Raw genomic sequence first — 61697 nt, 5'->3', positions numbered from 1 at the left:
GATTCTCAGAATAAGCTGTCACGCTTGGCAGAACCGCTTGAAATAAGCGCTAAAACAGTGTTCCCATGCGTGAAAGGTAACACAGAGAAATTTTGAATGGAATGGCAGAATTAATATTTCACCACTGAAAATTTCAAAGCATTTGGTCCAGTATTCGAAGAGAAATGTGATTTTATAATGATGATGAACAAGAACAACAACATAATATTGAAACGATCGTTATTTCCATTGTCGTGTCCAAAAAATACATTGATAGTATTCTATCATTTGTGATGCAATAGTCTTGTGCTATAACTCTCTAATACAGAAGTTACTATGTTAGGCCGTCAATATGGTTGCTTCGGCCTCGATAGTCTTATTACCTCGATAGAGCTATGTTGGCATCGCTTCACATAAAATGCCCACTTATTGTAACTTATAAAATGTGATACATATTTGACTGAACATTTACACTGGTATATAAGCCACGCCGTGAAATTTCAAATAAAATTTTATTCGAGTAAGGAATTAAGGTGTGGTGTCACATTTCAAAATTAAAGGACGAGGATGTTTGAAATTTGAGTGATTCAAATTTTGATCTCCTGGAGGGGGTGTAGGGAAATCACTGCCCGTATATATTGGCCAGTACCAAACCGGAAAGATTCTTCATGTCTTTCTGAAAAAAGTATCTTTCATATCGATAAATACAAGGCCCCGTTCGACGTGGAACAGTTTTGTATAAAATATATAAATGACCTGAATATAATATTCAATTTGAAGTACAATCTTACAAATAGTATGAGAGTCGTTACCAGACTCTGAAATTAGTGCGCATGAGACTTTCATGACGGAATGTAGGAATAAAATTAAAAGTTGCAATATACCAAAATTGACTATTGCAGAAAATTATTGAAGTGAAGTACTCTAGCGGTAATCCTGTACGTATTTCTACAAGGTGACCAAAAACAGAACATAACTGTTATGTAAATTCCCTTCGATTACTGAATTATTTAACTCCAACCATAGAAAAATAGAAGCGTAAGTGTTAAATAAATTGTCTTCATTTTCGTAGACTTAATTATGAAATTTGTGGGTTTTGTTTTTTATTCGAGGAGGGATCGCCCTGTTTTTGCTATGTGCCATTTTGTAATCAGCAACACATGGAAAACAAAAATAATTCAGAAAAAGAGGAGAGCTGCATTGCCGAACCTCTCATGCAAAAGTGTAATAAATGCGTGATGTTGCATAGGAACTTTCAATCTGACTGAGATTCATGATAAAACGTACAGAAATTTAAAGTTGACAGTGACGAAAAATTTTTTTATGATGTTAATCTGAAAAAGGCAACAACGCTTCAAGTAAAAGTCCAAAATCCTTAAACATAGTAAAACAAGCACATATAGTAGTAAAAAGCGATACGTTTTATTCGCATAACCTTTGAGCAAGTAGAACTATTCCTTGACTTCACAATCACAGAAATACCGGTGTAAAAGAAATTGTCTTCGTATTCCTCGAATTAATTATGACATTTGTGGGTTTGGTTGTCATGTGTCAATTTGTAATTAGCAAACACTGAAATTAATTTGGAAAGTGGGGAGGGGTGGTGCATGAACTTTTCGTTCGACTGAAATTCATGGTAAAACAGAATTTTAAAGTTGACAGTGGCGAAAAAATTTTCTATGCTATTATTCTGAAAGAAACAACGATTTACAGTAAAATCTATCAAACCAAAATCTTGAAACATATTAATAAAAGCACGATTTGTGAAAAACAAACAATAAAACTTTATTAGCATAGCCTTTGGATGGGAACAAACATTCCCTGACTTCACAATTCTGGTTATCACAGAAGCCGTAGTGCAATGAATGTAATGAACTGGAAGTCTTTTTTTTAGCATGTATGATCAAGCACCTTCTAGTTCGATAGCTTGTTGGGGTCAATCACAAAATACCTGCATTTTGTATTAAGGATACTTCTTGGTGAAAATTCTGAAATGTTAAAAACGTTTCACGAAAAGTATGCCGTAGACCAATTTCCAAGCGCGAAGATCGTTTTTTTTTATAGAAGTTAATGGTGATAAGAAAAAGGCGCTTCCACAGCGAGAGGTTCACCGCTGTATTTTCTATCACTGATGAATACAACTCATTATTTCTATACGTTTCAAATTTATCGATAAACACTTAATTCGTGCATATCCTACGAATGATATTTATGTATATTATTAAACATTTTGCTACACCTAGGCGACATATGGTGGTAGACCCTCACCCTATTGTAGCACAAAATAATTTACAAACATTATACGATGTATCCTAGAAACCAAACGAATCCTTTTTTTTTTCATTGGAAGAATAGCTATTTTAAAACAATATTGGAACCATATTGAGTTAAATTTTTGCATTTCTAAAAGCTATTCAGGCATTCTGACGGTTGATGAAATGTGGCCCGCGGTTCAATTTTTTGCAGCAATGATGTGTCGTTAAATTCAAGCGGTTAGCGGTTAAAAATTCTTTGCTATCGATAGTACGATTACCGATAACGGTAGTCCAGGGTGTTCACCCCCCTTTGCTGGGGGAGAGTCGCTGTGCGAGGATCATTTCCGTTATGTGGACTATTAGGGTAACCAGGATACCCTCTGTTCTGGTCCATGGGTTCTGGGCGTCGAGACGATGGAGGTGGCGGCGGAGGCGCCACGTCACGCATTGGTGGCACCGCGACTCGGTGACTTGGTGGTAATGGCGGCGAACTAAAGCCTCGAGGAGATGGAGGCGGTGGTGGGTTGGTTCCATGTGAAGATGGTAGTGGCGGCGGATTGATACCACGGGGTGGTGGTAGGTTTTGCTGCTGATACCTTTGTGGAATAGGCGAAGGTGGCGGCTGCATACGTGAATTTGACGGCTCGTAGTTTGATTTCCGAGGCCTGGAAAATAATTTTTATATAGGTTAGTCACAAAACAACGTTAGTTGTGCATCGTATCGTTTGTAGCCTTCTGCTTCGACTCTCGCGTGGTATTTTTGGTGCGTAATCCGTCACCATATTTTCAGTAGCTCTTGGCATATCAGTGGCCGTTCATTACTTAGAGTTGGAGAATATTTTTCGTTACTTCAGAATGAGTGCGGGGACCTCGCTTTGAGCAAAGTCTTTAAAAAAAAATCATTTATAGTTGATATACATGAGCCAGATTGAAGCTTTTTTAATCATCATGTCTTTCATTTGGTTTTGACTAATAGTATAATCCAGGTTTGAATCTAGGAGTTTCCTTTGTCTAGTCTCATTCTGATGCGCAAAGTCACATCAAATCGAACAAGGTATAACAGGTTGAAAAGTCTTGGGAGTGCGGGCTTTGATGTTTTGGGTGTTGGTACGATGTTGTGACACTGGGGAACTAACCAAGTGATGGGCCAGATTTGAGTCTTTTCAAAACTAGCAAGTTTTTACTGAGTTCTTACGGGGAATTCAAAATTCTGGGCTTCATCTAGTATCCAATTTAACACTATGTGGTATTATTAATTCGATTTGATGAACACAAAATTTAAAATCTTTGTACTTATAAACAACTTCTTATTTGGCTTAGTTCAGGAGAGAGATAATGTGTCAAGATCTAACAAAAGAATATGAATACAATTTTTGTCAAAGTGATTTAGAATGTGGGGGTTTGTTCAGAGTGCGTGTTTCTTGAAAAACTATTTGAAAATTGTCAATCTACGAAAAATCATAAACCTTAGCACTGCGTTTCTCAATCATAAATATTTATCGTACTTGTGGATAACATTTTACTTTGCATTTGTTGATACTTATGACGTATTTAGTGTTGTTTTGAAACATATTTAATATATATTCAAACTGTAAAAAACTTAGTGATTCATCACCAAACAAAACGGAAATAAAGTTAATGTGCAAATGAGTAAGGAATGAATGTCTTTAAAATAGGAAATGGGGGGGAGGGGGGATAACCAAAAATATTTGGCTGTTCCGTGAATTATCAACTTACGGTGGAGGCACAGGCATTGGAGGTCTGTCGTCTACGTCACGTGACGCTGCGTCGTCATCCGTGTCGAATTCATCGTCAGTATCGTGCTGGTACTGTTGATTATGATGGGATCGACTTGGGTTGGTATGTCCTGAAAATCAAAAAATTTTGTTTTTAAATAATATTAGTAGTATGGATAAAAAAATAGGCAAATCAATGTAAAACTTTTTCTCGTCTTTCAAACGGGTTTATTTGGTAAGAGAATGGGTTATTGCTAATAATTTCAGATTGGTTTAATGTCGTCTTATGATTTGAAGACGAATAGTAATTAGCTGCAAGACGATGTATAGAAGAATATTGGATAGTAAAAAGAATTGGATACTACATATTAGAAACAATATGAATATGTGGAATAAAAGCGTTGGTTGTTCGGCGAATAAGTGTGGCGCCAGAGAATAATAATTGTTCAGAACACAAGGACCCAAAACACCTGAGTCTTTAGTCATCAATCTTCCCTTGTTTAATTTCTCTTTACTTTGGACAAAACCGTGTTTCCCCAAAAATATTTCAATTCTCCATCGAAAAATAACACTAGGGCTTATATTCGGAAGGATGCCTTCTTTTTCCATTTATCAGAAACATAATTACAAAGTAGATAATTACAAGGTTTTTAAATATACAAAATATGAAAACCGATATCCAATTACCCTTGAAATAACACTTTTTTATTTAAAGTAACTGTTAAACATAAATTATTATTTCCTCAATACGAGTGGGAAATATTTCTTGCTTAAATTTTGTGCTATCGACTAGATCTTATTTTAAGGGGAGGGCTTAAATTAAAATTATTTTTATAAAAAATACAGACAAAAATAAAAATGGAATTAAACTCCGTGTGCCTATCGTAATTTAATAATAAACCAATTTGATTTAAATTATTGTAATCATACGAATGATACTTAGTGAAAGCCTTTGCTCTTGACCTTAGAGCAGGGCTACTCAACTATTTTCATCGAAGGTCCGCACACAAAATTTGAAAAATACCGCGGTCCGATCATTCCAAAATATATATTATAACTATTCAAACAGCATTTCGTATGCATCGACAAAACAAAAATATAATGTTCAATATCACCTTTCGGTGCCGGTAGGACAGGGCTTCAGTTGTGTAGTCGAGCGGCGACTTTGTTACAAATATTTGATATATTCGCCCCCATATTACTCGTAAATATTTACATTTTTGAAAGTCTTCCAGCGCCTTGAATTATCTTAATGACGGTCCATATTTAATACTCAATAGGTCCAAATTTGGTTGAGTAGCCCTGTCCTGGAGGACCGCTCCGTGGTAAACTACGGGGGCGCGAGGGCCCGGTTAAAGTACCCGGTATAAAAGTCTCACCTGCTACTGGCGCGCTAACTTTCGCAGCTGGGGCCATCTGAATGCTGTTTGAAATTTGACCGGCTTTTTTCCCATGACGATACTTTTGGAACAATAAACCAATAACTATTATGGCCAGCAGTAGGCAGCAGCCAAGCGTTATGCTTACTATATAGCCTGGGTGCAAGGCTAAAGGTGATTTATTTAAAACAGCAGTGAATGTGACATTCTCCGGTCTGCAGTATTGATTCTGTCCGATTACCGTTATGTTGTATTGTCCATAGTCTGATGACTTCACCTTTGAAAGACAGATATGTTTTAGAAAAGATTAAATATTGCATTTCTGTAACGTTTCGTTTGACCAAAATCAGACTTCCTTTGACAAGTACTTTACAACAATAAATTGGTCATTGTTGTAAACTGCTTGTCTGAAAACATCTAACTTTGATCAACGATACGTTACAAAAAGACAAATGTTAGTAGTGTTAAATTGCCCTGTGCTTATTTTGAAGCTAACTCATACACGAGCACGGTGGCGAATTTTAGCTTTAGCAACGCAGGCGTACAGCGTACACAACCTGGGGTCGCCAGGTTGTGTACGCCTGCGTTGAGCCGTGCTCTATCTCAGTGGTTCCCAATCTTTTTTTAACAATTCTATTTTTTTTTAATTGAGGGCCAAACAGCAACACTAATAAAACAAATATAAATTAAACAAACCATACTAAAAAAAAACAATAACTTTTATTAGGCTTTTGTTGAAAAAAGGGGCGACCTAAGAAGATTTTAAGGCCATAGGTTGGGAAACACTTCTCTATTCCATCTGTTTCATAAGACTCACCTTGGGAAAATAGAGCAGAACTCCTTGATTGATTCCGTTTGATTTGAAATAGAAATTCCAAAATAAATCGCCATTTTCTGTGAAAATGTAAATACATGAAATTTACACACATTGCTCCAAAATAGCTGTAGGCAAAGTCGGCGATATATTATTCTTTGGTAGGCACAAGAGAACAGTTTAATTTGAAGTAAATAAGCAGTTGGTTGCTTAATTCTTTGACTGAACGGCAATCATTCTTTTATTTTTGTTTGCAGGCTTTCCTATCATTGAAAGAGTTGATAGGGGCGCGGTGAAAGCAAAATTGGGTATTTTTAAAGATTAGGAGAGACGATACTCCCGAAGTAAACCAAGATGGCGGACACTGGAACGTAGTACAGTATGTGTATCAGGTTAAGTTTATGCCATAATTTTATTCCAATTTTCCTTATTTTAGTTCTATTACGAGTTTGGGGACTATCCAAGTGACTCCCTTAGTATTTGCACCTAAAATTATGACCTAACTCTAACCGGGTACACATACTACGTTCCGATGCCTCCATCTTGGTTCGAATACTTCGGGAGTACCGGAGAGACCGCAAATGTTGAGAGTCATTGGAAGCGTCAATGATCATGCAAACTTGAGAATCATTGATATAAGCCTTCATAAGGTATAATTTATTTTTTTCAAAGGTTTTAATTACTTTTTAATTGAATTCATGCCCCTTTTTTTAAACCAAATCTCCTTATTTTTCAATAAAGTACAACTATAGTAACAAAACGTTAGTTAAATTTTGTATTCGTTTTTATGACAGCAATACTTCCCATGGCATTCATAGTATAAGTATAATCTTTGAGCGATTTCCTGTTTTCTGACACGTCCAAATCTACCATTGTATAGGCCCATTGTTCTTGTTATAGTAACATGAGAACTTCCCTAAACCTAGAATGAATGTTTTGATTCAGTTTTGATATTCTTTCATTGCAGCGGTTCCCAAACGGGACCGTGAGAAACAGTTAGTTGAATGCACAAGGCTAGTCGCAAAACTGATTTTACTTCTCCCTTTACTATAAAAATCCCCGGTCTTAATTGATTGATTAGATTATTTCACAAGGTTTTTCACTTTGCTGAGCATGACCTGTTAAAACCTAATGAGATTCGGAATCTACCAATCAAAATACCATTCTAAATACCGCTAGAATGATCAACCGGGACCACGAGGGCTAAAAACTCCCGCGCACGAGCCATGAAAAGCTGGGATCCACATGAACGTAATTTCGGCCATAATTCCAGGTATAAATACTACGGGAGTCACTTGGCTAGTCCCCAAACTCGTAATAGAAGTTGAACTGAGGAAAATTGGAATAAAATCATGGTCCAACCTGGTACACATACTATGTTCCGGTGTCTGCCATCTTGCTCGGCACGGGAGGCGTATAAATACGCCATATTGGAAGAAAAGGGAATGGAAAGAAAGTTGTGGAAAGCATTGATGAATCTCGCTAAACGTAAAAGAAAAAGAGCTAGAATGTTTTCTTACTTTTTGAAACCAACACATTTTTCATTGGTACCGGTGGATTGGACCGAAATCTAACATCGAGTTCTGCTGATTCTCCTGGTATTGGAGTTGCTTCGATCTTCATCCGTTCAGCAGTAGGAATTGCTGAAAAACAAGATAAACTTTGAGAAAGAAAAAAGCGAGCATGACGGCCCAACCGTCAATACCGTGTCTGCCACGTTTTAAAGATGAGTTTGATGATTTAAATATTAATAATATAAACGTTTCACTCTTACTTCGCCTTCATTATACTCATTCTCGTGTATGACGGCATCTATAATTTGATTTGTTTATCCCCCGAATTAGTTTAGGTATATGGTTGCGTGGGTATGGTTTTAGATATAAGGGGCGTCATCAGAAACTCGCCCCGGGCAGCAGAAAAGTTTGACACTCCGCTGCTAATCATGGTAACTAGCGTCTCAGGTAAAGATATCGGATTTACTTAGTGGAAAGAATAAATACTGATAAGCGAGTTGCAAATATGCCCCAGGTGAGGTTCCGACCCATGAAAAAGGAGGGAAAAAGTACTGATAGAAAAGTTGCAAGTTTGCTCAAAGCGAGAACAAGCACCGATAGAAGACTTAACCATTTCAGTGTATATATGATCATGTTTGCGACAAGGATGTCATTGGGTAGAGGTTGACACGCGACTGGAATAACTCCAAGACGACACTGCCTGGGAAATAGCTATGCAGGATATTCTCTATACCACCGACCACCTTAAGCTAGCATAAGTTAGGTTATTTCCTTTCCCTACTCGGATTCTCTTTATTGTTCAATACTAAATCAGAGTAATAACGGAATATCACCATTTAATATCTAATATAATATATATATTATAAGCCTCCGTGATTCAACTTTTCCAGATAAAACTTTTCAAAATGTCGAATTAAATTTATATTATTGTTCCTAAGAAAGCTATATATATTTATTTACTATAGTTTAGCCTAGGAGAAAACTTTCGAAACACCGACACTGGTTCTCGACCCAGACGAAGTTTTGACTACTACTACTCCTTTGTCCGATTCAAGTAAACATTTATGTTTATAACACTATCTCGTTCAAGCATTTTGTGGCAACTGACAGATACGGATCCAAAGTAGGGAGTAAACAGGTAGAAAGGACTTGCAGTTCAGTACACAATACCCTGTATTGCCATCTTTATTTTTCAATTTTCACTCCAGGAAAATTTAAAAATACGGCGGCTCCAACACTAGCTAAATTCGGCAAACTTTGATTTTAGGTTTGGGCTAGGATTGCACAATATTATGATATGAAAGGTATTTCTATAGTTAAAAATATTCGATTTGATTTGAATTTAGAAGATAAATATATTTTAATTCAGCCATTTAATGATCGAGATACAACACAGTGGTGTACAGAAATTCCACCATGAAATTTACACAGAAAATTGAGAGAGTGTCCCAAAAATATAGCATTATACACAGAATCAATTTCAAGCCAATTTTCTATTAAATACTTTTGATAAGAACATGCCATGAATCTCACTTTATATTTGCGGGTCAAGATTAGTCAGAGGCGTATTCAGGAATTTTCAAAGGGGTTCTGAAATTTCTAATTGCCAAGTTAGACCGCAACAGCTAGGCGGGAATCTTGAGGTACTAAAAAGCGTTTCAAGCTACGAAAAATTGCTATGTATGATACAGAAAAATTGCTATGTATGATACAGAAAAATGATTTTTTTTACATTTTAAACGAAAGGGGCGACTTGCAAAACCGACATCCTTCTTCCTCCCCTTGGGAACGCCCCCGGGGTTAGGATTGAATTTTGGGTGCTCCCGAAGTATGCGAACCAAGATGGCGGACATCGGAACGTAACATGGGTAACATGTTAGGGTTAGGCGATAATTTTTTTTCAATTTTCCTTATTTTAGTCCTATTATCAGTTCGAAGACTAGCCAGGAGCTTCCCGTAGTATTTATACCTAAAATTATAGCCTAACCCTAACCTAGTACACATATTACATTCCGATGTCCGCCATCTTGGTTCGCATACTTCGGGAGCCCCGAATTTTGTATGGGGAAAATATTCCAATCGAGGAGTTTCCATGGGTAGAACTTTCCGTATAATAATTTTCAAAGTGTAAAATATTGTTTTCGTATCGCAAAACTCTATTAGGACACAGTAGCCTACTCACAATGTTTCGAAAGTTTCGCCGAATTAATTCTGAGAAAAGTCTACAAAAATGAGAACACCTCTTATTGGAAATGGATTTTTCCACCAGTTTTGTTCACTATGTAATTTTAGAGTAAGCAAAAATACAATATATTTTGAAACAGATGAGCATAGAATTTGCATATTTACTCCCGGAAGGGAGGTCGATAAGACGGCTTATCCATATGGCTAACCAAGACCCTTTGTCTGGTTACCAGCCCATGTCGAGTATGGGATTAGTTAGTCAGGTATTACTTTCAGATGCATGGACTTGGTGGTGGAGGAAGACGTAACCGACCAACAGTTACGTGAACCACTCTACGGCGGCAAGGAGTCTAGCAATCCTCCCGCACATAATTTGCCCCGCATGGGATTGGAACCTGCGAACCCACGCGGGGGTAATCAGAGGTGCGGGGACGAGCGTATCGCTAGCGCTTAGCTTACTTGAGACTTACTTGTAACGTTTATAGTCACATTTCCCGTTAGAGTGACGTTGGGATTGTCCACAAGAGTCCAGCGACACATTATCGTTTTGCCGTGGTGTTTATCGATATTGATGCTCTTTATTTCGAAGGTCTGTGAAACATGATTATTAAAATTAACTGGGCTGTGTTCCTTTGAACTTGTAAAATTCGTTAGATATCGGTGGCCGATTGTACAATGCCTTGTTACGTGCGATAGACTAAAAGTTGAGTTGTATGAAAAAGATTAGTATTATTGGCTGCTCACACCGAGCCGAGCCAACAATACGGGAACCCTGTTCTTCCAACTATAGTTGCTTTCTGCATATTAGTGACCGATTGTTTGACTTTATAAAATATATCAGCAATTTTCAAAAAATATTACAAAAATGACATAGTCATTTATATCTTACTATCTGTTACCATTATTATTTGGAGGATCGGAATCGATCGGGCTCGCTCTTGCTGATTTTCAATCCCTGAATGACATTAGGGCAGGGGGGCTGGGGGTGGGGGTGGGGTGTTGTGGCAGGGAGCAACAGATCCAAGCTGTAGAATTCGCGTTATTACACATGTTCATCTCGTTATGATGTATTTTTATTTTAAGTGAAGGATGACATTACGCGTATAGTATTGTTTGGCTGATTGTAGTGACGTTAAGTCAACTATGGCTGACTGCCCTTTCCCGCCAATGTGATCGTCTGTCAGATTTCAAAGGCATTATTGTCAGAAACTCGTCCTGGGCAGTAGAAAAGTTGGGCGAACCCAAGATTTTGAACTGTAATACCGATACAGTTAGATTTAAAGTTTTAATCTCTAGGCCAGGTGAATTAATTATTTTTTTTCGGTGGGCCATCTTACCAAGTTCAGACTAGATGGGTAACACAATAATGCGGCTATCGCTTAGCATTACAGTAAGATAGGCGCCGGACAAAGCGGCAAAAGAATTAACTCATCGAAAAGAGAGAAAAAAACATTATGTATTTTCTACCCATGTGAGCGCTTTTTTAAACATAAACTGTCGGATTAGGATTTTATGCATGATGGGGAAGATATGAGTGCTGATAACTGCTACACTAAAGGGCTCGGTGGGCAGGGTTTGCGGTCAGCGGGCTGCCTGTTGCACACCCCTGCTTTATGCCATTGCGCTGCCCAAAATGGAACTTACCTCGTTTGAGGACGATTGATCGTATCCAACGACAACGGAAGAGTATTTTGACCTATCATTACATTGAAATATTGCACTAGAATCTTTAGCAAGATCGGATGTATCCGAACTTCCAGGCGAGATCCCCACGAGCTTTGCTGTAAAAAGAAAAGTGAAATTTAAAAGCTTGAAATCGATTCAAATGATTGATGGACTCGCCGTCTTAACTTATTTGAACAAATTACTGGTCAACAACTCACACATCTAGCCTAGATTGGTAACTTGACTAGAATAAGTAGATTCTATATGATTTAGACGTGTTTTCGGCTTTTCCCCTCCGTCGATATTAACTTCTTGACGCTGTGAGATGTCCACTCTCCTATGTTATGTAGCATATAAAATGACCTTCAAAATAAGACCTTATCATACTAGCTTTTGTTATTGGTTAGCGCGCAACGCCAAGTTTATTGAATTATTTTCTTGTTCTGCGACGTTTTTCTATCGCAGCGGGAAGTACACTCGTGAAATGTAAGCGATATTTTATTACCTCCAAATGTCATATAACGTTCATTCTTATATTGCTGGGTAGGAAATGAGCTATTCTTCCACACAAGACCATAACAAACATTTCAGACCTCATTGTTTACACACAGCGTCTGAAATTGCGCTAATGCACCGATTCGCTAGGAACAGGTAATAAAAAATAATTAAAATCCTGCCTGAACAGGTCCTTGCATGAGTATCCAGTGATATTTAACGATAACAGCTGCTATGCGGGGAAGCCAGGAATTGTTAAAGGAGGTCTGGAATTTTGTAATAGTTAATTTAGAGTATAAAAGCTAGTGGATCCATGGGTTTTCAATATCTTGAATAGTAGCATTGTACGCTACCAAAATTGCGATGTATGAAACAGAAAGAGGCGCTCCAGAAGTATGTGAACCAAGATGGCGGACACCTGAAGTAGTATGTGTACCAGGTTAGGGTTAAGCCACAATTTTATTCCAATTTTCCTTATTTTAGTCCTGTTACGAGTTCGGGACTAGTCAAGTGACTCCCGTAGTATTTGTACCTGAAATTATGGCTTAACCCTAACCTGGTACACATACTACGTTCCGGTGTCTGCCATCTTAGTTCACATACTTCGGGAGTACCGGTAGGAATACGATGTGAATGTAAGGTGGTGTGTAAGCACGCACAACTATATTGCTATTGCAGACTTTATTCACATTCGAAACAGAACACATTCCAGATTGATAAACTTAAACAGTTGATGCACACAGTTACAACTCATGTAATGAATAATGTATTAATGTACCACAGTCCACGTAATAAGTACACGAACCTAGTGTCACCCTCAGACATGAACGGACACAGGTCAAAGGTCACTATATTACAGTGAACTCGAGACGTGTAATGTGCAGTCTCTACACAGGTATAAATCTAACATTTTCTATCAGTGGTCAGGAAAATTTTACGAGCTAGCTGGTCAAATACAAATTTGCGGTAGCATGCGGGCCGCATTAATTTCCGCATACGAAAAATCGTCACATTAACTTCAAATTATGGCGCACTCACGACTCCTGATACTACGTTAAAAGTCTGTCACAACTAGAAGTGTATGTAGCTATTTTTTCATCAAACAGTTCAACACAATACATTGTTTTTATTTACTTATCATCGATGTGAAGGATGATGTTATTTATGTGTGCCGATCAAAGCGGTAAAATCAGCTGATGGCGTCGCTGTCCTGCAATACGTTTTTCAAAGGGCGATCTGGCAAGCGAGTAAGAAGATATTCTTGGTACCGCGTTTCGCCGAAAATAAGACCTACCTTGAAAATGAAACCTAGCCTGAATTTAAAAATGATTTTAACATAAGCCCTCCCCTTAATAAGACCTAGTCAATAACGCGATTTTTTTTTATCTAGTCGATAGCAAGAAATCTCTCCTACACGTTTTAAATGAATAACAATCTATGTTATGCAGTTATTTTGAATAAAAACGTGGTATTTATATGTAAATGGATATCGGTTTTCCTAATTTGTATATTCAAAAAACTCGTTATTCTCTACTTTGTAATTTTGTTTTGGATAAATGAAAATGTAAGACATCCCCCGAAAATAAGCCCTAGTATTATTTTTCGGGAGGAAATTGAAATAAGACCCTGTTTTATTTTCGGGGTAACACGGTATAATTTATTTTGGATTGGCTGTTGACAGCGAGATGTACCTCCTAACGTACTTATTACACGCCGCACATTTTTGCACTTTCACACAGATGATCAGTGGCACATTCTCGGTATCGGTAGAACATTAAAATAATTCGAAATACTGGTTATTACTTATCGATCTTAAGATCGGTAAGTATATTGATAGGTATTTGTCTGTCTGTCTGTGTGTCTGTGTGTCTGTTAGATGCACGTGATATCTCACGAAAGCGAGATTGAATCTGCTCCAGATTTTGAATGTGCATTCATCTTATCTCGGACCAGAATCCTATTGATTTTGGGCGAATTATGTCGTATATTTAGCGAGTTATCAATCAATTATTGATAAAGTGATCTAGATTTTTGTAAAGCGAGAGAATTTTGAAACCCGCCGAGTGTGTGTGTGTGATGCGCAGTGCGCAAGTTACAAGAGCGGATGAATCGAAACTGCAGTTTCTGTTTTGGGGGATCCCCTAACTATCGATCGATAAGTCTTCGGTTTCCAACCGATATTCTCGTTTTGAACGTTTATAACTTTTTAACAATCATGACCGACATCTCAAACGAAAGCAAATTTCATCTTGCAGTGAGATAAATGTTACATTTTGAAATAAAGTTTGTCTAAAAGTGAGAAATTAATTTCAGCCTGAAAATAATTTTTCTGCTTGTAAGTGAGTTATGATCCCTAATCTAGTATATTGATGAGAAATATATTACCAATCACATATAGCTCCTTGTATGCTTTTAGCTGATACTTGAATTGCTCCGTGGCTATTGTATAACCGAAATTATAGCGAAATATTATATAGCAATTCTGATGCATTCTTGTGTCGGATGATCAATAAGTTCAATAAGCGGCTATGACGTACTGATTACGTAGCTACGCAATAGCGATCATGTGACGTCCCGAAGATGTTACTACGTACAGTCAAGACGTGTAGCGTCGCAAATTGCGTAAGATAACAATTACGGAAAAGCTCCTGATCACGTTCTCATCAGTCGACGAGTTACGATAAAACTTAAACATTAAATCTCCTAATAATTGCGATGCTGGCAGCAAACAGGTTTTGAAATGCTCGAGACCGAAATATTTTTTCAATCCAGGCACTTTGGAAAGTTCGAATCTCGTCGCGAACTTTCCTGTGTTTTTCAGACATTTTATTGCCAAATTTTGAAAATCGAAATAAACCAAACTGATAATTACAACTAACGATAGTTCAACAAGAAAACAACATACAACTGACGCTACTTGTTACAAAACAAGCGCGGTACAGCAGCACATGTTCAAGGGCTGCCAAAAAGTAGTTCACGGGCCGCATTTGCCCCGCCGGCGCAGTTTGCCGATTACTGCATTAAACCCATACTCCATCGCGCTTACTTGAATAGTAGAGTAAATCGACTAAAGATTTTCCTCACCTCCGACCACACAAAATTGCTTTTGTATCCAATTTCCGTCCACGCCACATTGCATCAGCATTTTGCCTTCATCATAGCTTTTCCCTGAACAATTTGTAAGTATTCGGCAATCAATTGTGGAATTTTCTTTGTACGAATGTTGCGTTTTCTTGATATCCCATATGTGTGTTGGGCTTCTATTTCCGGACGTGCAATCTATAAATAGATAGTGTAGATGAATTCGTTATGTTGAGCGCCGGAATCACCAATAGGCATGGCAGGCTGAAAGCCTATATGGGAAGTGGTTTTCAATCTTTTTTGGTGTAGAGGAACTCCGACGCAATATTTTAGAGAAGAGGTGAGCAAAGTTTTTGAACCAAGGGACCAACAAGGTCGAGCCATGTAAGTGTGACGTAATAAATTACATTTTATGAACAACATTCACAGTGTTCCAAAAGCAAAATTGTAATCAATAATCCTCATGCCAAATTAAACGCAATCTCAACAAATTCAGTGAGCAATTTTTATAGTTGAAACATCAAAATTTGGTTTGAGTTTAGTTGTGGCAGCATCAAGCGGGTGAGATTGAATTACGGGCTGGATTTGGCGTGCGAGGCTTAGTTGATATATCTGAAATTAATCAAACCTAGTACTGGCAAAACAGAAGTATTTAAAAAGTTTAATGATAGTGGCAAATCTATTACACTTTCTTTTTAAACATGATCTATTTATATAATAATCTTGACTCTCAAATTTAAATGCAAACTTGTGCAACACTGAACTGTCCTAGCAGAACCCTGGTTGAAAATCATTGAACTGAGGAATCAATCCTGAACATGGATCAGACGATAGACCGCCGTGCACCATATTATTATGCCGTCTTATCAGCTCTCCAGAATAAAAAGGATATCTTTTCTTTGATTTTTTCAATTTTTGGAGCCAAAATCGGAATCAAATTTTTCTTTAACTCTCAGTCGAAAATGTAAATATTTTTTCAAGCCGGACTCCACAGAGTAATAAAATAACAATTATTTCTCCACCCTAGATGGCGCTACTCACTTCCTACAATTCTGAATTGTTTTTACCCCAGGGTGGGGGCCAGAGTCGTATATAATCAAACTCCAAGAAATTATGATTAGAATTACAAACTCTCAATAATGATTAAAGTCCAAAAAAATTTAAATTTTATCCAAAATCAACTTTGAAAAGTTTTCTTGACTCTGCAGTATTTTACACTCTAGATGGCGCTACTCACTTCTCGCTATTTGAACATCTTTTCTAACTATGTCCGTAACAGCAGTCGCGTTCATTTCCACAGTTAGCGTGCTGGATTCAATCTTAGACGCTGTAAGTTCGAGACGAAAGTCTACAATTCCTTTCCAACCTAAATCGATTGTGTCATATCCCGGGATGACGTCACTAATGTTATACGTCATCGATTGATTCGTGTTCACTGTAACACTCATTTTTCCATTTGGAAAAGGACTATTGCTCGAGTTACGCCAAGTTAAAATGGCATTTGTAGTCGACTCGCATGGGAATTCGATATGATATTCGACTGATCTCAGAACGTTAGGAGGGTCGAGACTTGATTGTCCGTTTATTTTGGTCAGTTCGATGCTCATATCTCCAAAGTCGCAATCTGAATGAAACAAAGTGTGGATTAATAGTAAGTTAAATATTATTCACTGTCAAATTATATTAATCCTTAAAATAAAGCTCTCCCAACCAGCGAGGAATTTAAATACGTCAATAGAGGAAATTTGATTGTAATATTACTATGATTTTTCACATATTAGTATATAGGGTGTCCATAAAGTCTTGAAAAAAATTAAATTGCAAAGAAAATTTGTCGATATCATATATTGTTTTGCTCTAACGGATGTATTGAATGAAGCGAAAATACTTTATTAAAAAAACTGGATAAGATATATTGAGAACTGACATCATATTGAAATTTTGAAGGAACTTTATGGACACCCTGTATTTATTTATAAAATTATGAACTAATCACAATTTACTAAAATCAGAGTACTGGTTGCGGGATATCATTAGGTAATGGTCCACTAAATATTGAAAAACAAACGAAAACAGACTTTATATTCATACCAAAGGGGAATGACGAATTTTACAATAAGTAGAGGAAGGAATGTGGCAAAAATGGTTGCAAATTACACTCTATGCTGTTTGCAAACACTGTGGCCTAATGGTTAAAGCATTAGACCTAACTATAATATCCCAGGTCAAATTATCCTGTTCAAATCCCATGCAATGCAAAATGGAAAAGATGGTGGTCCTGTTTCACCTTCTCGTTGCGCGCTGACACAATTGTATATCTGTAACGCTTCGTCTGACCGAGTTCAAGAGCGTTTTAGCCAGCTTAAAATTTTGGGGGAGCCATTTTTTCGTATAATGACGTAATACGGCACACACTCGTGCGATTTGCTCCGAAAAATGCCAGATTGAACAATCGCTCGACAGACGTATTTTGCTGTCGAAGTTATCCAAGATATATAATCGCGCATTTTCATCTATAACATTAGGTTTATTTGGTGAAAGGATTATTAATAGTAAGCCTAAAAACGCTCGATTTTTAGTAAATCGTTCAAGAATAGAGTAAAATGGCGTTGGAAAGGGCGTATGAATTTATGCCTCGCGGTAAATGCCGCCAAATTGCTTAACCCCTTTGCCACCACTATATCCATTATGACCTTTTCGCATTAATTCAAATTAAACAGTTCTTATAGTTCTTGCGCCCACCGGGATTGCTCATGAGTGCATCTTTCGAATTCGTAACAGCTCATGCAATTTAGTACACTGATTGGCGATAAACAAATACCCCTATCGCTTTGGTTTCATCATAGTTTGGTCGATGCACACATATTATGATAAAACTCTATATGAATGCTTTTAGACGGCGATAACTTTTTTATTGGTATTAATATATAACGATCGCACCCAATTCCTTTTTAGGCGCAAATGTGTTTCTCCTCTTTTTCCAGTAGTTTATCAAAATCCACTTAATATATACCGTAACCCCATTAATTGGTTGACCGAATGTCACCGTCAGATGTAGGACGGAAATTGGTTGAGGAGCTCAGCGAACATCATCTTTACCTTTATATATGGTAGTTTAATGGTTGACCGAGCATCTCGCTGTTCGAAGAACAAATAGTGGCTAATCAATTAGCCTAATATCACCTCCAAATGTAGGGCCGATAGTGGTTAATTGGTTAACCGAATATCACCGCCATTCGTAAGACAGATAGTGGTTAATTGGTTAACAGAATATTGCTGCCATTTGTAAGGCAGAATGTGGTTAATCGGTTCACCGAATATCACCGCCATTTGTAAGGCAGATAGTGATTAACTGGTTAACCGAATATCATCGTCATTTGTAGGGCAGATAGTGGTTCATCGGTAAACCAAATATCACTGCCAATGATAGGACATACATGGGTTAATTGGTTAACCGACCATACATAATATAATAATATAAACAATATACATAAAATAAACTTTAAATATTCAAAGACTACGTTTACTTACTTTGCCCCAATACCACTGCAGTATATCCCGAAATTAAGACAATAAATCCATAAAGTATTTTATAATCCATGACTGAGGTTTAACTAACTACATGTTTCAAAAATATATCAAACATAAAATAAAAATAGAAAGATTGAAATAATTACGAATATATGTAATGCAAGTTAAAATCCAAAGATGACTTTGTCCATAGATCAGCCGGACCCGTGGCCCCCGAAGTGACCACAGAGCAGTTGGAGTGTGGCTACAAGGCCAGGCGCGAAACTGATTTTATTTTCACTTCACAAGAATCCCCCATTCTTCATAGTTTTATTGCTTGATGGGGGTATTTCACAAGGTGTTTTCATTTTTTTTCTACATGAAATGTTTAAACATATTAAGATTTAGAATCTACCGATCAAAAGACCGCTAGAAATGTAACTGAAATGAAAATCAGGGGTTCACGAGTGCTAGAAGTCTTCTGAAGCGGACCATGGTCAATAAAAGATTGGTAACCACTGCCTCAGATTGTGCGATTCCAAGGTGCTGCATTCTTTAGAAAATAGGAGGACCTCCTGAAGTATGCGCACCAAGATTGCGAAGGTTTAGGGTTCAGGTTATGCGACATCTTGGTGCGCATACTTCAGGAGTACCAAATAGGGTATAAATAAACAAATAGAATACTGCTGGTAGTGCTGTATTTCCCAAAATCTGCAAGACTGCGCACAATAACTACCCTTCAAATAACACATTGAAATAGGAGCGTACCGAAGGTCTATTTTGAAATATTCATTCGTCCTGTCCTATGAATAAAAAATGTTTGGTGGATCATGAGCTAGAGTAGCACGCAACTCACACTTTGGCTTTTGTACAGTTTGAAATGTTTTGCATAAATATGTATTATCAGATTACAATAACACCAACTAGCTAAACAATATTCGTAAAACTGATTCCTCCCCGACTGTGAAACCCTCCTATACTCAAATAAATTGAAATAAGAAAATTGTAACACAATCACATCAACTAATGGCACCCAATTCCCCTGTTAACTATATGCTGTATATATACAAAGGTCTTCTAGGCTCAACGAAGTCACTCCGATAGACGTTAATTTGAAACGGAAGTTCCCTTCCCTGTTTATAAGTTGACTATTGTAACTATTGTGTTCTTGTACGGCTGTTCTTCACGCATTTCAATCATAATAAGGTACTCCACAAGCAACTACTAGCTACTATTATTTGGAATGATCAGAATCTCAGTTCCAGATAATCGTATTTTAAGGACCATAAGGCGCACTCGGTTAAAGGGGCTCATCATCAATAAATTTGTACACGCATCGGGCTATAAGACACAATCGGCCCAGTTTTTGAGTGCAGGCAACTAAGCATAAAGAACTACCAACACAGTTAATTCTAAACGTTCAGTCGCTGAGCTCGCCGCATCGCTCTGAATTTCCTTTGTATGACATGTTATGAGTCTGCAACAATTTGAATGAGTATTTGCATGATTTTTGACAGAGCAGAATGGATGAACACACTTCCTCGTGCGTCAAAAATACTGTCAACCACAATTCTGCGTGCAAAATTCTACTTTTACGCAAGAAGCTCTAGATTTCAAAATGACGGGATATTTTCACTAGGCTGCCACTCCAATAATCCCCGTAATCAAGCGGTTCCCAAATTGTTTGTTCGCGCGGCGCCAAATTATCAGGGGAAAACTCGTGTCGAACTTACACAAAAAATGTTGACTTAAAAATTAAAATTTCCAATTTTGTGATCATAAATATGTACTTTACTTTTGCCTTTTAAAGAATAAACTCAAAAGGTTAATTATTAACACAGTTCTGGTAATTTTCGGGGCGCACTTAGCAAATCGCCGCTCGGCGCCTTTTTTGGGAACCGATGTCCTAATCTTTGCAATGATGTGAGTTCATTTTTATAAAACTATTGAATCCTGAACACAGCTCTATAATATCCTCTCCGAACTATTCACTGACAGACGGCGTCTAAATTAAAAGCGTATTGTGCCGGCGGAATTTCAAAATCACAGCCAGTCTAAAGAAACGCTTGGTAAACACCAACATATTAAACAATTATGAGGTAGGTTGCGCTATACTAACTTCCTATGCTTCGTCGATGCCTTTATGCTTGTGCATACGTATGCGTATAATGCAAGGATGCTGTAACACAGGGGTGGGCAACCTACGGCCTGCGGGCCGGATCCGGCCCGCGGAGTAATATAATCCGGCCGACGACGCTTCACTGAATTATAGTAACAAAACAGCCGTTTTGACGATTATACTCCTTAGACTAAATTGTATTATGACCTAACAAGTATATATTTCACAATTACTCGTTTATTGAGCACAAAATTAGATTATAATTAGACAAATGGCGGAATTTTATGAGATGCAATTAGGAAATAAATTTATATTCTATTCGAGGGATATATCAATGCTCGATCTTTGATATAAAAAGTATCATCCGTTCGGTTTTCAACTTTCTAAAAATATGTGCGGCCCGTCAATGACTTGCAACCTTTAATTTTGGCCCGCGAGCGACAAAAGGTTGCCGACCCCTGCTGTAACAGGAATAAATGAGACTATACTATGTAATTCAAGAGTCTTTTTACACACTAACACAAATGCATTTCTGTAACGTTTCGTATCAAACAATTGCACGATTATTTGACTTTTTTGAGTCGGCTGTTAAAATTCCGCAATAAACTATCTCTGGACCAATGAACTACTGTTCTAGAATAGACTGGAATCTTTCTTAATTGGCGTCGCCTGCTGAATTTTAAAAAAAAAATGGGAAAAAAAATTGAATTAAGTTTAATTTCTACGAATCTGGTTGGGAAGTTTGTATAATCTTAAAATCCTACCTTTTTTGTGTTGTTTTGATTTAAACCGAAGAAAACCGAAATAAAATGATAGATTGATTAAGATCTCTAGTTTCTAGTGTTTAGGGATATGAAGCGGGAACACCATTAATTTTCAGTTTCAACTTTAGAACTCGTCAATTATTGCGTGTGACTTTATTATCGATCAGTCGATCGCATGATATAACCAAAATATAGTCGAAACCAGCCGAATGCATGTTGCACACATCTGCTGTATCTTACTATGCGACGTTTTAACGACTTTTGTTTGAACAATCATTCGTACAAGTGTACACTTACAGCAATGAGTTGCTATTTTTGAAAACTACAAAAACATCGCCGGCTCGTTATTGCCAGTTCATATAATTCTCATTATAACCTCAGCAAGAATCCCCCATATGCCCAAATTCATTACAAGAAGATTAAATTTATGTTACTCTAAACGTGTTTTTATCTCGCTAATTCACTGCTAACACCGACCCCAACGCGCTACAATAAAGCTAATATACAGTGCTTAACTACAATAGCAAAACATTTTTATACACAACCCAGTACGAAGTATAGACGGAGCCAGTTTTTAAGACACTAATCTTCTATGGAACAAGTTTTATTTCTATTAATCTGAAATGTGGCATTAAAATGAAACATCTAAAAAAGCAAATTATTAATATTTTTGCACCGATAGCAAAGCATTTATACACAACCAAGTACAAAGTATAGATGGAGCCAGTTTCTAAGACACCAATCTTCTATGGAACAAGTTTTATTTCTATTAATCTGGTTAAGGACAGCTAGCGGGTCCGGAGTTCATGAGTTTGTCAGTAGTCTGGAGGGTACGAAAAATTGATATATGATATATAAAAAAGCTTTTTTTAACATTTAAAAAATAGGGGGTCCTGCCCCTCACCCTTACTCTCACTGTCTACGTCTCTGGAACTGTACAGTGAGCCTTGATACGTAACGAGTTATTTTTCTAGAAAAAATCGAAATCTTTTATATTTTGTGTTGCCCATCGAATTTTCTGTTAACACCAGCGTTGTTACGCTACAGTAAAGGTATTACATAGATATTGACGCCAATAGCAAAGCATTTATATAAAAGTAAGTGCAAGGTTTACATTATGATCTTCTATAATCTATGGAATAAGTTTAGTTTCTACAAATCTGGTTGGAATTAGAAAAGAAAAATTCTAAAAATCAAATTATTCACCTCTAACACGCTACAATAAAGGTAATACATAAATCTCAACACCAATAGCAAAGCAATTGTTATATACAATCAAGTACAAGGTATAGGTATATAGAAGGTATCTAAAATCCTATCTTCTATGGAATAAGTTTAATTTCTATGAATCTGGTAAGAAGGTTGGCATGAAAAGTAAATTCTAAAAAACAAATTATTAATTCCTAACAACACACTACAGTAAAGGTATTACATAAATCTTAACGCCAATAGCAAACCATTTATATACAACCAAGTACAAGGTATTGATGGAGCCAGTTTCTCAAACACCGATTTACTGTGGAACAAGTTTAATTTCTATAAATCTAGTAAGGAAATTGGCATCAAAAAAATTCTAAAAGGCGAATTATTCACTGCTAACATCAGCGCTAACAGGCTTCAGTAATGCCATTACACAAATCTCAACACCAATAGCAAAGCATTAATGTACGATCAAATACAAAGTGTAGCTATAGAAGGTATCTACAATCCTATCTTCTATGGAATAAGTTTAATTTCTATAAATCTGGTTAGGAAGATGGCTCTAAAAAAGTAAATTCTGAAAAACAAATTATCAATTCCTAACAACACACTACAGTAAAGGTATTACATAAATCTTAACGCCAATAGCAAACCATTTTTATATACAACCAAGTACAAGGTATGGATGGTTGGCATCAGAAAAGAAAATTCTAAAAGGCAAATTATTCACGGCTGATACGAACGCTAAAACGCCACAATAATAGTATTACACATTTCTTGATACCAATAGAAAAGCATTTATATACATCCAAGTACAAGGTATACATGAGGCTAGTTTCTACAATTCGATCTTCTATGAAACAAGTTTAATTCCTATATTCTGGTGAAGACGTTGGCATTAAATTTTAAAGCACAAATTAATACAGTGTCTCTCATATAATGAAATTTACAGTCCTGAGTCAGCTTCCGGGATCATATAACGATTGAAGTATTAATAGTTATAGGTAAATTGCCTCCTTTAAACGCTCAATACTTTGATATTTTTGAATGCATAATAGTTCTAATAACACTAAAATTTGGGTTGATTTTACTGTTTTTATAACAATAATATTCCAATGTATATTACTCGACGAAACTGAACTGCTAGCAATTGATGTGTCAGTTCATGTAAAGCAGGAAAATTTCAAAAAGCGTATGAGCGCTTCCACTTCCCGGCTGGCTTAGTATTCAATGTCAAAACAATATTTGGCGCTCCAGACGTGTATGTACCAATACGGAAGTAACTCATTTTCTTCACCTACTTTACATCAGGTTGTGTAAAGAGACTGAAACCTATGGGCAGGGGGTATAATTGCTTGGCGTACACAGACAGTCCCCGAACTCTTAATATATTGAAAATAGGGAAAATCGAAATAAAATTATGGCCTAACTCTAACCTGGCACACGCACTACGCGAGTACCCAATATTTTACAAAATTCGCTCACTGTAATAACTTGGGAATTTAATCAATGTTTAAACTATTTGTTTACACAGATGCAGTCCAGCGATGATTGTTGTAATGCGTTTGAAAACAGTCGGCAATTGCTGCTGTGCTGTAGTGGTTGTTACCTTATCCAATTTTACCCATTTTACTATCCACCCGCTTACTGTTAGGGCAGGGGAGTAGCCAGGGGGTGATTTGGGGGGTTTGACTCGCTCAGGGGTTAAGGGAGACTCGTTTTGGAGTAATATACGGGTAACCGTGTCTTTCAATGCCTAGAGACATACGTACGTTACGGGCACTCACTCAGAAGTAAAGAAGACTTTTCTCTGAGCAAAATTACGGGCACTCACGCAAAAGTAAAGAAGACTCATCTCTAAGTTAAGTTATGTGCTCACATTAATGAGTAAAAGAGATTCATCTCAAAGTTAAGTTAAGGCAACCACCAAAATTCCATGAGCTACGGGCACTTAAACAGAAGGGAAGAAGACTCGCCTCTGAGCAAGAAAGAATAGGGCAACCACTGGAATACCAAAATCCATTAAAACTTTTGTACAATGCGCATTGTACAACTATTAAATATTACGGTGGTGCAGTACATGACAGCAAATGCCGATTCACACGAGACTTGAAATAGTTAAAGTGAGCACGATGAGAAAAACACCCGCAAGATTAGGCTTGATTGTATTTTCCAATTCCAAAAATGTGTACAATCCTCCCGCCAAAAAAAAAAACCAAGTAAATTAGTAATTATCCAGTTGGGAATAGGGTGAGGGGTAAAAATGTGAATTGCGCTGGAAGTTCAAATTTCCAAATCAAACAATCAAGAGTGTGCAGCCTTTAATTAATACAGGAGAGCTATATACAAATAACTGGTTGAAACAGCGGCCGTACTTTTATTTGCCATAGGTGAACGCAAATATTTTTGGTCAATCATCGCGTATCATTTACTGTGGCCCGCGTCACATTTGATGATATAGGTGACAACTGGTGATGAATAAAAAAAATAGTATTTTGGTATTGTTTCGTCATAAAAATAACCGGAAAAATTTTAGGATGTATTATCGCATACAAGCGTCGTTAAACTTACTAGTGACGTGAATAGCTGAGACAGTCAGTGGACAAAAGTGACTTTGATAAGGTAATTGAATAATTAATTACCTTGGCCAGCCTAAACTGGCCTATAAGTAGGTTATTCGATTTTGACACCCTTGAATGACTTAAAACTTTCACAAATTGAATTCATCCCTTTCTTCGGGTATATTCATTAATAATATCTCAATAAGCTTATATAAATAGACAACAAAATATTAGTCTAGCATTATATTCCCTTCCGCATTGTCTTTTTGTGATCATTGTAAACAGTAACACCGAAATTGGTGCCCAGTATCAGAAAATTTGGTAATGGATCAATCTGCGATGATTTGGAAGTCGCTTTGTAGACATGAGTTGGAAAAGTAAGCTGACCAATTAAACAAAATTTTACTCGATATGGGAGAAAAAGTACTTGCTTGTGGAAAACAAAGCCTCAATGCTTAGTATGTCTGCAAGTTGTGTCGGTGCCCAAAAAAAAAATATATATATATATATATAAAACGGCATGGTATCGATGTTTGGGAGCGCTTCATTTCTTTGTTATGTAGAGTCTGAAATCTAATACAAGGAACAGGTTGGGATACGAAACATTGGATGCCAGTCAGTAGACTTTCAACGACCACCATAATTGATATAAAAACATTGAATAATGATAAATATTAATCAAATGTCTTGGGACTAATGCGGCCCACGAACAACATAAAATTAATATTGTGGTCCCCAACTGCAACAACAGTAACAACTTTGGACCACCTTGGCATAGATAATAATTCGGACTCGAATAATCGGTACATAGTATTTTTGCAACGCAAAGGTATTGGAATTACTCGCACTACCAGATTTAATAGAATTAAAAATTCGTTTGATTTTTTCTTGTGAACCGCATTTAACCCGCGTGCCGTTCGCAGGTTTATCCTATGTACTTATAAACCGATCAACAATTTTCCCCGTTGCGAGCTTACTTTCAATATGAAACTGATCGCCTGGTATCTATCGTGATCTAAAGCTTTGGTGACTAATTTCCTGTCTGTTACTACTTGCCCCGAACAAAAACGGTTTGACGCACAGATTTGGGGAATTAAAAGTGTGTATTTAACGTTGTGATGGTTTACGTATACGTACTAGATCAGCGTTTCCCAAACGGGGAGAATTATTCGACAAGAGTTCGTTTTTTATTTCAAATTACTTCGAGTCAAGTATCGAATTTGAGTTTTTCATGAGAGTTGTAATTTACAACGAAAACATTACAAACAAACATTACAAATTTCAGTTATTTCAATAATAGGACTTCTTTACATATAGTTATATTTATAATCATATACTTCACGAGTTCTCAAACTTTTGATTTGGATGTTATGGTGCCCGTGAAGAGGTTGACTCTTGTTAACGGAGCCCCGTAATGAATTTATAAAAAAAAAAAAAAAACATTGTTATTCGTCGATTAATGTTTCTGTGAATTAGAACTACATGCAACTCCTAGATCATGGCCCTGTTGTGGCATTTCGACGCTACCGTTGTCAAAAATTTTTTATTGCCTTTTTTGACAGTTAGAAAATTAGCCAAGTCATTATTTCAATAAGCAAACAAATGGCTCGCGTATTCCCTAGGTATGTCTCATGGAGACCTGAAGCTTTGTATGGAGCAGTTTGAGATCCTATAATATGCTTTAGGCTGCTAATATCGGCGCAGTGCTGTTGGGCTAGAGCAGGGGTCGGCAACCTTTTGTCGCTCGCAGGCCAAACTTAAAGGTTGCAAGTCATTGGTGGGCCGCACATAATTTTAAAAAGTTAAAAACCGAACGGATGGCCGATGAATCACATTTTTTCACACAGGTCAGAAGTTAAATTTTAAGCAGAGCGCGAAGACTGACCATTTGAATATTTTCTGCTCCATTAAACCATTTTCACTTAGCATCAACTTTTCTGCGTTTTGTTGCCATTTGTCTAATTATAATTGAATTAAAGGCTCATTAAACGAGTAATTGTGAATTATATATTTGTTAGGTTATAATATAATTTAGTCTACACGTGTCTCACAATAAATTTTGTGACGTAAAGATTATAATTCGTAAAACAGCTGTTTTCTCACTATAATTCAGCGAAGCGTCGCGGGCCGGATAATATTGCTCCGCAGGCCGTAGGTTGCCGACCCCTGGGCCAGAGCAACGGTGGAAAAGGTTTTTGGTTCAGGGGAAAGGATTTTTGCCCACCCGGATTTTCGAGCCAAGTAAGTATGACATAAAAAGTTACAGTTTATGAACAATATTCACAGTGTTACAAAAGCAAAATTGGAAACAATAAGCTTCCTGCCAAAACCAAATTTAACCGCAATCTCAACAAATTTATTGAGCTCCTTTAGCTAAAACATCAAAATTTGCCCATGTCAGGGTAGACAAAGGGATTCGCGGAAGGCCCCGCACTTTCAAATTACGCTGGATAGGGAGTCGGAGATGAATTTTTGAATTCTATGTTAAGTCAGAGTTACGTATTTCACAGGCAATCTATCGTCTCGTCGAGTCACAGGTTATATTAAGTCTATTAATGCTTAATTGTTGATGGCAAATCCGAATGATTTCATGTTGATAACTAGAGTCACTTCGGGTCTTTGATAAACGATTACTCGAACCTCTCCATATCCAGTGATTTTCCTAGACCGCCTATAAAAAAAATTCAAACACACACCTAATTTTCAGGTGTGACATCATACTTTAATTCTTAACGTAAATAAAAATGTATTTAGATATTCGGAAAGTGGCTTGTATGTGGCAAATATTTCTACATATTCAAATTCTTGAACGATAATTGAGAGGACATTATCTTCTAAATGGGATGGTCATTGCTGACCAGCCGTGGCACTCATCACAAATCAACACCGGTCCAGGTTCTGTGACAACAACTGAGTTATGCAGAGGTCTGATTTGTCCCCAATGTTTCCATTTTGCGTACCGTATAGTTAGTTCTTCCCACAAACCTATCAAGTGACAAAGATATATAGTAGCACAAATATTTGGGTTTGAAAAACCTGTATCTCCCATCATAGCATACCCTGTTTAATATAAGAACTTAAATGCGCGTTCCTACATATTTTTATATATAAGTACGACAATTGATAGGACATCGTGCCCTCTACAAGTATCCACATCTTTCGGTCGCGTGTGTTTAGCACTTCCCAAAATTTTATCACATACACTTACACAATTTATAGATTTAAAAAAAAATTCAGCACACCACTATGTTTTCAATTCCTTAATATAGTAAGCAATTTGGGATTCAAACCAGATTTTCTTCAAATATAAACTGATAGCGCAGTGGTTCACAACCGGTCCACCGAAGGGGCCACAGAGCAGCTGGAGGGTTGAAAAACCACTGTGATACCGCATTGTTAGTAATCAAAATTTTCAACTTGCGCACTCATAGCCAGTGTTCCCTCTAAGGTGTGCGCGTGTGCGCGCGCACACAGTTTTCGGAGGCTGCGCACACGCATAGATTTACTGCGCACAGACGTATTTCGATGGAATGTAACAATGTGCTCGGTTGGCAGGTTGAGAAAGTTTGTTGTTGGCCCACTTATTACCCGGTTAGAACACCAAAATTTCTTCATTGGTTTTTGCACAAATATTAGTCATTTCCAAAAAAGTGCGCACACACCAAAATTTCTGCGCACACATACTACAAAAAATTAGAGGGAACATTGCTCATAGCCCACCTTAATCTCAAAAGTTAATAAATCTGTCAAACATCACAAATATAAGTCTTGGAAACAGGCTGGCATGTAACATCTCCTACTCTGAATCTTGTATTCTTGATTCAGAACCGCATTTCCCTATTTGTCTATTAAAATTTTAATTGATAGTAAATCACACCCACTACAAGTACTTCGAACTTTAATTTCCAAATTTTAGAAATATTAGTTTGCCAAGTATTAGATTTTCTCTGTTCTGTTACTTAAATAAAAATACACTGTAAAAATCCGGATTCAAACACACTCCGGTATATTTATACCTAATAACAATAATATTGGTAGTATATCTACTAATATACTACTGCAAGACTCCGGGATATTCAAACTGGTGCTCCCGAAGTATGCGAACCAAGATGGCGGACATCGGAACGTAACATGGGTAACAGGTTAGGGTTAGGCGATAATTTTTTTCCAATTTTCCTTATTTTAGTCCTATTATCAGTTCGAAGACTAGCCAAGAGCCTCCCGTAGTATTTATACCTAAAATTATGGCCTAACCCTAACCTAGTACACATGTTACATTCCGATGTCCGCCATCTTGGTTCGCATACTTCGGGAGCCCCTTCAAACTTTATCAAATTTTAAATTTGATAAGCCATACAAGTATTAGATTTTCTCTGCTTTGTTACTTGACTCTAAATAAACTGGAAAAAGTCGGGATACGAACACACTTCGGTATATATTTCTACTTAAAACAATGTCATTAATAGTACTCATACTTACTACGGGTAGTCCGGGATGTTCAAACTTCCACAAATTTTGAAATTTAATAAGTCATACAAGTATTATTGTGCCCGACCCTGTTACTTGACTCTACATACACTGGAAAATACGGGATACGAACACGCCTTTGTATATATTTATACGTTATACACAATACTCAATACTACTCCGCGCCTTTCAAATTTTATCAAATTTTAAATTTAATAAGTCATACAAGTATTAAATTTGCCCCGCTCTGTTACTTGATTCTAAATAGACTGGATAATTCGAGATACGAACACGCATTTGTTTACATTTATACCTGTACAATAATATCTATAGTACATATACTACTGCAAGTACTCCGCGCCTCCCAAATTTTAATAAATTTTTGATTTAATAAGCCATACAAGTATTGAATTTGCTCTGCCCCGTTCCTTGACTCTATATAAACTGGAAAATTCGGGATACGAACACGCTTTTGTATGTATTTATACGTTATACAATTATATTGGTAATACCCAATACTATTCCGCGCCTTTCAAATTTTATCAAATTTTAAATTTAATAAGTCATACAAGTATACAAGTCCCGCTCTGTTACTTGATTCTAAATAGACTGGATAATTCGGGTTACGAACACGCATTTGTTTACATTTATACCTATCCAATAATATCTATAGTACATATACTACTGCAAGTGCGCCGCGCTTTTCAGACTTTATCAAATTTTAAATTAAATAAGGCATACAAGTATCATATTTTCTCTATTCTGTTATTTGACTCTAAATAAACTGGTTAAGACGGGATTCGAACATGCCTTTGAATAAATATTCAAACTTATACAATAATATTGATATTACCTACTACAACAAGTGCGCGGAATTTCTATAACTTCATCAAATACCTAAACGTGCAAAGCCGTTGCCTTCCTGCTATCGACCGACTTATTTCCTTGTGTCGTTTAATGCATGCAGACAAATTCTATAGGCGTCATTCCTAATTTACATAAACTTTGAAAAAACAGTAAAAATAATCGGAATTTGAACGTTATTTGAAAGGTAATTCAATCTCATCGATATCAAATCCCTCAAAAATTGACATTTTATTAAATTTTTGTTATCTAGCATAATACAAGTCAACTTTATTCTAGGTTTATATTACCATTCCCATAACACTTAAAAATTTAATCAACTGTAAATTCTACATTCTTTTTGATAGTAACGTCACGACGTCTTTCCTTATAGATTTCCATACATTCATCTATATATCACACTTGGGAACCCATAATAGAGTCTATGTTGATATATACCAGTCAGCTGATGCTTATTTTGGCGTCACAAATCCATCGGGTGTGGGCGGATAATACTGAACCATTTTCTAACTGTATCCGGTTTTAAACAAAAACCATTCAAGCCTATACAAGCCAGCAAAGGTCCGTGCGTCGGATTACGTAGAACGTAACGTGAAGTTTACGTAAAGTAAATACGTAAAACGTGCTATTCTTCGGCCCAAACATGCGTGATTGCACACGTTTTGAGAATATTTAATCTTAGTCAGAAGGAAGTAATTAAGATTCTCATTTTACACGACGTTACTAAAACGAAGATTTCGCTTGTTGCTTTGCATGGATTTCTTTTATTGCTATTCTAAAGATATTTGTTTTAAATTTTGATATGAAAATAAGAGGTCCATCAAAAAGGTAATTTTTAACTAAATTCTGGCCTTAGTAATCATTCGAAAAGTAGCTAAGTTTTTTAAATATTACCGTTTACTTAAATGGGAGTGGTTAACCAAATTCTTAGATCAAAAGAGGGGTGTGACTGTACATTCGCAACCTTTAAGATAATATTTCTGCTCAAATAGCTGGCACAAACGCTCACCAAAAAGAAGAGAACCTTAAAATTCAATTTACAGGCAATCGCCAAGCGCAGATCACGGACTCGTTTTCAGCAGCTAAACAATGAGGAAAGTCTATTAAAAGTAAATTTGCATGCACCACTGATGCAAATACTTTTGACACGCAATTTCCTGTTTCAGAAATCGTTGTGGTAATTTGAATACAATTCTCAAGCTACAATGCAATTCATGGTATAAAACCCGTCTATATTAAATTGCAGACCAAGCAAATGCATATCTATTTACGGGCCCGGAAAATGTGCCTCATAAGCCCTAAGTTTGACATGAGCGAACTACGGCTCGCGGGCCAAATCCGGCCCGTCGGGTAATTTAATAGGCTTGCCTGATGCTACCACAAGAAATTTGTTAAGATTTTGATTGAAACTAGTTTTGGCACGAGGCTTATTATTTTTCACTTTCGATTTTGTGACACTGTAAATATTATTCATAAATTGTAACTTTCTTACGTCACTCTCACATGACCCGCCGGTCTAGGGGGGGGTAAAATGTTTAGCACCTGGTACAAAAACTGCCCAACTCTGCCCTAAGCACATAATACTTTGGTGCCTGTGTTTGAAAAATATTACTAGGAATGTAACTAATGTTCCGTGTTATCTGGCAGTTGAATAAGTAAATTTCAGTATTTACTACTAATTGGAGTCCAAGTTATGATTTTTTTTTTCGTAATATTTTTTTTAAATTGTTATTATATACCTACAAACATTTATAGAGATGTTCAAATTAATAATTGTGAAAGAAAAATCATTTCAACCAGGTCAATACTGAGGTTTTAATTGTCTGACCAATCATTTCATCTAACATTAAGGCGCCATTGAAGATTTGGCAATGTTAATTTTGGTACTCCCGAAGTATGTGAACCAAGATGGTACGTAGTATGTGTACCAGGTGAGGATTAGGCCAAAATTTTAGGTACAAATACTACGGGAGGCTCTTGGCTAGTCCCCGAACTCGTAATAGAACTAAAATAAGGAAAATTGGAATACAATTATTGCCTAACCCTAACCTGGTACACATACTACGTACCATCCTGGTTCCGGCGTCCGCCATCTTGGTTCATATATACTTTGGGAGTACCAAAATTTCTGTGGTGCCCCCTTTCCTTGATGCCCTAAGCACGTTCTTCTCTTCCTTAATGGTTAATTCAGACCTGGACTCACTCTTCCAATCAATGAACTACATTAGGACAAAACGATATGACATTAATTAATAGCTTCGGTTACACAAGACCAACTATACTTACTAATTCTGCTTTTGCCCTGGTGATACCGTACGCGTATATAAAATGCAAGCATATTGGTCTGGCATGTAGGCGGTAGGTTGTCGCGATGTGGATAACTTCCTCGTTGATCAGTGCTCTTCAAGAGGGGTTTCGCGGAACCCTAAGGTTTCGCAATACATGCAGTGGGGTTCCGTGAGTTTATAAGGTTCCGTTGGGGTTCCGCGGTTTTTTTTTCAGAGGAAATCATTTCTTGCTTCAGTATGTTAATGCGTCATTATAAATATTCCTAGACCACCGTGTCTCATTCAAACTTCAAGTAGGCCAGTTCGTTAAACAAGAGGTTTAGGCACAGTGCAGTTAATAGACAAAACAGTAATATTTTCGGTTGTTGCGTCACTTTAGTCATTGTTATGCAACTAACAAGAACGCTATTGTTGCTCCATAGTTACATGATGATCAAAGTATGTAGATAATATATTGCTCGGGACTGGAGAGAGTATATACTACAAACTAGAGTTGTTGTTCGGCTCATGTTGGAATATAGTAAAAATAGTGTGAAACCCAACTTTTTAATATTTAGTCAATACAGATGAAGCAAAATAGTATATTTTCTTATGCGAGGCGGAATAATAACAACGATGAAGGTCAGGACGGCAATAAGCAAAGTAGTTCAAATGCAAAAGCGGCACCTGCTTCTTCTCTGAAGCGAACCAAATGTAATTCAATTGCCAAAGTTAGAATTTTTTTTAATTTTGTTAATTGGGGTTCCATAAAAAACGAAAAATTATATCAGGAGACTCACAATACCAAAAAGGTTGAAAAGCACTGTCGTAGATAGATATAACTTCACGTTTGCTAGGTTTCTGTTAGTTTAATGAACAACTCAAAGACTTTTTACATAACATATACTTTATTTTACAATCTGGAAAATTGACCAGAAATACCGCCTTAGCCAAGTACAGAAGGAGAACATTAGGTTAGAACACGTTTCTCTGCTGTTATTTTTATTGAATTATAACTGTTATTGCGGAACAAATATCGTCATCAAATGCAGAAAATATTTATAATTATGTCGTAACTATGGACACTGTCATCAATCATTTGTTGACTCCGTGCCGTCATAAACTTTTTCGTATCAAATTTTATAGACAAAAAAGTTTATTAAATTATCATTTTAAAAATCACGTAGAAATATGTTGACAATGTGACGTCATAGTTTTAATTTGTTGCCATGCTGACGTCATAATTTTAAATTTTGTCATGGTGACGTCATAAGTATTCAACCTTCCGCCGTTTTCGGCAAAGCAACGCGTTCAACTTGTTCGTCTTCGTAACGTTGGCAACCTTCGGGGCAAACTAGATTTTGCATTTGATTAACAACTCCAGGAGGCGGAGTTATGGGGATTCGAGGCAGATTCAATATCCTTGCTGGATAACTTGCGATTGTCTTCAATTGTGCGGTATTTGGGGTTCCTCCTCGTGTCTTGATACCGATTACTTGGATCTGAAGATGACGAAAACAAAAAATAGCTTAGTTGTGCGCTCATAATATATATAATTTCGCCTACTTTACATCAAGTTGTGTAAAGTGACTGAAACCTATGACCAATGGAATATTCACTTGGCTAACACAGACAGTCCCCGAACTCGTAATAGAACTAAAATAGGGAGAATCGGAAAGAAATTACGGCCTAACCCTAAACTGGTACACATAATACGGAGTACCGAATGTACAATGTATTTGTAGAAAATGAAAGCGATAAGATAACTTAATCGAATGGCGATCCACGCTTTCTCGTCTTGTCAAATGTGCAGGACAGAAATTGAAATAGTTGACCAGTTTATATTTGTATATTTATGGATTTGAATAGTGGATGGCGCTGTAAACGCTAGAGATGGCGAGTCAAGCAATCGTATGGTACTCAAATATTACCAACAGCATTCAAATCCGCGCAGAGTACTTCTTTTCCCTAACGGGGCACTTTCCAGAGTATATAAGTCAAACTCACTTTGACCCCAGAGGCTTTCAACTCTTTGGCAGGTTTGATGACGTCATCAGCAGATCTTGAATCTGAGACAAGAACAGCGACATCTTGTGCTCGAGGTCTGTTGTTCGGTGTCTTGAACGATTTTGTTCTGAGATGATTCAAGCCGGCTCCTGTGTTAGCTCCTATAAAACAACTTTATTCGTTAGTTTTTCGAAAATTTGATAAAATTATCTAAGCATGGAAGCTACATTGGCCACAGACGAGGTTTTCTCTAAGGTGCGTGCCACCAGACCATTTGCGCAGTAAATTCTCATTCTGGCGCACTTTTAACATTACGTTTTCAAAGCGTGGCACCGACTCGTATTTTTACCGCCTAGCTGGAATGCCCGTTTCACGTGTAGTTTGCTTGCCACTGTTCATTTTGATGTCACCTGCGTGTCTGTTATGTCCAGTTACTTTGTTTTTTTATGAAATCATTTGGAAAGGGCTATTTTTTGGCGAGCCTGTCGTATTTCAAGAAGCTATTATAGTTGAATCTGTACTTTCGCAATATGATAATATATTATTGTATTGTTTCACATGGTTTGTAAATCATTTGAGATGCTGCCTAGCCGTAAAATATTTATGCTTATCAAAACAAACATTTGCTCAGTGTTACAGTTTCATGAAGGGAGCATTGGCCACAAGCATAGCCGAAATCGAGCATCTTCAGAGTTGAATATATTCCTAAATTATGTTCGTGAAAGCTACAATGCCGTAGGCACAAACTGAAGAGCTCCAGAAGTGTGTATGTATACCAGTGTTTCCCAACCCGAGTCCGCGGTCTCAAATGAGTCCGCAGAGCGTTCGAATGAGTCCGCAACGACCAAATTGGAAAGTTATGTAGTAGTATATTTAATGTAGGTCACTAACCTTTTCAGTGTCGCGAAATTCATTGCGGGGCGAAAACGTTTTTCCCAGACTTAAAGTACCAGCCAAGGTACGATTTACGTTAGTATTTACATAAAACATGAAAGGCAAGTTTATTCACATAATAATAATCGAGTCAATAATTACCGATTACTGAGGAGGGCTGGGCAAAATATTCGAACAGCAAACTATTAGAATACCTGGTAACATGTGACTTGGACACAGCACGTCAATCGCGCTGAATCAAACGATTGGATTGCACAGATTTCAGACAAAAACACGAGTTTACACGTACTTTTCGCTTCCGTTAAAATTGAGTGTTATATTTGTGGTTTTTATATTTTTGTTTCCTGTAACATCATTGCTACATTTTAAAATGATCTTATTGTGCGCCAATATCGCATGAATTTCACATCTCTTCAGTGGATTATGTGGTAAAATTCGATTTACCAATACAAATAACAAAAATGTAACATTTCCAAATTTTCCGAGCGGATATATTAATTTGAATATGAATTACCATTAGGTGAGTTCTATCAGATTTCAATGGATACGCAGTAACAACATTTCGGAGGATTTGTTTCGAGGCAAAAAAAAACATAGACTCGATAGAAAAATACAGACAGAAATTGACAGCGAATTCAGGAACCAGCCATAAAGATATTATTAATTTTTTAATTTTACGAAGGCGATCGATGAGGACAAAAATCAGAATGAATTTATTTGGAAATTTTAGTTGCAAATTCCTTCCTAGAACTTTCCTCAGCGAATCGTCGCCAGTGATCTCAAAATATCTTTCGAGTCTGTCAGAGCGAGCAGTTCTCGATGTCTCAATGACTGAGCACCCTCGCTATGGTTTCGATTGAATTTTGTAAATATGGATTATAAACGAACTTCGTTAAAATTCTGTTGTTTTTGATTTTATTGCTTCTTCACACAGAATTCGGTTTTACAGTTGCGCACGTTGAGTCCGCAAAGATTTTCCCTGGTGTGAAAATAGTCCGCGACGAAAAAAGGTTGGGAAACACTGATGTATACCAATATGAAGGTAACTAATTTTGTTCGCTTATTTTACATCAAGTTGTGTAAAGGGACTGAAACCTATGAGCAGGGGGAATAATCACTTGGGTAATATAGACAGTCCCGAATTCGTAATAACTACTGGACCAATTGCTTTGGAATGTTCAGTAGTAATGTTCAGTAAAAGGCTATTATTTTCATTTATTTTTAAATGTTCCATGAGATCTGATATTACATCAAAAAATTTCGCTATATTTTTTAAACATGGGGACACGGTTTTCAATCCGTCGAGCTTGGCGGCTGTCTTTAGTTTTGATTTTGCAAACTTTCCAAAATCAGTGACGTAAAGTAGTGTTCATGATTTAAAATGAAAGTTGTGTGAATCGAGTCATTTAGCATTTTGGTGCATTTCTCCTTCTTTTTTTTATAAAATATACTCGCGTAATAGGCGTAAAATACAAAATAAGAGCGGTTTTGTTAATCAAACGCTCAACGTACCAACTCCAACAAACGGCATCCTCAAGAGAGCTTTCTTGAAATTGTCCTTTGTAGTCGAGCAATCCAGCGGTATCTCTGACCTGGTATCGATGCGGTTGTTGTACCGGACTGCTCCTACACAAACGTTATCTTTACCGAAGGTGAACTTGCTGACCTGTGAACAAAAATGTAAACTGTTGTTCTCTCTGCATATTGGGCGTCTCCTGGAAATTCAGGTCGCCTCGATTTTTAATTCCTTTTATATTCTTTAAATTATTGTTTGATTTTCGTATTTGAATTACTGTTGATCGTATTTGAATTATTGTTAGTCCTAAATCACGGGTGTCGCCGCTCTATAACGAGTATTGGTTTTTCTCGATTCCTTTCACCCTAAAATTTTCCATTGTTGCTTCTTTTTACATTCTGTATTCATTTGGTGTATTTCAGGTATGTTAGAAAAATAAACTACTGATTACTGATTATAGTTTTAGGACAGATGTAAAAAAAATGATCGCATACGAGTAATGACTACTCTATACGAAAAGTACGGATGTAAAAATTATGAAATTTCGGTAAAAGCCGGTCTACAAGATTCCGAGTCATGGTAATTAATTTTGTTAATTTAAAAACTGTTTTATATTGGTGAAAACTATGTCATTCAGGAAAAATCCCGCCTGCAAGACTCGGAATTTTTTTTGCTATTTGAAAAAAGTTTCAGATGAGGTGTAAAAGTTATGACATTCGGGTAAAACCGGGTCCGAAAGTGATGAAATTAATATTTTCTACCTAAACAAGGAATAATTATTTAATTTTTGAAGAGGTGTAGAATTTATGACATTCGGATGAAAGCTGATCTACAGGAATGTAGAGAATTATTTATTTAGTAAACTGTAATCACATTTTAGCCATTATTGGGTGAAGGATAGGATAGGATTTACATATTTATCACGGGGGGGGGGGGGGGCTCGGAAAGCCGAAAAGACGGCTTAATCATATGGCGAACCACGGCCTCTCGTCCGGTCACCAGTCCCGGTCGGGTATGGGATTAGTTGACCAGTTATTTGTTTTCGGGAGAATGGACTTGATGGTGGATGAAGCCGTAACCGACCAGCGGTTACGTGAACCACCCTACGGCGGCGAAGAGTCCAGCAATCCTCTCGCACATGATCATCCCCGCATGGGATTCAAACCTGCGATCTCACGAAGGGTAATCAGAGATGCTGGCGAGAGTATTCCTAACGCTTAGCACGATGCGCCACACCGCCGAGCGGGTTACTAAATTTTGTAAAGACCAGAATCTTACTAGTTCCATTGCCGATTTATTACTCTGTGAAGGTGGAGATGAGTATATGATCCGAATCGGAGTTGATCCAACAAAGTCAAGTCCAACGGTAAAACCACAAAAACTATTATTCCTCAAAACAGGGGTTCCTGAACTCCCAGGCGTATACAGAAAGATTTGGCGAGTACATGAGCTGATAGCAAAATTAGACACTCACTGACTATTTTTATTGAAAAGGGTCAAATTCACAACTTTCAGGCAAATTATCCAAAAACCCATAATAATGAAAAGATTGTGAATCGCTCCATTAGACCAGGAATGTGCAACCTTTGATACACGAGGGCCAGATACCGCGGGTCGCATCTTCATTTAACATAGGCTTTCTAGTAGTTGCAGAGTAGTTTGCCAGTAGTTTCTAGTAGTTCGCTTTGTACAAGCTCAAATATAGACATTGCAACGCAAGAAATTGGAATGACTCTCACATACTAGAGTGAATTGAAAATTCCTTACGCTGGCCGCACACCTATCAGAAGTGGCGCTTCTCCGCGGGCCACACAAGTTTTTCTTATGGGCTGCATTCTTGTCCACGAGCCGCAAGTTGCACACCCCTGTTCTGAGTTATTCAAAAGTCTTGCTGCATACATTAGTGTCAGTGTGCAGCAAGATTCTTTAATTAAAATGCTGTTAACATAACTCGAAATACTACCGCAAGCCTACTCAGTATGCTACTCAGTGGGCCGCATTTGGCCTGTGGGTCGCAGGTTGCACACTGCTACTTTAGGCCATTGCGTCCACTGAATCGACTCACTATTGATACTAACTCCGATTACTTACTATTGAGTTAACAAAATTCAGCACATTTGTCCAGCCTGCTCTTCCGGTAAGAGTAGTAGAATGAATCAGGAACACGATATCAGCATATGCGTTGGCGGGACAAGAGAGCTCGCAACACGGCAAAACTGCGGGAGATGGCCCGTTCATCCACGCTGGCTTTCCTCCGAATGTGCCACAAGTTACGGACTCCGATCCGCCTCGTAGAGTCATATCAACTGAAATGGAATAGAAATTATATGTATTATTTATTTAAGAAAGCAAACTGTACACGTCATGCGGCCGCCAAAATTATAGTCGATACCGGTATTAGCCTATATACGCTATCAGAGCGTAGCCAGGTTCTTGAGGGTCAGAACCCTTAACGCGACCCCGCAGGATGGCACGTAACAAACTTTTAGCGGTCTCTAAGAATACACCAATTTCACACAAAGTACTAAATCTATTGTACCTTTATTGTTTAAACTTTTGATTCAAAACGCAATTAATAAAAATAGTTCAAAACACAATTCTCACGATTTCGAGAGAATACATAGGACCAGGGAAGTGGCGCGATTGCATAACAATTTTCCGACTTTTCCAACTTTTCCTAGATGCATATTTCAAACTATTTAGCATTTTAAACATCAACAAGAGTTACGGTAAATTTTAATATGGTCGCGAGATTAGAAGTTCGGCCTCTCGGATTATTTTGAGTCTCCGATAAATGCTGACACGAGTCTAACTTGGATCTGGTCGATGACTCGAGCTTTCTCTACACTAAATCCCCACACCCAACCCCCCAAACCCCATTCCTACACATACAAACATCTACAGTAAATACCTGGGCATTCGAAGTCGCATTTCTTTCCATCAATTGAACACTTAGAGACGACATGACGGGTTTCAAGTTCGTCAAGGCTTGGGCAAACATCTGAATAAATACAAGTTTTTTTTATGTGTGGTGCAACCCGAAACTCCAGTGAAGGACGTTTACTAATTGAAACTTTAGGACTTTTTATTTTTGCATAAGGTTCGTTTCAGATTAGTTCATAATATTTATGAATGGGATTTTGTGAGCACAGTTATTAAAAAAACAATTCAGTTTGTTGGGTTACTATATTTAGGTTTATATTGTTTTATAAATCTTGAGAGAAAAAAGGACTTACTTTCGGGTTCTTCCGTGGTGGTAGTGGTTTCAGTGGTAGCTGGAGTCGTCGTCACTGGTAAAGTAGTGGCCGGAGTCGTGGTTGGTTTGGCTCCGGGTTTCTTCGGTACGAAAGGTTTTCTTTGTTTTAGGCCCAACCGTTTGGGTTGGTTCTTTGACTTGGGTCCGGTTAATCGTTTGAATGTCCCTGGTTTTCGGTTTGCCATTCCTGGTCTACGAACCGGTACTCTCCGCATTGGACGCTTTGGTTTTACCGGAATTTTCGGTTTTACCGGTGCTTTCGGTTTTACCGGTACCTTTGGTTTTACCGGAATTTTTGGCTTAACTGGAGCCTTTGGCTTAGCTGGTACTTTTGGCTTCCATGGACTTTTCGACGCTGGTGTTTGAGTGGCTGGGGTACGCTTTGTGGGTGCCAAAGTTCGGGCGGGTTTTGGAGTTGCCATACGAAGTCGAGCTAGTCCTCTTCTTCCTAAAATTAAAAAAAATGAATTTGCAGAAATATTTCGATATGATATACCGTAATTCTGATTAGAACTGTGGTGCCCAACCTTTTTCGATGATCCATTTGGTCATTTTGGCACTATTTATTCACCCCTCACTAAGCATACAAACTTTCCTTATGTTTAGTGGGGGGGGGGGGGGGTAAGACTTTTACCATGATTTGGGGAGGAGGGGGTATTACTGACATTCTTTACATATTCTGTATTACTATAAAACTTATGTATGTGCACATTATAAACTATTAAAACCGTAAAAAACATTCAGGGTGTCAGTTGTCCGTAACACTGGCTAGCGACCCTCTAAAGCAGTAGTTCCCAAACTTTTTCGATAAAATTCTGCATTTTCCCATTTTGGAACTATTATTCCACCCTTACCATGCATAAAAACTGTTTTTGTTTGTTGTTTCATCTTTAATAATAAATCATTACCTAGTAATACGTGCAACTTGCCCTCTGGGGCTCTTGTATAGTTTAACTAGTTCATGTTTTCATAAGTATGTATCACAATATTATCGGATAACAAAACATGATTTGTTCAACAACACTAAATACAAAATTATAATCCTCCCCCTCCCGAAAAAAATTCTGGCCAATTTGCATAGTCATTTTCAATTTTTTAGTTCATAAACCATTAGGTCCTAATACTAGAGTAGAGCTATTCAGCGAAAAGACGCTATAGAGCAGGACTTCCCAAACTTTTGAGCTCGCGGCCCCTTTTAATATATTAAAATTCTTCACGGCCCTTGTTCACGTTAATAATGCTAAACAGTTCGAAATATGCACTTTTGGTGTCTTATTAGCACAGCTAATTCTCAACTATTATTCTATCCCTACCAAATAAAAAAAAACAAGCACATTTTTATTCAGATTAACGTTTCTCAATTATTCAGTGTAATAGGTGCGAATGCTTTTGCTGCATAGCAAGTCCAGCCGTTGTTTAATGTTTGTTTATGTAGGCCTAAATGATGAATTATGATGTCTGGCCACTGGCGACATGGTTCTTATCTCGAATTGTTCACTCTTATAGATCAAACTTAGCATAAGGCAGCGGTTTGTGCGACGCCAAATTATCAGGGAAAAAACTCATGGCGCACCTACACGAAAAATATGCTGCCTCAAAACAAAACACAATTTTGTCATCGTTAATATGTACTCTATGTCTTACGATGTTTTTAAACGTGTAGGTCTAAGGAATAAAGGCAAAAGGTTAAAGTTTCTTTCTTATCTCTGTCCTGTTTTTCTTTAAAATGCAAAAAAAAACTCATGTTCGATAATCTCGATTAAGCAAATGAATAAACTGCAGCCTATGAAATTGCAGCATGTAGGGTTTACCTCTTCTTATCTTACGTAACAAGACACCAATGTTCCCTCTAATATTTTGTAGTATGTGTACGCAGAAATTTTGGTGTGTGCGCACATTTTTGGAAATGCCTAATATTTGTGCAAAAACCAATGAAGAAATTTTGGCGTCCTAACCGGGTAATAAGTGGGCCAACAACAACCTGCCAACCGAGCACATTGTTACATTACATCGAAATACGTCTGTGCGCAGTAAATCTATGCATGTGCGCAGCCTCTGAAAGCTGTGTGCGCGCGCACACCTTAGAGGGAACACTGCAAGAGACCCTACGTAACAGAAAGTAAACAACATAAAATGATAAAATGAATTTGATTCATATACACATCATTTGCAACAATGAGAAACAATAAAACATTTAGAATAAATATAATATGCAATATGTTTCGAGGCGCACTCAGCAAATCGCCCTCGAAAACCGCTAGCTTGAGGATTAAAGCCGTCATTGTTATGCAAGCACCCGCAAATCGGGTTTTACGATCAGAATATGCATTGTTATGCAAGCGCGATGATTCTACCGTGTTTCCATGAGGATAAGACCAAGCCTGATATAAGCGCTCGCCTTTAAAAAAGACTTACTTAGTCGATAGCGCAACTATTGTTTTTTACTTAATCCCGGGCTAGTGCGTCGTTTCAATTTTGCTAAGGCGTCGCAAAATGTCGTGATTCGTGAACTTCTTAACCAAACCATATCTTCTACTTTTACAGAAAATTTCGTTTTGTATTTATATAAAGCAGTCTTTCTATCACGGCCATCAAATGCGATTTTACTGATGGTCGTTAAGTTTTGTTGGACACGTAGTGGACATAACGATCGTTTCAATATTATGTTGTTGTTGTTCTTGTTCTTGTTCTTTGACACGTTTTTAAAAAGTCGCTTTTCTCTTCGAATACTGGACCAATTGCTTTGAAATTTTCAGTGGTTAAAGATAAAAATTTTCTCCAGAAGGCTATTACTTTTTTTTTTTGCTATGACGTCATCAAAATTATGTGACTCTACGTGTCCATATATTTGAGCATAGCTCTCTTGTTTGTTTATATGATCAATACGTATTTTCACGGGAGTCGCAACTTGAGCATATTTTTGCAGGGCTTCACAATACAATGAAGTTCGAGAACCACTGATTCCCAATCGATAGCAAGAAATCGTTTCTACTTTTTGAATGATTAATAATCTATACGTGGTAGTTATTTTAAATAAAAAACGTACTATTTATAAGCAAATGGAAATCGGTATATTTTGTATGATAAAAAATCTTGTTATTCTCTATCCCCAAAAAAGCCCTAGTGTTATTTTCGAAAGAAAATTGAAGACACTGTCTTTTTTTCGGGGAAACACGGTATTTTGATGATGTATTCACTCGGAATCGTGGAATTTTTGATTTACACTATTTTTAATAATTGTATTTCGCATCAAGAGTCTGAAAAAGTACAATAGATATAGTACTTTGTGTAAAATTGGTACTCTCTTTGCGGCCCCTAAAATTCGTTTCGCGGCCCCTTCCAGGGCCGCGGCTCCTAGTTTGGGAAGCCCTGCTATAGAGCACTTCTCCGATATTACTTTTAATATGCGACCAAATGCCCAAAAAACTTAGTGTTATTGTGTCTAGTAGAGGGTTGAGCACTAATTTTAACTAATCAATTTTGCTTTAACGCTTTCTTGTGTTATTTCCCAACAAAACAATACCCCAACCAATATTATAGCTTAACTATTGAATTATTACTTACTTGCTCCAATGCCTGCGGATCTTGGCCTGGCTACTCTTCCCGCTCCTTGACCTCTTGGAGGAAGTTGTTTGGTTGGCTTCCTCCCACCACCCAATGGCTTCCGCACACCCTTGTTTCCCGATGCTGGTTGCCTCTGTCCGGCACCTGGTCTTTTCACTCCTGGTCCCGGTTTACGAACTCCAGTCTTGCTAGTTCCTGCGCCAGGCTTGCGAGTTCCTTTGACAGGCTTGCGAGCTCCTTTGACAGGCTTGCGTTTTCCTGCGCCAGGTTTTCCACCTCCTGCACGTTTAGGCCTTGTTGTAGCGGGTGCAGCGGTAGTTGTCGTTCTACGTGGCGTCAATCTGTTTTTTCCGCGGATGATATTGAACGGTGCTCTTGTGGTGGTAAATCGAAGGCGTGGCGCTGTTGTTGATGTCGTGGCATTGGTGCCATGAATTTTCACATATGACTTCCATCTTTTTCTATGGCGAATAGATCGGTATCTGTTCAGACCCACAACTCTAGCTCGAGGTCTTCGTGGTCTCAGCCGTTTCTTCGCCGCTTCTTCTGTTGCGTTCACAGAGGCAGGCTAAAATATAATTAGATTTAGTAAACTGGTTCTCACTGCTCTGGGTCATAGAGTCAATTTTAAGTGGGCCACAAGCTTGTTAAAAATTACTATGGTTTTTGAAAAGTTCAATTTCATTTGTGTCATTATGGTCATATATTTATGGTAGTAGCAATGAATGATGTGAGGCCCGCAAAACGAGTTTTTAATTGAGTTTAATCTGGTATGTGCAAGTGATTCCAATCCATTTGCTTTGCGTTGCAAAGACTATGACGAAGTCCAATTTATTATCTATGCTTATGACGTTACAATGACCACAACGCATGTCATACGATCAATACCTTTCGTGATGGCAACTGCTATAAAGCCTATGTTGAAAATAGACGCGGCCCGCGGTTTCACACATTTTTTGTATCTGGCCCTCTTGTTTTAAAGGTTACACACCCCTGGTCTGGATGTTAGTTCGACAGTGAATTTGGGTTCATGGTTAAGAAAGTACACACAATCCGCATTATTTATGTTTACGGATTAAGGTTGAAATTTGTCTGATTTCATCAAAGATATTTTGTTGATGAAACTATCCAAAGTATGAACATTATAGGTGTGTGTTTGTGATAAGAAAATAATTAGCGTTTTTTCTTTTTTTTATGAGTGGAAATTTCCGAATAATGAATATCCCGTGTGGAATTTTTCTAGCATGTGCGTGTGTGTGTATCTCTGTGTGCGTGTGCAAACGTGTGTGTGTGTGTGATAAAAAAAATAATAAGCGTTATTGCTTTTTTATGAATGGTACTTTCCGAAAAGTGAAATTTTTCTAGCATGTGTGTGTGTGTGTGTGTGGCAAAAAAATATTTATCGTTTTCCCATATAAAGGTAATTTATGTCGGATCCTAAATTATGTTAGGTAACAATACTGCCGTTGCTAATACGTACATTAGGCTTCACAGTCAGTATCGTCATATCAGAAGTTCTTCGTCCGTCCATTCCCGTCACCATCAAAATAAACTTGTATGTCCCAGGTCTAAGGTTTGTAATGAAGATGTCTTGCTGGGTTGGGTCCTGTGAAATATTTGCAAGTTGATTTGTATTCATATTGAAGAGATGGCCTCAAAGTCTACCCTTATGCTGTATGGGGGGAGCTGACTCTGATGACCATATGGTCGTATCATTCTCCCAGTCTAAACCGAAAACTTTGCGATTAACAATTTTATGCTTTTTGCTATTCGACATAATGAATGGAGTAGCCTATGAAGTAGCAAATATTGTATGTGTATTTATGGTAACTGTGACGTGTCGTCTTATCGACATTCCTCTCTCCGGGTTAGGTATATAAATCCCATTCTACTTACCGACACAGTCAGACTTGCTCCCTCTCCGCTTGCAATAGGATCCCACCACCGATATCTCTTCACTGAGCCCAGAGTATTCTCACCACTCAAAGTCACGCTGTCTTGAGGGAGAGTGACTTCAACATCTGGTCCGGCATCAGCAATGGCGCGTTTTAGATGTGCTGCAAACAGGTAGGATAGTCGAATAATCGAATTGGTTCAAGAATATTTGAAAATTTCATTAAAACCAGGGCGACCCCCCAATAAGAAAAAACAACAATTGAATACACTTCCGGTGCATATAAACTTGTGTTATTAATATGTATTTTAAAACGCTGTAAGCTCTCAAACACCTACTTTTACACGTTTTCCCGTCTTCTTGGAGCTTATAATCCTTAAAGCATTCACATCTGACTGTCGTCTTATTCAACGGTATGCATGTGTGATCACATCCGCCATTGAAACGTTGGCATATCGGAGCTACCTTCTTTGGAACGACAGTAGGAAATGTAACCTCGGGCTTTGTAGTTGCGATGTCTGGTGGTAGCGGTTCGTCTTCTCGCTCTGTTAAAGAAAGAAAGTGTAATTTAGTTAGGGTTGCCAACCATGGAAAGTTTCAATGAAGGACACTTTCTTTACCTTCATCATTTATTTTGTATCTTGCAGGAAGAAACAAATACAAATGATATAAAAATTATATACAAGCTAAAAAGATATATCTCGCCGGTTTTAGTTCTAGATAATTCAATAACATGCTATGGTTAAAGAATAATTGAAAGGTTGCAAATACATAAACGGAGGCAATTTTTTAAAAACGGAACAATATCAAAAACAGTACTATACCCATCGGGCAAAACGACATTTAGTATACTTTTTAAATACTAAAAAGGACAAGGACCGAAAAGCCTAATTGAAGGATTGTTCTATGAAATAAAGGACGGTTGGCAACCCTAGGTTTAGTGCATACGTATGTAATTCAAGAGTCCGCAGCACACTAACACAAATGTATTTCTGTAACGTTGATTGTTGTGAATTGCTTGTCTGAGGAAGTCTGATTTTTGTCGGACGAAACGTTACAGAAATACATTTGTGTTAGTGTGTAGCATGACTCTTGAATTGCATAGTATAGTCATGCTTACTCTTGCTACTGCATCCTTGCATAATACGAATCCAATAGCGCGAAGGCATTGAAGAAGGATTGGGAGTTAGTCTCGAGTAACCTCTACTGATAGAATTTATTACCATGATTTTATTGGATACGAAGTGCTGAATAAATCGGGGAACGTTTTCATTTCGGATCGACATACCTCCGCTAGATGACACGAAAGAGCATTACCGTGTTTCCCCGAAAATAAACAAGACTATGGCTTATTTTTGGGGATGCATTTTATTTTTATTTATCAAAAACAAAATACAAAGTAGAGAATCACAAAATTTTCTGATATACAAAACATGGAAACCTATATTCACAACACGTTTTTATTTGAAATAACTGCTAAACATAGATTATTAATTTTTCAAAACGTGTAGGAGAGATTTCTTGCTATCGACTAGGTCAAAAAAATAAAATTCGCGCTATCGACTAGGTCTTATTTTAAAGGGAGCTTAAATTAAAATAATTTTTTAGGCTAGGTCTTATTTTCGGGGAAACACGGTATATTAAATAATATATTTCGTTTCATCTGGTAATGCAGCGATTATTTAGTTTTTTAATCTTGTTTGGAGCGCATAGATTTAGTTCCAATGATCGATCAATTCGCGACAAGCCAATAGTCACGTTTATTTACAAAAAAATAAAAAATCACCTAATCATGTAACATAAAAAAACGAATTTACTTAAAGCCCTTACCATCAGGGGGCGGTGTAACTCCACAGTTGAGCAGAGCATGATTGCAACGTTCAGCCGAGCAACAACAACGACAAAAGTCATCTGGATCGTCGCGTGAACTGCAGTGCTTTCTTAGAGCAATCTGAAATATAAATAAGTTAGCAATGCTCAGACATATACTTGAAGTGCACACAGGAGACTAATATAATTCCAGCTAAATTCTAAAACAAAATTCTGAATTTCAAGTGTCAGGCTCATCATATACGGGAAACCGACAAAAGAATAAAAGTAATAATGTAAAATATAAAATAAAAGAACAATTCTCAAATATGTAAACTCAAAGTGCACACAGGAAACTGATATGATCCCCGAGCAAAGCAAGCTAAATTCTAAAGAAATATTTGGGTTTTCATATGAAGGTGTGCTCTTCAGATATGGAAAACTGGCAAATAATGGGAGAAAAATATCGGAGCTAATAATCTTATACTAATTAAGATAACATTCTCAAATATATAAATTTGAAAATGTACACAGGAAACTAATATAATCACAAAATGCCAGCTAAATGATGAATTTTGTCTGAAAATTGTCTGAATTTCACATCAGTTATGGAGAACTGAAAACTGAAAAATTATTGGACGCGCAGGACTCAGGACGTAGAAAAAATCTGAAGAGTCGAAGTAATAATATAAAATACAAAACAAAAGAGCAATGCCCAAATATGTAGACGCGAAGGTAAAATAACCGATATAGAAACTGCAATCACAGTAACATTGTTTTGTGCCGAATGCAATAAAAAGTTGTACCAACTTTTATACAAACGTGTGCTCATAGATTATATATAAAAAGGCTAAATGTATGTCTGCGAAGGTAAAACGTCACGAGTCTTGCTGCAATATATTGACAACGAAATGTCGTAACCAAATTTGAACGAAATGCTAAACCAGCTGTACCGAATATCATATAAAAGCGGTCTGAAAAGCGTACACTCATCATTAAATAAGGAAAATTTAAGTTTTTTCCTGACATATTATATCATATATAACCAAACTCCGAGACGGTATACAATTGTTATTTTGGTGACCGTACATTTGAACCCACGTACATTTGAACCCCGTACATTTGAACCCATGTGTATATCCGCGGGTTCAATCTATATGCGGGTGCTAAAACCCATGGGTTAGGGTCAGTATGGGTACAAATATCCGCAAAACAAAAAAAAAATCCATAGGTACAATCGTATGCAGGTGCAATTGTCGTGGGATCAGATGTACGTGGTTCAAATGTAATGGAACCGTTTTTTTATCATCAAATTTATTTATCGTTCAACTTTTTCGAAACATGCATCTCATTATTCAAAACTATTTTGAGCATCTGCTTGTGTTCACGCATACTGAGTGACATGGTATACCATATATGGCCGAGGTCCAACATAGACGGATTTACAAGAAGAATTACAAGTTTCACAAGGTATTATCTGTTTCTCAAATCTTGGTACCAAGATACATAGAGAACGAACTTGCGATGTTAAACAAAACACAACTGATAGCGTCGATTACTTGAATTTTTGTGTAATTTGGTCGCAAAAGCATTAGAATTGAAATTTTATTCAACTTTCAAGCATTTTATTTGGATCTGATGGTGTCTGAAATCCAACGATAAATAAATACTATTTAAATAGGACTGTATTGGATTCATTGCGTTTTTTAAAAAATTTGCTTGAAGTAAATTAACGGACATTCACTTGTAATGAAAAAGAGACTAATCTCTGAATAACGTTACTTGCGCCTTGAAATACAAATAGCAACTGAAATTATGGTTATGCTTTTCGCGTATTCACTGGCAAGAAAAAAATTCCTCTCTGAGTCAAGTTACTAGCAACCAATGAAATGTCAAGACATGCATGCTACTGAAACTATATAGATTTATGTGGTATATTATTCACCAGCAAAAAACGATATAAAGACGTTATTTGTTGCTATGCTTGCTTGCCGGAGGATACGTAAGGAAGTCAAATAAGTCTGATCTGTAAATCATGTTTTATAAACATAACAAAAAATTGCATCAGAAGCCGCGAATAACGTAAATGGTGGCAACGCAAGATAAAATCTTGGATTTAAAAACCATGCAAATTTAGGATTTGGTAGGTATTTTGCTATTAGCAATAAAACTATTTGTAAAAAATATTTACGTATTTTATTTTTCATTTACGATTTATTTAAGGGGAGGTGTTTCCAAATTAATTATGGAGTTGGGAGACATTTTGCTATTAGCAATAAAGCTACTTACAACTTATAAAACTATGATTATCTGATCATTCGGTACATACGTCATTTTCTGGGTATTCAAATACAAATATATTTAGGTTAGGAAATAAATCACACTTCCAAAAGTATGTGGGTGTGTTATATTATGGGCGCGAGACTTGACAAATTCTAAAAAGCAGGCGCGGCTTAAAAAGTTTGAGAACCGCTGTAAAATAAACTTGGGGGCTCCCGAAGTATGCGAACCAAGATGGCGGACATCGGAATGTAATATGTGTACTAGGTTAGGGTTAGGCCATAATTTTAGCTATAAATACTACGGGAGGCTCTTGGCTAGTCTTCGAACAGATAATAGGACTAAAATAAGGAAAATTGAAAAAAAATTATCGCCTAACCCTAACCTGTTACCCATGTTACGTTCCGATGTCCGCCATCTTAGTTCGCATACTTCGGGAGCACCTAAACTTGTATATACAAACTGTACATAAGTGGGAGTGCGACTTGCGCTTAACACCAGTTAAGGATTCATTAAAGATTTCATAAATTAAGTAGTTCTTGTGCCTAGTGAGAGAGGCAAAAAGAATTCTAAAATAGTCGAAAGGAGGAATTCAATCAAAAATGTTGGGAACGCTGGATTAGAGAGTTACACTTGACCAAATTTAAAGGAAATTGTTTCAATTTGGTTTCGAAAATAACTTCCGACAACGATTCCGGGTACACACCCAAAACGCGGAACACATACTGACCTCTAGCTCCTTCTTCTTGTTTGTGCTGTATTTCTTTTTGACCTGTTTCAATATTGCTGGTGATCTTTTGAAAAGTGTTTCTAAGTTGCCAAACTGAAAATATGGGATAAATGTAAATTGAGATGTCAGACAGAAAGCTAATATTAACAAGATTCAAATTTTAATTTCTCATATTCATCTTGTGCCTATACTTCAGATTCTTTATACGGCATAAGTGCACTAAATATCTTTCTGTGCGCATGTACAAAAGCTTTTGTTCATATATGTGTTTATGTGCGCGCTTTTGCGCGTTTGTGTGTGCGTTTAGTTGCACACATGTGTGCGTTCCTGTCTATGTGAATATTTTATTACGTGCACGTGTGTTGTTTGTGGCTATGTGCACGCACCAACGCATGTGAGGGTGTACGTGTCTGTGCACATACATGTTCGCGTATATATGCATGTATGTTTGTTTGCATGTGTGCTTTTGTGCATGTATGTTTTTGCTTGTTTTCCTGTGTGTTATTATGTTGCTTACGTGTTTTATTTTGTGTGTGTTTGTTTTTGTATGTGCGTAACCATAACTTACAAATCTCAATCCTGGCATCGTAGCTAGAACTTGTTCGTTGGACAAATCTCCGACTTTCTCATTCGCGATTCTCATCAGTTCCATTCGCTCCTGAGAAAAAAAAATGTCGGTAATAAACAGTCTTGTGGGCTTGGCTTGGCTTTATAAGCAGTATGCTGGGTAATGTGTTAAAATCAAGAGATCTGTTGGCCGAAATCTGGATTTTTGAATCATTATTCTCACTTACGCTTTTGCAAGTTTCGAAAGTGAAATTCACATTGCAAAATATTTTACATTATCACCTCTGCAAATATTCATAGCTGCGTGTAGGAGAAAAAGCTTTGGAAAATAAATTCCGGCGTTCTAGAAATATGTGTACCAATATGGAGGTAACTAATTTTGTTCGCCTACTTTACATCAAGTTGTATAAAGGGACTGAAACCTATGGGCAGGGGGTATATTCACTTGGCTAACACAGACAGTCCCCGATATGGTGATAAAACTAAAATGAGCAAAACCGGAATAAGATTAGGGCGTAAACCTAACCTGGTACACATACTACGGGAGGTTGATTCTTAATAACTGCAATTAAAACACACAGCAATCCTAAATTTTTACGTCCAAATGAAATTCACCCCCAAAAAAGGTCAAATTTTATCCCAATTTAATAAAATATATATAAAAATAAAACCATCATTCGATGACTTCGAAACAACGTCATACCGCAAATTTTATTTAATTTGATTTGGCTATATACTTATAAAAGATTGTCTAAGCGTTCTCAACACCATGGCGCGGTCAAATTTTAGCTTTTTTCCCTAGCTAGATTTGGAATCAAAATGGAGTCGAGAGTAGAAGCAACAGTCGTATTAGAAACGGAGAACGCCGCCGGTGAAACTGTAAATTGAGTTTCATATGGTCTTAAAACGGTTCTCGGTTCATCGGCAACGGGTAACCGCATAGTATCACTAACAACAAAGTTCCCCCATTTCAGAAAATGTATGTCACTTCATAAGCTGCATTAACATCACACGCTTTACATAAATCTAACAATATGACTTCGGAACGCCAAATATAACGCTGATCATCAGCTGCGGCGTACGTTACACGTTTGCTACGGTCGCCCAACGTCTAAAAAATACGAAAGGGTTTGCTCATTCATAAAATATCACAAGAACGGGTTTCTGCGGAGCCGCTGAATACCACAACTGGTCGAATGCGCAGTTAACCAGGAACAAAATCTTAAAAATACTCTACCTTATTGGTCTGGCAAACATCATTTGACACTTTGCATCCTTTGAAGAGATACATTCGTCCTGTACTGCTACCGTAACGAAGTCTCGTGTAACATTGTCGCTGGTTCGGCGAACATTCAACCAAATCGGTACAAGTGTCGATGGAAGATGCGCCATTGCACGAATAGCAACGAAGATCTGAAAAGAATGTTGTAATCAAAGATGCGCTTGGAGTCAATGAAAGTTTTATCCGATTCCGAATCTTGACTCAAAAATGACCGAACTGCTCATTAGTGCATTAAGATTAAGCAATCGCGATCTTTTCTATGAATCCCCCGCCGACGACCCTTGCCAAAATTTCTTATGTAGCCCATTACGTCACCGACCGGAAGTGGGCAATCAACCCGGAAGTGTTCCAAACATGCATTTAATTAAACAATATCTTTGACTCAGAAAGTATTTCAATAACCAGTACTCTGTTCAACCATGGTCCACATATAAGGAGCAGCACTTGATCATTGATTATATATGGCCATTTTTGACGTAGTATAATTTCGGACTGTTTTGATAAAATGAAACATCAGTACCTCGATTGTCTCGACACGATTACTGATTACTTTAGTAATTAACTCACTAATTAAAAGTCTGAATCAAAAGCTGTTGAAAACAACAAAAAACACTACAGATGTTTTACAGAAAAGCACGTTGCTGTTTAGAAATGCGCTTTGTTTACTATTTAACAAAATTCAGTTTCGGCTTCGATTGTGAGTTTACCATTCAAAGCAGGGGTCGGAAACCTACGGCCTGCGAGCCGCATCCGGCCCGCGGAGTAATATAATCCGGCCCGCGACGCTTCACGGAATTATAGTAACAAAACAGCCGTTTTGAAGATTATACCCCTTAGACTAAATTGTATTATAACCTAACAAGTTATAATTCACAATTACTCGTTTAATGAGCATAAAATTAGATTATATTTAAACAAACGGCGGAATTTTATGAGATGCAATTAGGAAATAAATTTATATTCTATTCGAGAGATGTATCACTGCTCGATTTTTGATATAAAAGTATCATCCGTTCGGTTTTCAACTTTCTAAAAATATGTGCGTTCCGTCAATGACTTGACACCTTTAATTTTGGCCCGCGAGTGACTAAAGGTTGCCGACCCCTGATTTTTTATGCACCTTTTTTGACGCCAAAAGTCGTATGAAACCGTATACTAGTTTTCCCCAATCTTTTATATCCCGTGGCCTCCTTTCGTAGGCTTTTAATACTCATGGCTCCCCCTGTTTATCATTCCATTGGTATTCATGGTGTTACTTTGATTGAGAGATTCCAAATCCCATTATGTCTAATCAATCCATGCTCAACAAGAAATGACCTTATCGAGCAATGAAACTAGGAAGGACACGAATCTCTAGTGAAGGTAAAACCAGTTTTGCGCCTGGCATGGTGCCCCTCGCCAACTACTCTGTGACCCCACTGGTGGGTCAGGGGCTCCCGGTTGGGAACCACTGCCCTACCCCATACCGATATTATGTATTTGCAAGTTCGAATCCCATGCTAATAATTAAACTTGATAGATAGTGATAGACCACCTCGCTATTACTAAGATTGCGAGGCGGTTGCAGTTTCTGGCATAATCCAAGTTCATGCATTTGAAACAATTATTTGGTTAAATATTCGGCGTTCCAGAAGTATGTGTACCAATATGGAAGTAACTAATTTTGTTCGCCTACTTTACATCATGTTCTGTAAAGAGACTGGAACCTATGGACAGGGGGTAAATTCACTTGGCTAACATAGACAGTTTCCGAATTGGTAATATAACTAAAATAGAGAAAATCGTAACCTGGTACACACTCTACGGGAGTACCAAATATTTTTATACCCGGCATGCACCAGTAAGGAATTGATGCGACCTATGAGGCTGTCTTGTCCGCTTCCACGTTCCCTAGAAAAAATTCTGGTCTTTCATATTTTTCCAGAATTTGCAACTCGACTGATTTTAAAGACTAGATTTTTTGTTTTTAGACACTGAGTGGACCTATGGATAGTTTTGTTACTATGCTGTTGATCGTCTTGGTATTTTTCTTCTTATCGTTATGAAAAATTGTTTTTCCCTTCAATTACTAGACCAATTACTTTAAAATTTTCAGTAGATAAAGATTGTATTTTTTGCTAGAAGGTTGTTACGCATGGTTGTTTTTGTGTCCATTATATTTCTATCGAGAATAGCTCTTTTGTTTTTCATAACTTAATCATATGGTCATGGACCACGACATTTTTTCTGAGTTCAGTGTGAATTTATATTTACACTGCTCCCTTGTTTAATATAAAATCTTAATCGAATCACTAAATGTCGCAAGTGAAAATTTTAAATAACTTACTAGTATAGCTGGGCTTGCTGATTTCTCCATCCTGAGCTGTAGCTCCTCTTGCAACAACTTTCAAACGAAGCTGATATAACTTGTTAGATTTCAGGTTGAAAGCTTTGTAAGTCCTGGCTTTTGCACCTAGAGGCTCGTCTATCACCCGGACTTGGCCGGTTCCGGAGTTTAGTAGGACCTGAAGAAATGAATTCATTCACTTTCATCGGACTAGCAAAGACGAATATAAAGTTCCTTTACAATTTCAATTTTTTTTGAAGTCAGATCTCAATATATCTTAACCAGATTTATTGTTTTTTGATCAGTAATCGTGTGAGTATTATTTTTAGTTCATTTAACTTCATTTTTACTTCATCTGTGAGAGTCAAAAATATATCGTTAAATTCCCTCTGCAGTTTTAAAAAAACTTTTTAGTCACCCTATATATCATAGGGTATAGCGCCGTTTCTTAAATTGGAAGCAGTAGAAGGCATAAGTTAGTGGTTGTGACAACGGACTGTAACGTTAAAATAAACGATTTAGACCAGTTATCGTGAGTTGAGCAACGCTCTGTGAATCACAATTCATTATTTCCAAACAATTTGTTTTTCGACACTTGAAAATTTTTCTAAAATTATCATTATTTACGTAAACATAGCTAATCGAAGATTCCATCAGACCTCGGAGGCATAATCTAACGGACATGGCTTAATCTGGCTGTGACGAAACAAATAATAAGTTTCGATAAGGTGAAATTAGCTGTCTTGTGATACATGGATAGCACATCATTGATTGTTCCCGTAGTAAGTGGACCAAGATGGCGCACAACCTGAACATATTATGTGTACCAAATTAATTTCAGGTTGTGCGCCATATTGGTGTACATACTACGGAAGCGTCCATCATTGGAGATTGTTAGGGTTGGGGTAAAAAAACGGCTTTTTTGATACATGAATAAGGTCGAATATTCGTAATGATTTGAATCTGCTTGTAATTCAACGGGCATGGCTTAATCTGACGGTGTTGACACAAACAATAAGTTTCGAAACATATAGAATAGATTTAGAAACTTTAGAAAGTAAATTTTGGGCATGAAGTGAAAATAACTTCGGACGTAACTCTGATATTTTAAACTATTTATAGGACTCGAAATTTTTAGAATATGATTGAACAAAGTATAAATGGTATTTCAGGATTCCGGGTTCCCGGGCAGGTTTTGCGCTTTTGTTTTCAAAACCAAACTAAGTTTACAAAAATCACGCTTAAAATAATTATAAATTAACAAAAAATTATTGAATCACAAAACTCTATTTTTGATACGATGTCTTATCGTACACATCTTATATTTGATTTGAATCTTATTTCATAGCGAACGGATGTCTGCTTAAATATTGTATTGAATATTTTTTTGTCCGTACAATTACTTTGAACAGACCTGAAAATTTTAATTTTTTTTTTTAAATTTCCACTTAAGGTTCTCAAGCATTAGGACAGCGTTCTCCACATTAAATTGAACATTCAAATCGAGTAGAAATTATTTATATTCAATACTGTAAATTCTCTATTTTAAGGATGATTTTGAAGTATTCGTAACAAGATGGCGCACAACCTGAACATCGTGCACCGGTTTAGGGTTTTTCAGGTTGTGCGTCATCTTTATACGAATATTTCCAAAGCGTCATTTTAAAAATAATTTTCTAAAATGTCTTATAAGAACTATTCATTTTAATTGTTTCATCTGATAATCAGATAAAAATAGACTTCACTCAAGAAGATGTTTATGAATGCAAGCCTAAAATAATTTAAAATGAAACGTTATAAGTTATAATAAAAATGATTATAAAAGCATAAATACTTTTATTTTAAGACACAACTTGGATAAAACCTACGAAAAACTGGCTTAAATTAACGCGAATTTAAATAAACATGAAACATAAAACTCTCTTTACGGCGCGATGTCTCATCGCACACACCTTATATTAATTTAAATATTATTTCATGGCGAGCGGATGTTTTTACCGCACGTTTCATAAATAATGGTTCAGAACTGTAAATAATGGTTAGGAATGTGGATTTGCTTGTTTTTAAATAAATCGGGTTTGAAGAAAGCGTAAAAAACTGTTCTGCTATATTATTATTTTTATTTATTAAATTATTTGAAAATCGTTTTTAGATCTTACACTATCACAAGTTTGAAATTTGTAACCATATTTCTCATTCATCGTTAATCTTATATGTATAAATGTAAATTTCGTCGACGCTAATTTAGGTACTCCCGTAGTATATGTACCAGGTTAGGGTTAGGCCATAATTTCATTTCTATTTTCCTTATTCTAGTTCTATTATGAGTTCGGGGACTGTTTGTGTTAGCAAGAGAATATACGGTTCAGTCAGTCCCTTTACACAACTTGATGTAAAACAGACGAACAAAATTAGTTACCTCCATATTGGTACACATACTTCTGGAGCACCCTAATTTTCATGGTCGCATGGCTTCTCATTCGCTCCCTAAAGTCTATACCGAAATAGCACTTCATATGTTTCGACATCATGATGACTGATTTAGTTTAGATCAACAAATTATTTTTTTCTGTTTTTTCTCTTTCCAATATTTATCGAATAGAACACAATATTTTGCCAATACCGGTTGGTGTCTTTATTTTAAAATTAATTTTCAAAAAATCTAGCTTAGAGGTGCGGCCTCATCACATAACATAACACAAAACAGACGAATATGATGTAACTATACGTAACCACGATTTTGACGCTCCCGTAGTATGTGCACCAAGATGGCGGACATCGGAACGTAGTATATGTACCAGGTTAGAGTTAGGACATAATTTTATTCTAATTTTTCTTATTTTAGTTCTATTACGAGTTCGGGGACTAGCCAAGTGATTCCCGTAGTATTTGTATCTGAAATTATGGCCCAACCCTGACCTGATACACATACTACGTTCCGGTGTCCGCCATCTTGGTGCACATACTACGTGAGTACCACGATTTTTTAATCGTAATGATCCGCTTTTCACTCAGAACATGGCTCTGTACAAGCAACCACTGACGTATAAAGAGCTGTTTACTTTGGAAATTCTTTAACGTGTGACGTCACTTAGGCAAGCCCAATGTTTTAATCACTAGTACAAGACGCACATATATTTTTGGGCGCTCGAGAAGTATGTGTACTAATATAGAGGTAACTAATTTTGTTCGCCTACTTTACATCAAGTTGTATAAACGTACTAAAGCCTATGGGCAGGGGGTGTTTTCACTTGGTTAACACAGACAGTCCCTGAACTCGTAATAGAACTAAAATAAGAAAAATCGAAATAAAATTATGACCTCAACCGAATACTACGGGTGTACCCATTTTTGCTTTCACCGGTATGTGGCTTTATTTCGAGTTCTACTTTCAAAGCCTGTCTTTATCTTTGACGTAAATCATTCAACGCTAAAGAGATGTGGTGACGATATCTTTAATGCGATTTGAAATAATAAAAAAAAACGTAAAGTAAATCTAAAAACAGTGCGATTTAGCTTATCCGTATTTAACATGTGGAATGGATTTTGAGTGCAAGTTTCCATCAAATCTATATACTAAAGTATATTTTGAATATGAAAACAGTAGAAGCGAATAGTGATAAAAGTGGACATTGACAAAAACAATTTGTAAAAACATTAGTCTTGTTATAGTCTTCTAACTATATTCGGAATACGTCATAATTTTGCCGCTAAATAGTTTTTGAAATCGAAACAAAATGCAAATTAGAATTCTAAAATATAAAACCATTTAATATTGGAAGCCCTAGTATGCGTCATTAATGCGAAGTTTTTTTTCAAATCTAAGTACCGCGATATCAACTAAAACTACAGAAAAGTAGAAGAGAGTAAAAATATAAACAGCCATTGGGAAAATTGTTATAATTTATTTCCCTATATCATACTGCGTAGCCATGACATTTATGTGTACCGGGCGTAACAACATGCTAAAATTGGGTCTGTCCAGACTAAACCGGCTAGGTATAGTCAGAATCACGCTTTAACCACTGAGCCTTCACGTGCATACCGGTATCAAATTCATGCAATTTTCAACCGTGCGGTTACGAATGTAAGTGCCATATTACCGGTCGTAACCGCTTTCGCCTAGGGCTTGACTGCGGTTTGCTATGTAAATATTCGACATACTTTTTTATCTTTGAGCACGACACATTTGAAATCTATTTGTTGCGGAGAAACGATTTTCCACAATAACAACAACACCAACAAGTGAAATTTGACATTATTGAACACCCATATTCCTTACCTCGGCTGTATATTTCTTTCCAGGTTTCAAACTTCCGGCCAGATTCCATTCCAACGTGGTGGCCGTTGATCTGATCAATTTAATCTCAGCCGACACAGTGGCTGCAAAAAAAGTTTGAAATTCTGTTTAACTGAGTGTCGAATAATTCATACATTTACAATCAAATCCGGATCCGATTTAAAAATATTTTGACTCCTACTTCAGCTCCGAAAAAATCGAATTCTGATAATGAAGAGTTTTTGTTATGGAATTTGACTTCTTTTATCATTGAAAGCAGCGGCGTAGCCAGGGGTTCGAACCTTAAACCCCAACTTGTTACAACAACAAGTATCCCAGCAACAACAATAAGAACAACCCTCATTATGTAATGTAAAAAGGTCTTTTTTCGGTGCTACCGAAGTATGCGAACCAAGATGGCGGACATCGGAACGTAACATGGGTAACAGGTTAGGGTTAGGCGATAATTTTTTTCCAATTTTCCTTATTTTAGTCCTATTATCAGTTCGAAGACTAGCCAAGTGCCTCTCGTAGTATTTATACCTAAAATTATGGCCTAATCCTAACTTAGTACACATATTACATTCCGATGTCCGCCATCTTGGTTCGCATACTTCGGGAGCCCCCCTTTTTCTATATCGTACATAGCAATTTTTCGTAGTTCAAAACGTTTATTAGACCCGCTCTAAAAGGCTCTTGAAAACCCATAGGTTCTCATCCAGTATATCCTTGCCCACTTCTGTGGCATGTGATAAATATCAAAATTTAACATTTTCTCTGTTGCAGTACACTCTAATGCAGAGGTGGGCAGGGTTTTTGCACCAGGGGTCAGAAATTTTGCCCACCTAGACAGGCGGGCCATGTAATTGTGACGTAAAAAGTTACATTTTATGAACAATATTTAAAGTGTTACAAAACAATAAGTCTTGTGCCAAAACTGAATTTTTTCAAAATCTCAACAAATTCCCTGCGGTAATCTTTAGCTAAAACATCAAAAGTTGGTTTTAGTATGGTTGTGGCAGCAGCAGGCGGGCCAGATTAAATTACCGTAATTGGCTCGCGGGCGTAGTTTGCTCATGTCAGCTTTAACGTCTGCATCGACACTCAAAATTGCAATCCTAAAAATCACACAAATACCAAAATAAAACTTACCTAAAAGTACAATTGCAGCAACAAGCGTCGTGGACAAAACATGGCGCTGCATGTTGTCCAATCAAGGTTTCCTCGCTTTTCTAATCAAACACCTGGTTGATTTCAACGATGTCAAGACAATTTCAAAAACCAACAATTAGCGCATTAATTACTTGAGAAAATGCTTAAGTAGCCTTTCCTCTTCTAACTGTCGTAAACAAACAAAGTAGAAATAATGAAATTACGTACATCACACTTAGATTGATTACATTTAATTAGATCAATGTTTCCCAATCGGGGAAATTTTTGATGTGGATTGATAGGTAGATGGATAGATAGTTTATTTGAATACTTCATAATATACGCAAACTTAAAATGAAGAATTTTGGAGAAAGAACAAAACCTTTATGAGTTTAAAACATGAGTGATATCATGTGCCCACCCACCACCAGCACACACACAAAAATAAATTACAAAAAACATAAATTTAGTAAAAACGAGGCTTGGGTCAGAAATAATCAAACAAAAGATACTCGAATGTATATGAGCTTCTGTACTGTTATACTTTTGAAACATCTAAGCTATTCTAGTAATAATGTCCAATTCAATATGTACCGTATATGCCAGCAATACACTGTTAATTAAATGTTTATTTTGCCCCACCCCAAGGCAGCATAAGTTGGCTGAATGTCCCGCACGGTTGTTATATGTTTGTATGTTGATCTCTTTTGAAAACCATCATCCGCAATACCTTTTCATAAATTTCTTTTATTATCTTTACATTGATTACATTACATCAACAATAAAATCTTTTTAAGAAAATTAAATTACGCACATCACACCTAATTAGCCCTTTATTTGGGTATAGATTGAAACCGCTATCCGTAAAAATCATTGGAGCGCACATGGTCAGAATATTCCTATGCTAACGTAATGCTGTCGATGCTGCCTATTATGATTGTCAGCGAACAAACAAAAAAGAAAAAACTAAATTACGCACATCACGCCAAATTGGCTCTTTAATTGGGTATGAATTGAAAACACTATCAGTAAAAACCATTCAGGCATGACTGGTCAGGATAATCTCATGCTAACGTAAACGTGCCACTGCTGACTGCCTTAGCTCGCTTTTTATATCTAAAAAAAAAATAAATAGAAAACGACATCACGCAGGTGAGACAAGTAATTTATAGCTGAACACCTAATTATTCTATGATTTAGGATTGAAATCACTATCCGAGAAAACTGTTGAGAAATAACTGGTCAAAATATTCTCATGCTAATGTAAGGCTGTCCTTGCTGCCTCAA

At 37.0% G+C, this 61697-nt stretch overlaps 2 protein-coding genes across 2 annotated transcripts in view; both read right to left on the bottom strand.

Annotated features, from left to right (window-relative positions):
* The window catches only part of LOC120336138 (uncharacterized), a 19342-nt gene extending 620 nt beyond the window's left edge, over nucleotides 1-18722 (bottom strand). Inside the window, exons 1-10 of the mRNA XM_039403744.2 lie at nucleotides 18634-18722; nucleotides 16340-16726; nucleotides 15106-15300; nucleotides 11506-11642; nucleotides 10332-10452; nucleotides 7684-7806; nucleotides 6167-6243; nucleotides 5350-5626; nucleotides 3972-4101; nucleotides 1-2899 (exon numbers count right to left, since the gene is read on the bottom strand). The exon at nucleotides 1-2899 is cut by the window's left edge and continues 620 nt beyond it. Coding sequence (XP_039259678.2) covers nucleotides 2509-2899; nucleotides 3972-4101; nucleotides 5350-5626; nucleotides 6167-6243; nucleotides 7684-7806; nucleotides 10332-10452; nucleotides 11506-11642; nucleotides 15106-15300; nucleotides 16340-16726; nucleotides 18634-18703 — 1908 coding nt within the window. The 5' untranslated portion in view covers nucleotides 18704-18722 and the 3' untranslated portion in view covers nucleotides 1-2508. The remainder of the gene's footprint in view (nucleotides 2900-3971; nucleotides 4102-5349; nucleotides 5627-6166; nucleotides 6244-7683; nucleotides 7807-10331; nucleotides 10453-11505; nucleotides 11643-15105; nucleotides 15301-16339; nucleotides 16727-18633) is intronic.
* Nucleotides 18723-33423: 14701 nt separating this feature from the next.
* LOC120336490 (uncharacterized) lies at nucleotides 33424-60593 on the bottom strand. The gene is made up of 17 exons (XM_039404180.2): nucleotides 60411-60593; nucleotides 59262-59362; nucleotides 54980-55157; nucleotides 52609-52784; nucleotides 51373-51462; nucleotides 50805-50897; nucleotides 47816-47936; nucleotides 46324-46530; nucleotides 45988-46148; nucleotides 45572-45697; nucleotides 44092-44659; nucleotides 40508-40975; nucleotides 40183-40272; nucleotides 39363-39577; nucleotides 37268-37421; nucleotides 34862-35022; nucleotides 33424-34356 (listed from the first exon to the last, which is right to left on the bottom strand). The coding sequence occupies exons 1-17, from the start codon at nucleotides 60460-60462 to the stop codon at nucleotides 34132-34134; spliced, it is 3186 nt and encodes a 1061-aa protein (XP_039260114.2). The 5' UTR covers nucleotides 60463-60593; the 3' UTR covers nucleotides 33424-34131.
* Nucleotides 60594-61697: the final 1104 nt, after the last annotated feature.

Source organism: Styela clava, chromosome 2, assembly GCF_964204865.1.
Source record: "Styela clava chromosome 2, kaStyClav1.hap1.2, whole genome shotgun sequence".
Lineage (NCBI taxonomy): Eukaryota > Metazoa > Chordata > Ascidiacea > Stolidobranchia > Styelidae > Styela > Styela clava.
Note: the sequence above shows the minus strand (reverse complement) of the source record. Positions and strands in the feature narration are given on the sequence as shown.

Bases quoted from the DNA above. Each gene is read 5' to 3' on its own strand.
- LOC120336490 (XM_039404180.2), bottom strand. From the start codon at position 60,462: ATGCAGCGCCATGTTTTGTCCACGACGCTTGTTGCTGCAATTGTACTT. The intron at 39,578-40,182 runs GTATTTACTGTA...ATTCCATTTCAG, and splicing joins ATGCGACTTCGAATGCCCAG to TTGATATGACTCTACGAGGC. The intron at 34,357-34,861 runs GTGAGTTTGACT...CGTCATCTTCAG, and splicing joins TGAAAGCCTCTGGGGTCAAA to ATCCAAGTAATCGGTATCAA.